The sequence below is a fragment of the Gossypium arboreum genome, chromosome 7 (assembly GCF_025698485.1).
Source record: "Gossypium arboreum isolate Shixiya-1 chromosome 7, ASM2569848v2, whole genome shotgun sequence".
NCBI classification, from domain to species: domain Eukaryota; kingdom Viridiplantae; phylum Streptophyta; class Magnoliopsida; order Malvales; family Malvaceae; genus Gossypium; species Gossypium arboreum.
Genome location: NC_069076.1, coordinates 5,840,862 through 5,912,950, shown reverse-complemented (window position 1 = coordinate 5,912,950; position 72,089 = coordinate 5,840,862). Strand labels below are relative to the sequence as shown.

Below are 72,089 nucleotides of genomic sequence, written 5' to 3'. Positions count from 1 at the left end.
TACTAATCAGGCAGAGGAGTTGCCGTTTCAAGTATTCAATGTTCCCCGGTTTTCTTGAACCTTCCTCTAATTGTTTGTCTCCTGAATCTCGTTGCAATTTTAAGCATTTTGTTTTTCCACTTACAAGTACTGTCTATAGGGGAATGCTTGAAATGAAGAGTGATTTGCAAAAGATTTTTCATATGCTGATTACAATTTATATACAGGATGATCTGACTAGTATTTTTGGGTTTTACTGGCTGATTTAATTCGGTTCTTCTGATAGACTGATACCATGCTATTAATGTGCAGACAAAGAGAAGAAGTTAGTCGGACAGTTTCATTGTGCACTGGAATGCAAAGCTCCACCATGGCAGGTCTCCTTGCAACCCAGTTTCTTGGGAGCAGTAGTCAAGCAGTTCCACCTGCATGCTCTGTCGTCGCCATGGCTATTATGGGTCTTTCTCTTGCCTCTTTCTGGGGCAATGGTTTCCGTATTAGAGACCTACCATCTCAACTCATCCCTAACACTGGCTCTGCTTTCAAAACACATTGGACATCTTTAAGGAATGAATCAAGTTAGCTTTAATATTCAGAGAGAGAGATGGTCATGTTTTTTAACTGATCCTCACATGAACATGTTCCTCCTCGCAATAAAACAGCAGTGGCTGTCGAGCACAAGCTTGTCAAAAGTGAAGATGCTGTACAGTACCGAAATCAGAGCAGAGAAAAATGACACTACCTAGGGGGTTCAGTTATTATAGTTTGAAAAAGTGTTTTCTCGAGCTTCACCTGAAAGTCGCTAACATATGTATACTGTAGATAAAGATGCATATATATAACAAAATGTCGTTAGATGTGCATTCTGATGCTCTTAGGTTTTACTTAGTAAGGTGGGAAAAAAATTAGAAAGATGAAAAAAATAGAAAGAAAGATGCATATGAATAACAAAATATAGTTAGATATGCTATCATTTTTCTTCTCTATCAAGTACATTCAAAATTTATTTCCTTCCACATTTTTTTGCTCTTTCTTTCCATCCTTGAACTTTTCCATTCAATCAATCCACAGCCCCAAAGATTAACTATCAAAGTGCAGGTTATGATGTTTGAAAAGAAGTTTTTTACCAAGCTACATTTGTCCAACACCTGGTTAAAGCCTTGGCCTTTGGAGGATTTGAGTAAAGCAAAAGGGAATATGTATATATGGTGGACCCTAGCATGGAAAAATATTCCAATTTCGTACCGCAATTATGGGCTACAAGATTGCGATTTCATTCTACCGACCTTCAACCCATGTTTTCATGGAAAAAGACGAGTTGATTTGGTCATGAGTTTGACATATATCCTTGTCTTTGTTTACTTTATATGCGCATTGCATGGACATGATTGTTTTGTTAAGCTGTTCAAAATATTCCTTCCGATTTGTTGATCTAGAAAGATCAATCCCTGTACCCATCTTCTCTTTTATTCTTCCATGAATTTTATTTTTGGTCATATCACATTCCATAATAAGGAATATGCACCAGACAAATCCAGTTTTCAGTGACTTTTGCCACCAATTCCGCCACGGGGTTGCTGGTAATGAAAAGACACAACGATTCCAAGATTTACATGTACATATATTCCTTCTCTTTACCAAAAAACCTGTTTAGATGATTAGATATTATGAGTGGCATGCATTTTCTTCATTGGTGTTTTTATTATAACGCACTGTATCTTAGGGTAAATGTCAGATCGGAAACTAAGGTATGGCGCTTGCAGAGGTGGCAATCTTGTAGTCTGGTAAGTATTTGCTTCTTCCTTTGATCATTACAAAGCTTTCATCATATTGCTATCTTCCCAAATAAAACGGGACACAAGGTCGAGCAAGGTTAACAGTTGTTGTATAAAAATGGGTAAACTACCAAAATAGTCATTTATGTTTGAAATGTTACGTTTTAGTCACTTCTATTATTGTATTGTAATATTTTAGTCACTGATAAGGGTGAGCAAAACTCGATTTGACTCTAAAAAATCGAAAAAAATTAGAATTTCAAGTCAAACGAATTGAGTTATTCGAATTAATCAAGTCAACTTGAATTTTTTTCGAATTTCATATTCGAATCGAGTTTGATTTTTAAATTTGAATGACTCAAATAATTCAAATAAACTGAATAACAAATTATAATATTTTACCTTTTTATCCTAAACTCTCAAACCTCTTTACTTTCCCTCAAAACTTTTACTCCCTCCCACTTTCCCTCCAAAACTTTTACTTTCCTCCCATCCCACCCCCATTTTACCCCAAACCCATCCCCCAATTTTTTAATACCCCCTAAATTTTACTCCCTCAACTCCCAAAACTTTTTATTTTCTCCAAAACTTTTACATTTCACATTTTACCCAAAATCAAAATTAAAATCATCCAACAAAAATTTCTAAAACTAAATTGTAATAATTTTATTTTTATAATTTTTTATTTATATCTACTATTTATATTATTAAATTAACTTTCACATTTTATGCTATTTATATTATTGAATTGTTTAATCATATTGAATCTTTATAATTTTTTGTTAAAATTTAATTATAGATGATGCTATAAAATATTCATGTTAAAATTTTATGTTTGTATCAATTTCACATTTTATTTTTAAGATAACTTTTATTGAAAAATAACATTTTTACATTTAATATATTTTTAATTTCAAAATACATAGTGACAATAGTCAAGATAAGCAAGTAAAGAAACTAACCTGTATATAAAAGATTAATAAATAAATTACGAGGGGATGAAAGTCAATAACAAATTTGATTACGGTGGACGAATTTGATTACGTTGGGTGACAGTGATTACAAGGACTCAAAATCATTTTTTTAATTTAACTCGAACAAGTATATTCGATTCATTTGACTCGAATTCCATCTTACTCAACTCAATTCGAGAAAATTTCAAATCGAGCTAGGATGATAAAATAAGATTCGTCAGCTCGATTAACTCGAAATTTTTTCATTTGATTCGATTCGATCAAACACTGACCCTAGTCACTTAGTGTTAATTGTCATTAATGGCGTAACAGTAAGCTGTTGTGGCACGTTAAATCATCAATTCAAACAGAAAATTTAAGTTAAATTCTATAATTAATCCTTATATATTTTAGAATCCGAAATATAAAGAAAAATTAGAGTTGGATAAGATATGTTTGATATCTTTATTATTTTCCTATATAAAATTTTTCCAATTCATATTATATTTTAAAACATTAATTTCATACATTATCTTTACAAATACATGATGACAAGTTTCATTTAAAATATAGTAAATAAAAAATAAAAAAGGAATCATCCTTGTAAAATTAAAATATTCTACCCTATACATAGAGATCAAGAAATCTATAGAAAAGCTAGCTAATAACATACATACATCACTCACTTTTATGAATAATTGTTGTTGATTAAGGTTTCTAAGTTCTTCCATGTCAAATGTATTAAATTATTTGTCACCATCACAACTACAGTATGAGGATTTACATTTAATTTCTAGTAATCCACTCTCTACTCTCAATTATATAAAAATATATTAAATTAATTAGTTAATTTCCATATTTACATTTAATTATGCTTCCTCCCCTTTTTAATAAAATAAACCCTTATTCTTTGGTTTTTTTATGCATGAAACCATTTTTAAACTAAAAGTAAGAACACTTTTTTAATAAAATAATTCTTCTTTTTTATGGAGAAGGAACAAATTCATTCATTAAGTAAACTATGTTAGAAATTTAATATAATATTAGATTAAAGCATATGCACAATATTAAAGAAAAATATGTAAAAATAAATGAAGTTTTGATTGAAACGGTAAAGTTGACTTTTGAATATTATAACGTCTTAGGTTAAAATCTTACCTTGTATGGTGTTTTTCTAAATTTATTTTGTGTAAAGGGCAAAACACACTTATAATAACATTTACCTATGACGTCAATTCAATTGGCCACTTAAATATAATATAAATAGACGGATGTCACATTAATGATATGAAAATATCTTTATGATAAATTTTAGATAAAAAAATTCATTCACATTTACTTATTTACCTTTTTTTTTCACTAGATAGACAAAACTTAGTTATGTTGATAAAATTGATAAAATAAAATTAACATCTAGAAAATGAATTTTAAAAGATAAACCATAGTCTATAAAATTGGTTGCCTAATTTTCATAAGTTTTCATTTTGGGTATCAAAAATAAAATAAAAATTGCATATTGTGCATTGTTGTTAACAACCATTTTTATTTTCGTTACTTTCATTAATTCAATGTTATTGTATACTCATCTTAGTCACCTAACTTTAATAAGTTTTATTTTGGTCACTCATTTGCTTTTAAAAATATTAATTTTATTTTGGCTAAAATGTGCCAGAAATCCCTGTACTTTTCAAAAAGTAGGAATTTAGTCCCTATACTTTTATTTCATGGAATTTAGTCTCTTTACTTTTCAGATTTCAAATTTTTCTTTTGTTAAATTTGTTGCTGTGACATTTCTTAAATAAAAGAAATACTCACTTCGTAGCCTTATAATTAAAAAAATGACTTTGTAATTAACTTAAATTTAACAAAAAGGATATTTTTGAAATATGAAAAGTAGAGAGACTAAATTCCATGAAATAAAAGTATAGGGACTAAATCCCCAATTTTTGAAAAGTATAAGGACTTCTAGTACATTTTAACCTTTTATTTTTTTCCCAAAAACATTTTTTTATAAGAAATTAAGCTATTTGGCCATGAAGATGAACCCAAGATTTTCCTTGTAACTCGATTTTTAGTAATAAAAAAATTATGTAAAAACCTATGTGTTTCGTTGAAGACACCCAAGTTTTTTCCTTTTATGGGAAAAATCTATACATTAGTTCTAAAAATGAAAATAAATAAAGGAAATTAAAAATAAAATAGTTTTTCCTAAAAAAAATCTAATTAATTTTCTATAAACCCTATATATTTTTTGTTTTATTAGGAAAAATAAAATTAATTCTAAAAACAAAGGAAATTAAAAAGATAAATTGATTTTCCTATAAAAATCTAGATAAATCCTTGTAAAATACCATGTTTCTCCCTTTTACTGGAAATAAAATTAAAATTAATTCTAAAAAATTAATTAAGGAAATTAAAAGATAAAATAGTTTTTCCTGTAAAATTTAAAATTTTCCTATAAAAACCTAAGTAATTCCCTATAAAACATCAAAATTTCCTTTTACTAGAAAAAATTTAAAATTAATTTTAAAAAGTAAAATAAGAAAATAAACTTTCAGAAAGAGAAAATGAGTGACTAAAATAAAAATGTTTAGAGTTGGGTAACTAAATGAAAATGATTGTTAACGGTAGTGTCCAATTTATAATTTTTTATTTTCAATGCCTAAAATAAAAAACTTATGAAAGTTGTATGACCAATTGTGTAGTTTACCCTTTTAAGAACCATAAATGAAAATGAAAAGTACATTAAAATCATGCATACATGGAGTAATTTATTAAAGAAAAAACCTATAAATTTGTTAAGAAATAAAACAGAAATTAAATCAAAGAAATATTCTTTTAATGTATTTCATAAATACCTAATGGATCCCCTTCTCATGTAAACATAAACTACCTACTTTGCTTGAGGAACCACTAACTTCTACAATACTTTGAAAGAATGTTATGTTGCCCACATCAAAGTTTTTTAGTAATTAGAGAAACCCACCCATCATTGATGTGCTAATTGGAAAAAACCTTATAGTAATCCTTAAGAAATATTCAATCAATGCTAATTAAATTTGGGTTAATTTAAATGCCCCCTTCAAGCAGGGTATGGTATCAAAGTTTGGTATGTCATCAATACTTGTATTTATATTATGTTGTTATTCAACATCTCTGTAAGTCTAATGCTACTCCTTATTATTAATTTAAAAGTATTTTTACTTATGAATGTTGAGCATAGTAAAAGGAATAAAAGAAATTTAGACTCGACTCAGTTCATGAAAAATTTTATACATTTTTTACTTAAGGGTATAAGAATGAGTTGTCTAGATTTAAACTTGAGATTCGATGATAACAAATAATTTATCATTACATTAGTAGCTAATTAACCAAACAAGTCTTTACTTAATCTGATAATCAATATTTTTTTTTTGGAATAATAATCAATAGAGTTGGGTTTTCAAATAAAACCATTAATTATTTCTTATTCCTTCATCCTTTAATTTATTGACATTGTGATAAGTTACCTTTAATCAAGAAGGTTAATCCACAAGAGAAAGAATTGAATGAAATTATGATTCCATATGATCATCATCCCTTTCCAATAAAAAAGCTGAGAACCAAGAGAAAAAATCTAATTTGTCATTCTCCTATTGGAAAGAAATAAGGATGAGATAGAATCATAGTTTCATACAATCCCTTCTCTATTCGACGAATGACCAAAACCAATGCAATAGACTATTTTTTCTACTCACTAGCATTCAAAGCATGCTTGTATATTACATGACAGTGCATATACTCAAAAAATAAAATAAAAAGAAAAATAATAATATATACTCAAAATAAATCACTTAATTAATTTCTATATGCTAGCTATAGATTCAAACTAATATATACTCAAAATAAATCACTTAATTAATTTCTATATGCTAGCTATAGATTCAAACTTAAATAGTAAGGGAGTAATTAAGCTAATGCTAAGATTTGAGTGAATTATTTTAATAGATTATAGTATATAATTTACATGATTTCAGAGAGATTCAGATTTTGCTAGTAGTTCATCAAAAAAGCTCTAATCCAACAACACAATTAGCACGACTCGAACTCAAATCACACTTGAGACGATCATTAGATTAACATACAAAGTTCTATATGTACAACCTTTCTATTTAAAATTAAATTTTTGTATGCAAAAACAGTATCATATTTTGGCTCAAATATTTTACATAATAATTTATACCCTTTATAACTTTGATTATCAATTTAGCTTTCATTTTACAAGTTTTTTACAGACCATGATTAATTTTAGCATAAATATAATCTGAATTTCTTTTGTGAAAAGGAAAAAAAATAAAAGCTATACCATCTTACAGTTCTTTAAAGCAATATTAGATCCTTAATAATTAGATATTTCAATATACATCTAGCCAGCCATTGATGAGTTATAGATTTAATATTTTTATAAAAAAAATTAGCTTTAAAAGCTAGTTAACCCTACACTGTATATATTATACACCACATTGAAGTTTGAACAAGTTCTGGTTAATACTGAAGGTGGGAAATGGAGGATTTGAGCATGAAAGCTTCTTCTATAAAGGTAATTACTTTATTAATTGAAAAATAAAAATAAAAAAAGAAAAAGAAAAATATGGTTGACAAGCATTAGGGTTTAAACTTTAAAGTATCAAAATTTACAACTCACACAGCAACTAAAATATACTATATATAAGATTCGATAGTTAAGTGGAAATGAGAGGCTGCTATTTTGTAATAATAATAATATGCATGCTATTAAGATTGATAAGGCATTAGCTGAATAGTTAATCAGTGTTAAAGCAAAGGAATACACACACATATATATATATTCTTGACAAAAATTTAAGAATTATTGATTATGATTGATTGTTTTGGCATTATTGGGAAGAAAAAACATTCTGCTTTGGAGTGTGTTTATTTATTGAGTCTTGGCATTGTTTAATGGATAATAATCCTTGTTTAATTTTGTGTGGTTGATAATTTTATATATAAAGATACTCTTAAACTACAATTTTCTCACCTTGATATCTTCCAATATAATAATATAACTAAAAACAATTAAAATTAGAGAGAAAGAGAGAGAGAGAGAGAGAGAGGTGGAAAATGATAATTGATCAACCAAAAGCTTTAGACACCCAAGAACAAGAAAGGGTAATAAAAGAATCACTCAGTTAACAGGAAATGACTCCAAATTGTATGTAAAATAGATGCATATATTTAGGAATAGAAATCACCAACTTTAACTGTACAAATACTTTAAAATACCATGACACAGATTTTGCAAGTTTCTTCACTTAGTACTACTGACCATGAAAGTTTAAGAACTGTTTCAGCTGGCTATATATCTATATATGCTTTCTACAGAAATAAAATACTCACCCATCTCTGTATAGACCAAATTTCCTTCTCTTTTTTTTTTTTAAATTATGTTCCTTGGATTTATTTTATATATATTGAAGTGATAAGAATATATTTATATATAATTACTCAGAAAGAGTAGAAATCTGCAATTTTTTTCATCACCTGTACCTGGGTGGTAAGACACTTTATGTAATGTGCAGTCTCATCCAACAAGTTGCATAAATTCATGGTTTCACCACCTGGAACAAGCTGTCTTAGTTCATCTGCCTCTTCAACAAACCCAACCCCATCTTCCCTTCTTGTTGTAGTATTCTCGTTACTTGATTTTTTCATGATGGCTTGATTAGTCTTCCCAGATCTTCTGCCTGAACAAGGGTCTTGACGACGATAAGATCGGCTTCGAAGCTTCCAAAGCATTGCCTTACTCCAAATTCTCCTCGACCTAACGGAGTAAGCCATGGACTTGTCAGCTGCAACCTTGATCCTTCGATACCGTCGGAAGATCTCTGTGGGAGAAGACGAGGAGATAGGTTTTTGAGCACGGATTTTAGTCAGGGCCCGGAGGAACCTCGTGGTGAACCTGGATTTTAGAGAAGTAGGGTTCAGGTGGTGAGGGTTATTCATGGGGAGGGGGGATATACTATATGATTTATTGAGATATGAAAGTTGATAACAAATTAGGGTTCTTTTTTGGGGGTGTTGGGTTATGAGATCAAGCAAATATCTAATAAGGGTATTGCCCTTTTAAGGGATGGAAGAGAAGTGGTTCAGACACGGTTGGTTCGCAGGGACAAAAGCTGACTAAGTCTCTGACACAGTATCTAAACAGACCAACCAGACAGGAAGAAAGAAAGACAAAGATGTGGTTAGGGGACTTATAAGAACAAAAACATGTGACCAGAATTAAGAAAAAGCAAGGGATTGGAAATGGGAGGTGTAGTAAAGAGGAAGGAGACTTGGGAATCAACCTTTGATTTGGATATATACCAATTTATTATTCTTTAAGTTTTTATTGAATTAATAATACGAGTTATGAGATAATAAAATAAATTATAAAAAAAAAAAAAAAGTAATAGAATTGAAGGCCTTTGCTTTCGTTATCAGATTGGGTAATAGAGGTGAGAAAAGCGAGTGAAGTGGGGGCTGAAATAGCCAACCACCATATGAGCGCACATGGTTCCATTTTCCCACTTGGATTGTGGGGGCCTCTCTTGTTTCCTTTCCTCTTCCCTCTCCCCTCCATTTATTTTGTTTAATATTTAATGTTCTCTCTTCTCCCTACTTATTTTTCATTTCATAACTTAATTTTTTTTTTATGTTAAATTTAAATTTGATTGCAAATTTTGTTTAGTAGTGGAAAGAAAAGTGGAAGAACGGAAAATTGAAGAGATAAAATGGTTGGAGGGGCATCAAAAGGGGTAGAGGATATGTATTCTTCATTCCACTACTTTTTCATCCAACTAAACACACCATGAGTCTCATTCTATATTTAACTTTTTCTGAAAAAAACACAAGATAGTTCATTTACATTTTGCTAGTTATTTCATTCAATACTTGTAATAATTAATTTTTATCGCTATTAAAATTTAATATAATTATTTTACCTTACATTTGATTACGGTTAAATAACAAAAATACATATGTTCAAGTCGTCAATTCACACCGATCTCAAATTTAATCATTGGATAACATTTTAATTCCACATTAGTAGTTAATTTATACCTATATACTTACATTTAAGGAGTTGGTGTCACTCTTAATCGAGTCACTAACTCGGTTATGAAATTCTTTTAAATTATAATTAATATTATTATAATAACATTTTGTCTTTTCTTATTTTTATATCATCTTCAAATAAAACAATTAAAATTACAAACCCAAGGATTGAACACGTTCCATAGTATTAAGATACAAATTTGTTACCCTCCATCTATATTTATTATTAAATAATTTTTAAGAAAATATTTTAACGCAATATTATAATGTGTTTGACTGAGTTAGTGTCATTCATTAACCAGATCACAACTCAATTGTAAAATTACCCAAAACCCATTCGTTTTATACAACAACAAATATTATTTTAAAGGTATTTATATTGATAAGTCTATAAAATACGAGAATCATAATATTGAAATCCAAAACATCATCACATTCATTATTTCAACTTTACCAAATATTTTTTTACCCAAAACCTAGCATTTTTGTTTAACTCTAGTAATTATAAGTTTGAATGCCTTAATTTGCTTTTACGTTGGATTGTTGGTGGGCTATGGACATGGAGTGATGTTTTGTCGGTAGCAGCAACAAGACTCAAATAAAACACAAAGAGATAAATTATCATAATGATAAATCAGTTTCTTCACTATATATTTCTCAATATTCCATTCATCGATTGAAGGAAATGAAAACTCAAATTTGTCCTCATTAACTATAAAGCTTCTTTTTTCTTCCATAAAGATGTTTGACCATTCAATCAAAATTATTATTTTTGTTGTTAATTATAGTTGTTATGGTGCTCTTGTTGTTTTTCAATTGGGAAAATACCTATTCATTCAAAAAGGATGTAATTTTCTTTTGATTTGATTTTAATTTTATCCACTTATATCATCTAGGGGATTTTTTAAGATATGGGGTTTAAAATTTTTTTTATTTAATTAGGATTTAAGTTTCGATTACGTTTTAGTTCGATTGGTATAAACATTGTTATCAATGTAAAAGGATGTGGGTTCTAATACGCTTACACTACAACATATTATCCTCTTATTTATGAATTTCGCATCTAATATACCAATAATATATATATTTATATAGTATCAAATATAACTTTCTTAGTCAACAAGGATCCATGGCTAAACTTTTTGTTTGGCACCCCAATAACCAGCTTTTAAGCTTTGTTAATGTAGATTGTAATGTATCAATATATATATATATGAATAATTTATTTGATATATTGGTGGTGAAAATTTTAACACAAAAATAAAATTAAAAATTTAGTATATCTCTTTTAGAAAAAATCTTTATTGACTATATATTCTGTATGTATAATAAGATTATTATTTGAAATATTCAAAAATTGAATTTCGCACCTAAATTAAAAAGATATTTTTATTTTTCTTAAATACCATCTTAGGATGATTATGATATATCAATTATAATAGTTTTTAAAATAAGTAATGATATTGAAACTTCTAAAGAGCATGAGAGAGGATCAAACTCTAAGCTAGCTATAGTGTATGGTCCCCTCCCACCATTCTCCACTGTATGTTATATTTTCTTCCTTTCTCTTCTTCTTATTCGATTAATGCAACTAACCCTAACAAAAAGTTATACTTGAAACAACAATTTAATAAGGTTTACAGCAGATAAATTGTTATGAAAATAAATTACAGTTTTGTACTTGAAACAAGCATATATACATACACACACACACACACATAGAGGATAAAGATGAAGAGGAAGAAGGAAGGAAGAAAAAAGGGGCAACTTTCTTTATCACTAGGAAGAATGTAGAGACTTTAATATATATGAAATCTACTTTCATTAAATAAGAGAGAAGGTAGGGCTTTTATCATCTTATAAAGTAATCAAAAACTCAACCATTATGCGAATTGGAATTCTAGCAATCTCATCAATATCTAAAAATGTGTGTGTATGTATCCATTGATGATGAGGGGTAAAGGATGATGGTTTTCGCTGGACCACAATCAAGTGGGTGCATACATGTGTGAGGAAAGTGACAACTTGCAAGCTTGATTTCTGTTCATGACAACTTGGAACTCATTGTAACTTTCAATTTAATTTCATCAAGTTTTTTCTTCTTCTTCTTCTTCTTCTTCTTTTATTATATCATTGTCTCCTTTTAATTTAATATATATCATTAGCCTCACTCAATCCTTCAAATAAATTAAGGTGCGTACGTGTGAGAGGGATGGATAACTCAAACAACACGGCCTACATTCGCCCCCACATAAACCTATGGTTTCAGCAAAAGCTAAGGGGGAGGAAGAGGATCCGGATGATGGCTAGGTTTTTTTGTTTTTGCTTTGGGTGTCTAGGGTTTGCTTCACGTTCACCTCCGTAACCAAGAAGAGGGTTAGTTCGAGTAGGTACTTGGACCAATCTAACTACTAGCTAGGATTTCAAGTCACGAGAGATGATCAATTAAAATATTTGTGAGGAAAGAGGAAGCAAATTAACGACTTTGATTTGATTTGCTTTAATGTGATGTGATTTTCTTATATAGTAATATATGTTTTATATATAAAACTATTTAACTTTTAATGAAAATTTTAGACTAATGTTTTAAGACTAATATATGTGAATTTAAGAATAATTTTATTTATTTATTACCAACTATTGTTTAAAAATTTTAATATAATTTAAATCTAAATACAATAAAATATTTAAATATGAGTTAATATAAAATAAAATACAATAACATACAACGATATTAAAAAGTTTAATGAAAAAAAACAATTATTTACTTTAGAAAACATTAATAATGAAATATGTTGGGACAATTGTTTTTATATGGCTGTCAAAGTGTCAATGGTATTGACTATTACAGTTAACATTACAATAAACCTTGTTGCTTATGATATTTATAATTGGCAATTTATAAAAGAAAATTTTGGGTAAACGTGAAACATCACTTATTTTCAAAATTTTCCTTTACGAATTTGAATAAATGTTAACGAAATATTTAAAAGATATACGTTTAAAAATATTGTGATAAAATGATGTGATTACAAAAATAAATTCAACATTAATAAAAGAGTCACGATAAATAAATAAAGCAATGAAACAAAATGCATAATATAAAATGTCACATAAAAATGTTTGAACATGAGTGAAATAACGAAAGTCTTACAAATTAACATATATAATAATCAATGAATGAGTAAGTAAGTTAAATATATAATATTAAGCATGAATATTTCGAAATAGAAGTAATAAGATCTAAATTTTAGAGTATGGTAGACGAATGGATGGACAACTAAGGGATATAAAAGGAGCTGCATGTAAGAAATATTTAAGATAAAAGTGATATTAAATAAAAAGAGTATTATTAAAACATTTGATTTTTAAAAAAAACACTAAATAAATAAATCAATAATAAAAATATCAAAATCGCATAACCCAAGGATTAAATTTGAAAAATAAATAAATTTTGGGTTTAAATAAAAAAACAAATACAAAAAGGACTAAATCAGAGTTTAAACAAGATTCTAGGAATAATTTGCAACAAAACGAAAACAAAAGGACCACATTGTAATGCACGTAAACAATACAGGGGCTAAATTGGAGAATATTCCAACTACCCTATATGCACAATATCACAAAGGGCTAAAATGTAATAGAATCAAAATTATCGGGCTAAAAAAAATAAAGAATTTAATAAGAAAACAGGTAAAAAGCAAAAGGACTGGTTGAACAAATAACCCTCAAAACTATGAAAAGCGCGGATCCTCCCAGGGTCGTGTCAAGGCACGAGTTGAGGGTCATAGACTCAAAATGATGCCATTTTAAGACCTATGAGTTTAGGTCAAAACGATGTCGTATGGACTTAGTTATAAAGGTTAAAATTTTGACAAAAAACCTCATTTTGCAGCCATTTTCTAAAAAAAAAAAAAACCTCTCTTCCCTTTTTCTCTCTGGGTTTCGACCTAAAATCCGATTAGGCTCCAGCATGCCTCCGTCATGGCTCTGGGCTAGCCCCGCCATAGATGGCATCGGAAACCCAAGAGTCGGCCCTTCAACCTCTCTTTTTATCTCTTTTCTAACCCCGGACCTAGACTTAGAGACCAAAAACTCGAAAACGAAGAAAAATACTCAACCCACTCCCATTTGTACCTCATTATGTACCCATTTTGAAACCTGAATGAAATTCCAACGAGTCTCTAGGGTTTTCACGACGGAGGAAAAACTATGATAGTGGCGAAGGACAAAGGAAACGTGTGAGTTTTTTTTACTATTTCCTTTATAAAATATATGTGACGATACAAAAAAAGCGAAATGAATCACCTTTTCGATGTAAATTTCAATTTTTCTATTGATTGCTTTGTATGCATTTTTTTGTAACCCTTTTTACAATGAAAATGTTTTTGGCTTTATAGCCGAATGATTACAACAAATGCTGTCAAATTTCTTTTTTTTTTTTGTTTCCTTCTATATCTGCTGCTTGTTTGTCTTCTCTTGCAGGTACGGAGGTGTTTTGCTGGCACCTGGTGGCGTACGAGCGTGCGGACGAGGGTAGCTGGCAGCAGTACATGGGGTAGCGGCACCAAGGGAACCCTAGGGTTCTGAAAATGATTAGGTTTTGGGCCTGTTTGGGTTAATTTTTGCTGTTGGGTTATTGTAATTTGAGTTGCTTCTTTTTATTTGTATTTGGGTTTGTAATTTTTAATTTGGACTGTAAACAAAAACTGTTTATTTAGGTTTAACTTTTACATCTGTATGGGCCCAGGTAAATTGGGCCTGTTACAAGTGTCAATGGTATTGACTATTACAGTTAACATTACAATAAACCTTGTTGCTTATGATATTTATAATTGGCAATTTATAAAAGAAAATTTTTGGGTTTTGAATGATGTTTATATTATGGAAGCATGTAAATTCGTTTATGAAGATCAATCCTTTTGAAGCAACTTATATTGAAGTTGGATTCAATCAGATCAAGCAATTGGATCCCTTGGATCGGCATAACATTGATGACATATCACCAACAATCCACTTTATATTGGCCTTTATTTAGCTGCTGCAGGAATTTGAATTGTAATTGATCTCTCTTATGTTAATAAATATCAAAACTTTTATATATTTGAGAAACTTGTATAAGTTAGTTAGTTTTGAGAGCATTTATCTTATAACTCCCCTCTCCCGTCTCTGTTGTCAGATTAGAGTTACGAGATGCTACAACATTTAACAAGATAAGAATATGCAATTTCAATTCAAAATTTACTTTAAAACAATCATTAATAAATAACCATTCAATAATCATGCTATTCATACAAAAACGGGGCTTAAATCGAGCTTACGTAACTCTAGAATCAATTTAGAAACAAGCAAGAATAAATTTGAAACATAACATAAAAGTAAGGTAAAAACATAAAGCAGGGGTCACACAGCCATGTAGGCAAGCTATGTGACAGGCTGAAGCTGTGGGAGCCAAATAACACAGTCGTGTACTCAAACCGTGTGGAAGGCTGATACCGTGTATAGAAGGGTCACACGACTATGTCGTCTGGTCGTGTAGCAGACTGAAGCCGTGTGGACCTAAATGCCAAGTTTCTAACATAAGTCACAAAGCCATGTCCTAGACCATGTAACAAACTGAGGCCGTGCAAGCTGGAGGTACACGACCGTGTAACTCACTAATGTCATGTGCAACAATTACTCCCAAAAATCTAATAACCACACGACTGTGCCACATGCCCATGTGTGGCACATGACCATGTGTCAAACCGTGTGACAGCCCGTGTGTGCCATATAGTACCTTCAAGTGCAAGTCATACATGTATATGCTATTGGAAAATCGGGTTTGAGAACGTAATGGAAAATAGATTTGAGGAAAAATCAGAGTTTTAATTTTTTTTCCAAAACTAGAACTTGGTTGTGTTATCTAAAGTAATAAACACTTAATCAAAATTATACTATTTTGATTCGCTTAGGATGGTCTTCTCTGCTATTCTCAAGCTCACGTTGACTGAGTATGGGTTCGCTTCAAATCAAAAAAAATTTCAAAAAATTACTAGTGGGGTAATTTTGTAATTTCACTAAACTTTTAGACCAAGTTATAAATAAAAAAAATCTCTCTAAAAATCTTCTAAAATAATTTTTTTAGAGAATTTTCTCTCTACAACTTTCTCTTCAATTCAAGTGTGTGTAAAATATACCCATAACTCTCTTTATATAGGGAGAGTTTAGAGAGTTCAACTATGATTAAACTTAATCACTTTAATATAAAATTAATATGATACTTATCAAGATAAATATTAGATTAAATCTATTGAATTAAATTTAATATTAAGACAACCACTTTAATATTAAATTAATAAAATACTATCAAGATAATTATTAAATTAAATTTAATATTAAATCTATTAAAATAATATAGTTAATATGAAATCAAATAATTTCGTAGAGTCTCAGTAGGATGTGATTCCTCCATTGTTCAACTGCCGAAAGACCACTCGCCAACCACTGAAATGCCGCCACTGCTGGCACCATCATGTATAGTGGTGCCATCGCAAGTGCCCAACAACCTCACAACACCCCAAGTCGGTTCTGTTGTTGTCGATTCAATCTGAGCCTATTGATAGCCCGACCAATCTGGTCCAGCCACCGGTTGGATCGTCGGGCCGGTTGCAAATATCAAACCCGATTCTACCAATTTTTGGGTCTTGATCTCGATTTTGGGTTCTCGGGCCCAATTTGCAATTTTAGGTCTAATTTTCAAGTTCAATTACTCATTGGGCCAATTGTCCGATTTGAAAATTAATTTTCAAAAACATCATACCTTTAACCATTCATTCAACCTATTCAAAACACACCAAAAACATACTAAAACATGTTATTTTCCTAGTTCTAACCAATATGCCATAGGGCACCATCACAAACAACATTCAAAGCTAACATTTAACTTCATTTCCTATGTTATTCAAGTTTAGCTAAACAATGTCTTGTAAAGCATCAAAGTGCCATAACTTCTATCATCAAGTAATAGTCATATGCCAATGCATATATTCATCCATACATTTGACACTAAAAGAACTAATGCACATATCATTTTCATGAAATCCAAATAAAATATCCAACCAAGGTTTCACCTATCCTGTATTGTAGTAAACATGTAAATGTTTTCTATTTATTTGAACGATGAATAAATAAATAAAGTTAATTTCATATTTCATTATTATGTCTTTTGTATTTTAGGTCTTTTATATTTTACATGCATAGCGAAATTGTGACTAGCAAATATAAGCTCATTGATTATCTAAAGTTCAAACTGAAGATAAGTGACATTGTAAAGAACGTTTACATTGCGAGAAAGACAACTTACTTCAGTAGATAATCTAAATGAGTCCGTAATCTCGTAAAAGAATCAAAGTGAGCATTTGATTCAATACTAAGAAGGATTATTATGTCATTTACAATTCCAATTGGGGAGATGACTAGTCTTGACTATCGGAGCAGTTGACTCCACGAGTAGATACATAGATGTATTCAATGGTAGAATTATACATTAGATTGGACCCAAGATGAATTAATTCTGAATCCGTTTGTGAATTAATTCACTTGTGACGTTCATGGTGTGATTTACCTAAATCCAGAGTTAGTCACTGACCATGTGTCTACAACTCATTTGCTTTGATATAAGTGGAGGCTTATACTCTAAAGATGATCGAGTCCCTAGTTGGTATGTTGGGTACAAGACTTGTGTATGGCATGGCTTTACTAGCAATAGTGGAATTCATAGCTCAATTAAAGAGTTAATGATATCCTCTTATTGGCATTCTGTGGATTGATAAATATGGACTGTGACCATGAGTTGCTTGTTCTCAAACGAGAAATTTATCACAGTCATTTTTTTATAGTGAGCATATTAATCATTAAGAAGACACAATAGTGGCAATGAGATAAAATAGGATTGTATTGAGTGAATGGATTTAACTCAAAGAAATCAAGGATATCATATAAGGGTAACACATACATGACGAGGTTATTGGACGAAGCAGTTGGATGAATTACTTTTGTAAAGAGTATACAATAAGGAGTTTTTCAATGATGGTACTTATTGTGGGCTAACTCCATGTTTAAGTAATTGTGAATTATCAGAACGATGCTTTTGGATATAATTGCAATCATTAGAGCCAAATTGTATATATCTGATTGGTCCCTCCGCTCGCTCAACAAAAGTTTGATCGGACTGCATTTGAATCAGAAGAAAATTCTACGACTTTGAGAATAATTTAATTGAGTCGATTTATTCGATGTGGAATTAAATTAGGTGGTCGTGAGAATTGTTCAACTAGAGAATTTGAAATTTCTTTTTTTGAGAAATTAATTAGGAAAATTTAAGTGATTTTTGGAAAAATTAATTTTGATTATGTAAAATTAAATTAATCAAATCAATTAAAATTAATATAGTCTTTTTGGAAGTTAATTTTCAAGTCAAACAACTAGCCCAATGGATAATTGAACTTGAAAATTTGACCTAAAATCGTAAATTTGGCCCAGGAGTCCAAAACCGAGACTAAGACCCAAAAATTGGACAAATCAGGCCTGGTATGTGGCACCAAGCCGACGGTCCAATTGGTGACTAGACCGGACTAGTCTAGTCATCATTGACCCGGATCGAATCAGCAGTAGTCGAACTGGCTCGGGGTGCTATAAGGGTGTCGCACCTACATCACCGGACACAGCAATGCTGGTGGTTGCGACGGCGGCATCCTAATGGCCAGTGGCAGTAAGTCATCGGTGGTTGACCAGTGGAAGAGTTACATTCCTACTGAAATTCTACCAAAGAATTTGATTTCAGATTAATTATTCCAAAAATAATATTATTTTATTAGTTTAATATTAAATTGAATTTAATATTTATCTTAATAGTATTTTATTAATTTAATATTAAAGTGATTATCTTAATATTAAATTTAATTTAATGTTTATATTGTAGACAAACATTCTATTCTTTAATAGGATTTAATATTAAATTTAATATAAATTTATCTTGATAAAGATTATATTAATTTAATATTAAAGTGATTAAGTTTAATCATAGTTGAACTCTCTAAACTCTCACTATATAAAGAGAGTCTTGGGTCATTATTTACACACACTTGAATTCAAGAGAAAATTGTAGAAAGAAAATTCTTTAAAGAGATAAATCCAAAAACTTTCTAGAAATATTTTTCTGATTTACAACTTGACCCAAAAGTTTAGAGAAATTGCAAAATTACCTCATTGGTAATTTTTGTGAAAAATTTTCTGATTCGAAGTGAGCCCACACTCAGCAAACATGAGTTTGAGGATAGCGGAGAAGACTACTCAGTCGAAGCGCTCATCCTAGACTAATCGAAAAAATACAATTTTGATTAAGTATTTATTACTTTAGATATCACAGCCAATATCTTGTTTTGAAAAAAATTTAAAAATCTGGTTTTTCTCTAAATTTATTTTTCGTTGCTATTTTCAAAACTCTTTTTTCCAACAAAAAGGTGCTAAAAAAGTCTATATAATTTAGAGTTATCAATATGTCATTTTGGCACCATCACAACCAAAACCAAGACATAAAACTCAATCATACATACAAGCATATATCATCATTATGCATTATACCAAGGATACTTTCCAAAGCTTACCTTTTAACAAGCCTAAAAACATGCTTTAACTCTTACCAAAGCTGATCATACATATATCTCAATCATACAATAACCTTGGTACATATTTAAAACTTACCATATTAATAAACCAACTTAATACCGTAAATGCATATACCACAGATGTCAACTAACACATATACCAAGAATCCCATCCAAGTTTTATCATTTCCCAACCATTTCACGATCCAAGATCAAGCACACCATCTCAAAACATGCTTTCATCATTTACCAAATGCATACCATAGGAATCATTAAATTTAACCTTGTACATGACAACCATTATAACATATTACAACTTCAATTTATAACTTTAAACTAGCAACCCAAAATAACCTATATACATGCCACAAAACCATAATAAAATAAGTCAACTACCTAGACTAAAGCTTGATTGTATAAGTCATGAAGTTGATCCGACTACCTAGTTCCGCTAAACATCAACTACAGGAAACATGAAACGAAACAAAGTAAGCTTATATAGCTTAGTAAGTTCATAATTAAATCTTAAATAAACTTAACTTAATCATGTAATTGAAATTTAAACAAGTAATATAAAGATATCAACCTGAAATTCAATATATGAGAAACATGTAAGATTTACACGAGTTCAAATCATAAGATAATTCTGTGTTTCATGAATTCAATCCAAATCGTTCATATGCATTCACATATCTTAACGAGTCATTTGATGATCGGTCACAAGTTTTACTAGCCCAATTAACTACACTACACCAGGGAGCATTATAATGTTATACAGAGGCACCGTAGTGCAAACGTAGGCACAATTGTGCAATCAGAGGCTTCAAAGTGCAAATAGAGACACCAAAGTGTAAACAGAGGCACCAAAGTGCAAACCCGTACAAGCGCGCATTCTAACCCTATTGGCATGTCAACTATATCTTAATCGTTTACTACATTTAATCGGGCATTTAAACATGATTCGTAACTTTCATAAATATGAGGCACTTCCATGATATTTGTACAAGTGCTATAAACAAGTTATGTTCATTCTAAAATCATATAAACCGTGTTTCACAAATATTCAACAATTTCCAAATAAGTACTTTCTCACCTTGTACTTAATTGTAAACAATTTATAACTTCAATCTAGTATCAAAGATTCATTCACAATTCAATTAAAACCAATTCATGATGGTACAAGTTATATATATTCATCTATACTATGAACCTACCTATTATATTCGGCTAACGAGTTGATTCGTAAGGACTATTCTGTAATTTTCCCTTTTCCCGATTTTCCTCCATATGGTTCAATCCTTGACCTATATAATAGTTAAATTCAATTTATCAATCTCATTTGTATTTCCATGCATATTTCCATGCATATGACCCATTAATTTCATTTTAAAACATTTCCCTGAACTTTTATATTTTGTTTAATTTAGCCCCTAAAACCTAAACTATTATAACTTTCACATTTAAACCCCTAAACTTAAAACCGATCACATTTCCATCCCTAATCCATCTTAAAATACTAAAATTTTTAAAAATTTCATGTTAAGATTAACATATTTGCATATTAGTCCCTAAGCTCAAAACTAACAAAAATTCATTTATAAAATAGTCTTATTTAACAACCGAACTCATAAATCTATCATTTAACCATGTGAACAACTAAAAATCATTAATGGCAAGTTCCAAAACCTTTAACGGTTTTATAAATAGTCCCTAGGCTAGCTAGATTAAACTATAACGATCTAAAAAACTTAAAATTTATGAAAAACAGGCTTGATTAGGACTTACATGCAAGATAATTAAGCTTGGTCGATCCTCAACCCTTCAAAAATGATGGTTTCGATTGTAGGAAGCAAAATGCGGAAGAAGATGTTTATGTTTCTTATGTTTAACTATTATTTAATATTTAACTAATTAATTTACAGCAAATTTTATCTAAAATAATGACATAAACCGTCCACCAAGATTAAAAAAGGTCTAATTACCACTTGGATCCTTAAAAAACATTAATCATGCATCTTAGCTAATAAAAATCAATAGTGACTAAGTTTTACATCTTTTACGATTTAGTCCTTTTTTTCCTTAATTAACTAATCTATCACTAAAATTATTGGACCAGGACTTAATATAATTCTATAATAGACTTGTAAATATTATAAAATAATATTTACTAACTCGATCATCAGAAGTTAGGGTTTTGAAACCACCACTTCTAGTACCACTAAAAAATGAGATGTTACATGCCGCCCTTTCATATACACTCCTTGTAGGAATCGTGTTTGTCTTTTGTTTCCAGGCCTTGAAAGTTTCAATACAGTTTTCATCGATTTGCAAATAGAATCCGCACTCTAGCAAATTGAGGTCGAGATTAGTGGTGAAAATCAAGTGGTTGAAAGCTAGGAACGACAAAGTCTGCCTACGCCAAAAACACAAGTTTAGTTCGTGTAATAGGTTTATTTCTATAAACATCACAATTATAGGTTTTAAAGCAAAAAAATTTTAAACTCTCGTTGTGCATAGTTTCATTGTTTTCAAACTAATTTTTGCATCAATTTGGTATTTTGATAGTGGTTGCTCTCGTCACATAACAAGTAACCAATCATTCTTGCTAGATTTTGAAGAACACCGTGCTGATCAAGTCACTTTTGGTGATGGGAAGAAAGGCCATATCCTTAGGAAAGGAACTTTCAATGTTCGTGGATTGCCAAATTTAAAGAATGTGTTTCTTGTTGATGGCCTAAAAGCAAATTTGGTGAGTATAAGTCAATTATGTGATCAATGCATGCTTATTAACTTCAACAAATACAAGCTCCTGGTTTCATCAAAGTCAAAAGAAAACAAATACAAGCTCCTGGTTTCATCAAAGTCAAAAGAGAAGATCATGATAGGTGCTCACACTTTTGGCAGCTACTATAAAGTAGTTCAATCCATCACATGTAACAAAGCTTGTGTGTCTAATTGGAGCTCTGGCATGTGAAAGTTGGTCACATTCTTTACAAAGGATTTCAACTATTGGATCAATATGATGCTGTTAGGGTAATTGCAAAGCTGAATGGTGTCATTCCTAAAGTATGCTTAAAAGGGAAGCGGCACAAGGAGAGTCATCAACAATTGGTACCGATCCAAACCATTGCACCCCTTGTGCTACTCCACATTGAATTCATTACACCTAAGCAAATCAAGAGTATTGGTAGAAAACTTGTATTTCAACAGAAAAATATTGAAATTTAATTTTTATTATTTTAAAATCTATCGAATTATACTTACCTTTTTTTTCTTTTATGTTAAATACATTTAATAATTTTGTGTATTTAAAATTTTAATAATTAATAAAAAGATATAAAATTCATATGATAAAAATATAAACTGTGGATTTGTCACTTTTCTTTTCCTCGACAACAATCAAATTTATTAAAAAGAAAAGCAAAGATTTAACTGTCAATTTGTCACTTATAGCTTTTGATAAAATGAATTATCATATCATATTAAAATAATATTATAATAAATTGTACTATACAACATTATGAATTATGAGCAAAGGTTAAAGTGTTCATAAAAGCAAAAAAACTATTAATTTTCATATTTAATATGAAAATATTATCATTTAATAAAATTTAAACAATTATTGATAAAAAATCAATATTAAGATAAAAATTAAATTAAAGAAATGTAACAAATTAAATAACTGTGGAGGTATGCCTCGTATTTTTCGTTTTTTCTTTTCAAGTTAAACTTTATTTTTAATTTCACACTTAAACTCGATTAGTGTAAGTTATTTTAATATTATTTGACCTATGAATTTAGTTTATAAATAGACCATTTTCACCCTAGAAAAATAACCCATTACACATGTAGGTATTAGCTTTTACAAGCTTTCAGAGAATTTTGTGTTTATATTTTGAGGATTCTTATTTCGGGTTTTGGGTTTTAATTTTATTTTTATTTTTTTGCATTTCCACCTAACATATATGTATTCGATCTTTTCAATTTTTTCGTTATTTTACTTGTTCGTTGCTTAATTAGGTTTATTCCTAACAATAATAAATAAAAATCATCTTTCTAAAACAATTGAAATAAAATTATATTAAGATAAATTAAAACATTCAATTTCCTCAAAACAATAAAAATAAATTTTAATTTAAAAATGTTAATAACATTACAAAAAATCTTCATCTTCTTCTTCACTCTAACATCTTATTTTTAATAATATTACAAAAATTAATTGTATTTTGATTTCATTCATTCATTCAACTTCATAAGAAAGAAATAATACTAATATCAAATAATAAAACTATTACTAAATATAAAATAATAATATAATGAAATTTTAACATTTTGGTGAAAACAAAACCTATTAAATGACTCAAAGCTATTTTTCTTGATTCATTAAATGCTACTTGAATAAAAATATTATGCTACTAAGGTAATTTAATATTATCAATATTATAGCTATAATGGTAAAAAATTTAAAATAATAAATATAATTTAATCTAAATTCAAAGTCTAATAATTGCTATAAAAATGAATTTTAATAAAATAAATATAAATAAAATTAGTTTATGTTTTATATAAATACACTAATAATAAAATAAAATTACATTTATTGCTATTTTATATTAATAATATTTTGTCATATTTATTAATAAAATATATTATATCATCATAGATGTTGTTGGTTATTGATTGCTGATATATAAAAGTATATTAGTTCTAGAGCTCAATCCTTAATTTTCTTGTTAGAGTTTAGTTTAGTATCCATTTTCATCATTATGTTTTATTAAAAAAATATTACAAATAATTATATGATAATCTTGAATTATTTATGTAATTAAAAATAATTCTTGCAATTTGCAAATGGTTATGATCGTGTTGAGTAATTTTTTATACGTCTTATTAAATGGAACATTCGGGTATTTATACATATTATCACTATTCATGATTTGATTTTACTGTTTATGGACTTGATCCCACTATTCATAGGATTGACATTCTGAGTAGACCTCTAGCATGTTGAACACGTGTACCATTCTAGGTCGCCTGCTAGACCTCATGGTCCCTTACATGTGAACTCATTGGGTATGTGCAAGCTGGGATCGCGAACTCCCCTCGACTCGTGTGAGATGATATCGCGAGCTCTCCTAGCTGTCTTTTCCCCATAAATGTCACACATATCCATCTGGTGGGGACTAGTTGGGTCGTGGGTAGGCGACTCAGATCTCATCTGAGTTTCGGGTTGGTGATCATTACTGTATAACGTATTGCAATATAAACAATAAATATATTATAACCTTGTTGTTATATTTTTACCAAAGAAATTGTAATTTATGAAAAAAAAGTTAAAAGTTATCATAATTTAATTAATTAAAAAGGTGGAAATAAAGAACAAAAAGTGGCAGACATGTAAGCATTTGAAAATGCATGAGGAGGCTGAATGAGAGGTTTTATTATATTTTATGTGAGGGGAAGAAGAACATGGTGGGGCAAAGCTTGCTTATGGTTTGATAAACATCAAAGCTTTAGAATTAGACTCTTTAACCACCTCATAATTATGCTTGGTTTGAGATAAGCAGCATCCACATGCATGGTTTGCTTTTCTTAATTTTTTTATTTTAGGACCACTTTGTCTCGGTTTATCATTCCAAAATAGGTGTCCTTTTAATATTGAATCTTTTTCTTCTCTCTCTCTTTGTCCACTTAATCAGATTAGTGTATATATATTCCAAATCCTAAAGGCAACATAAGCACCCTAAATTGCATGAATCATTGACTGGATTCAGCTTTTCAAAATTCTAATGACTACATGAGAAAAGCAATACAAATGGAACTCAAGATTCATTTTAACTGGTTTATAAAATTTGGGATTTGAAATTCTAAGATTTGCAAGTTGTTTATCCATCACACACAAATATAATTCTCAACAAGAGACTAGTGTATAGATTTTGTCAACTGTGATTGAAATCTACATTGTCCAATTTTCCATTAATTTGGCATGTTTAGATGAATGCACTCTTAAGTGGCATCGAATATAGAAGGTTACCACCCTAAACGATACACTAAATTCGTCATAGGCTGTGGCCTACTTTGTGTTTATACATAGAATATTGCTTTGAAAATTTCAGGAGAAATGCCAAATTGCCAATTAAACCAATAGGAGAAGAATTGGGAGCATAAAAAAACATCACTGCTCTGCGAAATCTCCATTCTGACAAATGACACTTGATAAATTTGAAGAACGCCGTCTGTGGGAATCGAACCCACGACCACATGGTTAAAAGCCATGCGCTCTACCGGCTGAGCTAAGACGGCATTGTTGATAATCTTCCGCTTGTTATTTATTTAATGCAAAGTAAATTAAGGTGTTTTGATATGATATGTTTATGTCTACTTAAAGCTGGGCGCCGGCGGTGGATGACTCTCAAATAATTTTTTTTTATAATTTATAAAATTTTAAATTAATAATTATAAAATTGTGCTTTAATCTTTTAAAAATAATAAAATTTTAATTTAATCGTTTAAAATTATAAATATATAAGTTATTAAAATGATAAAATTAAATTTTTATTATTATAAAATATACAATTTATTTTAAAAAATTATATAATTGATGTATTGTTTCTATTAAAAATTTAAAATAATTTCATAAAGAAATCGATGGGGCAAAAAATTTGAAAAGCTCCTATTAATATTTCTGAATAATAATTATTTTTATATAAAATAAATAGATCTCTCTTTATTCACTAAAACCTCAAAATCCGTAATTCTTTTATTTCCTTTCCACACTTATCTTCTTTAGATGTTAAAAGTTTTTATATTTTCAAACGGATCTCCTAATTTGGTAATAACCTCTTTTTTTCAAGTCTTATTGATTAATCTTAAGAAAATTAGGATTTAGCTTTTCTTATGATAGATTAAGGTTTTATGCAAGATTTAGTTATTATTTATTGAATTATTTGGGGATGATAATTTTGTATGAAATTCTTAATATTGTGATCGAGTAATAATTTTTAGAGATTGGTTAATACAAATCATTGAAGAAATTAGGTTTGATTGTACTTATAATCTTGAATTTCTTGAATATCGATTAGAAATTTAACATTTTTTTTAGAAATTACTTTAACAAGTGTGATTATTATGAATCTTGTGTTTAAAAATAGATATATTGTATTCTCATGGCACGAAAAAGAATGTAAGTGATTTTTATTTTTGTGAAAAAATTATTAATTATTTGTTGACTTTATGAACACTTTTTACGTGCTTAAAATTGAATTTATTTATTCTAAATGTATAAAAATGAATATTTTAATAGAAAATTTCACTAATGAAGCAAAGAAAAACAATAAGAAAACATATATTATACATTAGTTAATAGCAACTTTATAAATATTTTAATTTTTTTAAAATTAATTACTCAATTTAAAATTCTAGATATGCCTCATTGCTCTTGAGCTGGCAACCACCAACCAACTTTTCTATAACACGGTTGGTCGATCGAGTCTTACCTCGATTGACATGGATATTGTTATAAGTGCAAAAGGACGTGGGTATTTAAAAAGGGTACTTTTCATGGTTTCAATCTTAAATTTGATTTTTTTCCTTAGACGTTTTTTTCTTTCGGTAATTGTATTGATTTTTATTTAATTTTGTATTTATATTTGGCGAGTTATATATTTTATTATCTAAAGATAAAGATGTAAATTTTTAGTGCTTAATTCGAGTTTTATGATTTATTTAATGAAAATTAATTGTTGATATTATTATATTTGAATGTTCTTTTATTTTATTAATAGGGTGAATTTTGTGTTAATTGTGAATTTGTTTAATTTTACATTTAATTTGTTAAATATAATCCGATAGATGTGATTTAGTTCGTTATTGATTTGATGAAAGTTAGTTACTAATATTATTTGCTAGTTATGAGTTTTCATCAGATCAACTCTAAAACTCGAATTAAATACAAAAAAATTAATATTGTTACCTTTAGAAAATAACACAAATACCATATTAAAAGAAAGTGTTGAACTCAAGTACCAAATTATGTGTTGAGAGGAGTTAGGTCTCAGACCCCCAACAGAAGGTATTGTCTCACTCGAGAGTTGTCTCTCGTACTTCGAGGACAGACCGAAAGGTTCACGGAATCTAGAGAACACCTTGATTGATGTCGATAAGATCTACACCTACGAGGAATCGAACCACCAACCAAAACTTAATGCCTTACCTTAGCAAACTTAGTCCACTTGAATTGCAACATTGAATTGTCAATAAGATTTATATTGATACCTTCATCAGTTTTCAGTTCAACCAATCTGATTAATAACATCGAATTTTAATGTCATATTTTGATTATATTAATAAAAATAAATTAAAATTTGAAAAAAATATTCTCTGAAAATTAAGTGTAAAATGTATAAATTAAAATAAAAATATAATCCAAATATTATAAATATAAGGTGCAAATTATTCATTAGCTTAATCTTTAAATAGTTAGTCAATGATTCTCCAAATAGGCCCAATGGGTCTAAATGAAACAGATTAACCCAAGCAAAGACAAATTGGTGGCTGGGAAGTTCATTTTCCGCAAACTTCTGTTTTTTTATATTAGATACTTCTACCCCTACTTATGAGTTGAGTTATTCGCACATACTCGAACACTTATATAAAAAAAATATTTGTATAAAATATAAGTTCTCAAACGGGTTTTGATAAAATTTAAGGCCCGCTTTTTATATAGGTCATGTCTTGAGTAAGAATTTTTGTCCGAGCTCGCCCAAATATATTATATTATAAAAATAATTATATTAATTATATATGTTAAATAATTATTATATATATATATATTTATCTTTATATCTATATTAAATCACTAACCCAATAACAATTAAACTCATTACCTAAAACCTAAAAAAAAAAACTACCCAACTAAATAACCCAACTCAAAATATAAAATTTTAAAAATTATATTTAATTAAATACTTTTTAATATATTTTAAAAAATTATTTTAATATTTTTTAGTGTATTTAGTGTATTATATTTTTACAAAATAAAATTTTAAATAAAAATTAGTTAAAAATAAATATACCCAAAAATACCTTTATTAAATTGAGTTGAATTTAGATTAAAAAAAAAACTATTTTTGCCAGACTCAATCTGAAATTAAAAAAAATTAGTGTAACTACCTTAATGCATCCTAAGTGCAACGTAGTGGCACCCCAGCATGAGCACCTCTATGCATCGTTTGGAGGAACATAAAACAAGACGAAACAATGTTCTTTGGAATCCAAAAAAAAGAAAAAGACTTAAATTCAATTCACGTCCTCATGATGTCATCATTGTTTGGGTGATATTATAAAAAGTAAATGAGCTCAACGTCCCATCTATGGAAAGACTAATTACCAAATGAAACCTTTTTTTTTTTAATTATTAAAATAGGTTAGTTTTTCTAAAAAAAATAGAAAGGAATCGATTTTGCTAAAACGCATTTAATTGGTGTTTTTTTTAAGAGAAAATTAGAAAAAAAACATTTACAACTAGAAGTGACCGTTGGGGGAGGGAAAAAATGCGCTGAGCTAGAACCGTTTTATTGGTTAGAGGGAAAATAATATTTTCAGCTGGAAGCGTTTTTTTTTAATCCTGAAAATAACTTCAAATGAATGTGTTTTAGCAAAATCGGCCCATTTCTATCAATTTTTTAAAAAACTAACTTATTTTTATAATTTAAAAAAAGCTTTATTTCGTAATTTAGTTAAAATTAAAGTTCACGCATTCTTTTTTATTGAATTGACCAAATTAAAATTCTACATGGAAATTCTTTTTGATTCATGAATGCAATCACTAATCTAAAAGTGATCACCCGGCTGGATTCTTTGATGTAAAATGAAATAGTTGACAAAATGGTTAAATTTTCATATAAAGACTTTTATATTATAAGTAAAATTGTATTTTATCTTTTTACTTAAAAAAGAGTAAATGAATTATTACATGTTAGATCAAAGAGTAAATTAATTATTTTTATTAAAAATTGAGTAATCGAAGAATAATTAAACAATGACACATAGTGTATTACATGTACCTTATATTGACGTATAATATTTAATTTTTAATATTAATTAATTAATTTTTTAACAGACTTTACTCTTTAATTTAATATATAAAAATTAATTTATCCAAATTTTAATAAAAATAAGCAAAATACTTTTATTTAGAAAAAAATATAAAGAGCTAAAATCATGAAAAGGGGGGGAGTCACTTTACATTTTTTTAAATTTCCTCCATTTGTTGGGGTGAATAAATGATATAGGGACAAACAGCACGGCTAGAATCTCCATGAAAATTGACAACCAACTACTCCACCTCGTACCACGCTCTCCTGTTTTCTGTTTTTATCTCTTCTTTTTCACTTAAGTAATAACAAATAGTGGGATTGTTGATATAAAGAGGTGGCTTCTGTGGTTGAAGAGCTATAGGTTAGTTGTGGCGGAAGCGATTGACAGCATGTGTGAAAGAAAACGGTGCAGTATCTCAATACACAACCAAGGGTCTAAACCACTAAAGCAGATGCAACATCAATGATACAATTTAACAACCAAATATTAAATTTTTGGGCATTACGGTGTACATGTAATCTCAATATATAAACCCATTTAAAACCCAAAACAAAATTTATTGCTTCTAAATTCTAAATATGGTTTCTATTATGCTTTTACATGTTTTACAATCCTTAAATGTAATTTCACTGTCACTCTCTCGTTAATTCATGACTTACTTATTATTGTTGTTAAAACGTCTGTTCAAGTATTCATCTATTTTGTACTTATTATGTGTTGTACTTTTTTTTTTTATTGTTGTTAAAACTTTTAAAATTTTTGTTATCATTATTAACATTTTCAAGTTGGGTTTTTTTGCTGTCGTTAAACCTTAAGAGTTATAAAATACAAATAATTTAATATTTGATTATGTTAAGTGATAATTGAAAGTGAGTTTAATTAGATTCTTAATAAACATTTATAATTATAAATTTAACAAATTATTTTTAGATGAATATATTAATTGAAATTTTATATATAATTGAAAAAAGTAAACTTGTCAAATAGTACTGTTTAAGAAACATAAAACAAAGATAACTTTATCTATTTAAAGTTAAAAAGGCCAAATCGAAAGATAATTTTGTCTAAATAAACTTCAAAAGCTCAAAGCATGAAAACAATATGAAAACCCAAAACTCGATTTAGTATGGTACGGTTATAATTGATTTCTTATGTCCATCAATTCAGTTTCGGTAAAAAAATGAAAAAAAAAACTAAATACCTCGATTCAGTTAAAAAACGGAATTGAACCGATATCACCTCCCACCCTGTTACCATTAGACTTGCCAATGGATCGGATGGCACTCGGTTCCAAAAAATTTCAAGCCCAAACTTGTTTTTGTCCGATCACACCCTAAAAGTCAATTTCACACTTCAAAAAGTAATAAAATATTAAAAATATAATTTTACATTAATATTTTATATATTTATAAATTAATTTAATTTTAAAAAATATTTTTATTATTTAAATTAAATTTGGGAAGGTAAGGTCAAGTCGAGGGATTAAAATTTGATCCAAACCTATCCTAAATCGAGTCAGGTAAGTTGCCCAGCCTATGGACATATTCAGTTGCCATTAGCAATCTTGATGTGGCACGTTATCAAAACAAGAATAGTGCTAGCATCTTCCCTAAATTAAAACACCATCATCAATTATGCAATGCGACATAGGTTAAATTTTACAACTCCAACCTAGTGCTTGTCGCCAGCGTCTTCCCCTTTTCCACCTCTTCCTCAAGACAATGGTCCTAACCATGTCATCTCCATAGCCTGCAAGGAAGAATTTTGTGAAACGATAAGCCATCTACAAAGCCGATGAACACTCCTCTTGTGCCCTTCGCCTCACTCAACGAGCCATCCGTCTCAATCCTGGCAATTACACTGTAAATTTTTATATATACGTTTTATTTTTGTTGTTTCTTCTTTTAATGGCCTCTTTTTCAACGCTCAAAATATGTAAATCTTTGTTGTCTGCAGTGTTAATGAAGGTTTGGCATTTTAGGCGACTCACTCGAAGCAATTAATGCCGATTTGGACAAGGAGTTGGATTAGATTGCTAATTCTAACTCTAAAAACTATTAGTTATGGTGAGTTTTATCTTTTAATTTAATTCCTTCCTTCTGTTCATACTTGAAGAAAAGTGTTTTGTCTTGAAATTGATTCGTGGATTCTTTTCATTTTGAGTCAATCCTCTACTGATCATTTAAATGTTCATAATGATTGGTCTTTGGGTGTTGATGGGTCACATCATACTTTTGTATCTATATCCCGATATATGACAAATGCAAGTGTCAAAGTATTATTTGGAAAAATGAAAAGTCCCCCTTGCAATTGAGAATTTGTACAGTAGCAATGAGATCATGACTTCATAATCTTATAGTAAAACAATGATTTGCTACAAATTTGATTTCAAATTTGTTTTTTCTTTTAAATGATTTCATTTATTCCTAGTGGGCTTTTGTTGTTTGTAATTATATGCTTTCACTTTCATTCGTAGCTTTGCAAACATGCATGTTATGTTTTAAGCTTTTAATTGTATGCTTAATAAAATATCAAAATAATAAAATGCAAGTCTAGAAAGAATGCATTCTCCTATCATGTTGTTCAAATTGTTGACCAAATTTGTACCACTTATGATGGGATCAAATTTTAAACTATGGCTTCTAAAAAAAACTTGGATTTCAAATAAATTTCAGAATCTCGTGATTTTATTTGTTCCATGCATGATTTTAAAAATCCTATGCTTGATCATTGGATATTCTTGCTTGAAGTGTTGAATATAATCTTTCATGGTTGAACTTGATTCGCAGTTTTAACATCTTCTTGTACTATCAATTCGCTTGTTGTAATAATAGGATAAACATATCTTTGTTAGATGTCGGTTGTTCCTAAGTTGTTATTTCTGTTGCTTAATACTTTTTACCATTTTATGATTTTTTTAGTTGAATGATTTGCTATCATTCTTGTTATAATTTAGGTTGATGTTCCATGCAGTAGAGTTAGATGCAAGACAATTTGGGAAGAGGTAGGGCATAGCTCAATGCACTAGGGATATAAGTAGAACTGACTGCAATAATTTCTTAGATACTCAACTAATGACATTTAAAACCACAATTGGATACTCAACTTACTGAAGGAATTAGAAAATTACCTGAATAAGATAGGTGCCATGATACCAAATATAAAGCCTGCGAAGGCTACTATTGAACATCTCACAAAGGTTCAGGCATTAACACGTTTCTGGGGGTATATTTCTATCAGTAAAATAATTACAATACGTAGTTGGAAGCCTATGCCTTTGTCAAGGCAATATGTTGAACATGTTCCTAATTTCTTGTGGGATTTTGGTTGTTTCTTGTCATTACATCTGTAGGAGGGCTACTGTTAAGTATTTTGGCAACTACATCAAACCATACTTGATCATTACTTGCGACGTATCAATGAATGATTTGCTATTGGTTTTACAACAAATGTTAATAATTGTAAGTGCAATTCTAAACTCTTGTTTGTGTTGTTTTTTAGTAAAAAAGGATGCCAAATTTATGTAATCCTACATAAATCTGCTCATAAACATATTTTCAAAAGTTAAAATCATTTCATTACATTTAATAAGTCTCATAAATTTCATTCCATTCCAAAGTCAATAAACAATGCAAAAGCATTACAAATAATTATTCTACTCTCTAGACCATAAATTTAAGGACAACAAAAACTATTCATGATGCAATGAAAGCAACTTTATAAAAGTACACATCATTCTTAGTCTTTGTCACTAGCAATTTATACCATCTTAATTTCTCCTTTTGCTTTGCAACCTTCCTCACTAACTTCTCTATTTCATCCATCTTCACCATTTTCTTCAATTTGATCTTCTCAACGCTAATTTTTATATTCTCAATCAATAGCATTTGATTTTGTAATTTCAATCCATCAAGATTCCTATTGTTATCCTGTTTTTCAACCCATTCAAAGAAATCACAACCACCCAACACCATTCCAATATCCAAATCAATTTAATTCAAAAATCAAATCTCTCATTTTAACTAAATAACATCATCAAACTAAACTTCATATCAAACAAATCTCATTTAAAAAATAAACCCTATAATATTGGCAGTAAACATTAATTAGCCAATTTTTAATAAATCTCAAATTCATAACAAAACTAAATTCCTGTCAATTAAGCCTTCAACATAAAAACTCATAGATATATACAACCATCCAACATTTATTTACACCAACTATGGTGTGAAACAAAAACAAATACAAATTAAAATACCTTTTTATGTTTTGAAAAACCATAGAATTTCTTCCTTTTGCTCTAAGGGGTATTTGAAGTACAAATCGGTGCTCTTAATCCACAATAAAAATGAACATCCCTCAACTCACCATGAGTTTTTGAGCTTGCAGTCGACATCTACTACATCCAAGCAAGTAAGAAAGGAAAAACCTAAAGTTTTTACTCTACACCAAAAAAAATTCTTCAATTAAACAAGGGTTTTAATAAAAAAAAAATTGGTTTTTCAAACTTACCCTCCTATCAATTCTACAAGGGATTGGAGGTTCTAAGAAGATGATTGAAAGGGTTGATAAACTTTTTGAAACAAAAAGAGTTGCTGAAATTTTTTTAATGAAATAGGATTCTTGAAATTCTTGAAATTTTTTTAGCGAAATATTGAAGGAATAACATTTTACTTACCCTTTAAATTTAAGAATTTTTTAACTATTTTTAAATGTATTTATGAGTTTTACTAATATTTTGAAAAAAAAATAGACGTTTATGTAGCAAATTGTGATTGGTTAAATTTTTGTTCTAAGGGGACTACTAGTTAGGGTAAAATGGGTAACAGTTTAATAATTTAAGCACTAGTTCCAACAAAAAAAAATTAGGTACCAATTTGGGAAAACTAGTTTAGGTTCCATTTTGTTGTTTAAGCCTTTTAGAAAGCCTTAGAACTCTCAACATTTCTCTCTTTAGCGCTGTCGTTGTCATTCAGTGCCTCAGTATCAATGTCGACACTATCACCAGTTGGGAAGACCACCAACTAGTTGACTTTCTCTTCATCTTCTTGAAGATACACATTGTTTCTCTTAAACTCACATTGAATGATCGTCATCGCCTATGCCACTAGTTGTCACCACTATTGATTGCTGGATGGAGCGACAACTTAAACTATAACCTTTCCTTATTGTAATCTTCTTCCTCGCTGATTTTGATTTTCAAATGAAAGCTTAGTTTTGAGGAACTCAAAAAACCCTTGTGGTTGTCTTCTTTTCTTTTCTCTTTTATTTCTTTTTAGGGTTTTAACTCTTTTCTATCATTTGTTTTGGGGTTTGGGACTAGGGTGCTCATAAACTGGGAGATGGGCAAGTGAGTTTTGATTATTCACAGGTGTCAATAGTTTCTGATGATGGGTTCGGTGAAAGTGGTGGGTTTAAAGGCTCCGGTGATAGGAATTTTAATGGCATAGGTGAAGGCAGTAGTGACAATTGTAGAAAAGGTTTGAATATTTTTAATTTTTTTAGAACTAGAACCAAATTGAGGTCATCGATAAGATTGAGGGTTAATTTTTTAAATAATATTACAAATTGATAGAATATGTGAAATTTGATGATGAAATTTGCTATTATACTAATTTTTGAACTACCACCTCACCCTTTCGTTAAGCACTTACCAACACTTAATGGAATAGGACAAAAAGACCCGATCAATTGGGTGACAAATTTAAAACATCTGATAGTTGGGTGATTAAAAAAGAAATTGGACTAGAGTTGAGTGACCTACAATGCAATTTTATGCATATTTTTATCTCAAAAGTAAAATTTTATAAGGTAAACTACATTACTAGTCACCCAAATATGTTTTTTTTTGTCAACCAACTATGAAAAGTTACAAAATGGTCATTCAACTATTAGTAATTTTTTTTAGTCACTCAACTACGAAAAGTTACAAAATAGTTGTCCAACTATTCAATTTTGTCTTCTTTGGTTACCAATTGGCTAACTTATAAATGGAAACACTCAAGAATCTAAGATAGTTAACTGACCAAAAAAGATAAAATCAATGTTTTTTAAATTAGACCAATGATCGAACCAATTAGGCCATTGATTCACCAGCCCGACCAATCTGATTAAAAAATTATTAAAAATTTTAAAAATTTTAAAAAAAAAACTTCGGTTCAATTGGTTCAATTGTCGGTTCAATCAATTTTTTAGTTAGGTGACTTAAACAAATAAAGAAATAAAAAGAAAAAAAAATAAAATTATAGGGACTAGTTTTAACAAATGGAAAACATTGAAAAACTAAATTAAAAAAATGGAAATGGGAGGAAAATAAAGGGAGAAGTAGAAGAGAATGGAAAAAAGAAAGAAAAAAAGTTAAAAGAACATAAAATAAAGGAATTAAATTGCTCAAAATGAAAAAAATATAGAGAGTAATTGTATAATTTAACCTAAAATTTTTGTTTGAAATGATTATTTAACGTGCCACGTCACCATCATTACACTATTAACGACATTAATGGCTTAGTAACTAAAATGTTACAATACAATACAATAACATAAGTAACTAAAACATAACATTTCAAACATAAGTAACTAAAATATAACTTAAGGCAAACAAAAGTGGCTATTTTGATAATTTGCCCTTAATAATATATATATTACAATTTCATTTATAAAATACTGCAAGAGTTGTCCCTAATCTACATCTTAATTATGATGTTTAAAGTTTTTTTTCTTTTTAAAAAAACAAAATTATTAACTTTACAATATAATTAAATAGGTTTTTTTTCGAGCATTTTACAAGAAATGGTTCATTTCTTAAATTATTTATAGAAATGGGCCAGAAAAAAATTTATTTACTGGAATAGTCCAAAAAATGTAAAACACTCTGACATGGATGTGTTTTCAGAGGAAAACGCAGAAAAGCATACTAATACGGATGCGCTTTACCTTATGTCAGCAAAAGCGCGCTGACGAGGACACGCTTTACCCCGTGTTTTCTCTCAACAGTCACCTCCAATAATCATTTAAAAATTTGATCATTGGACCCAACTGTCAGGAAAATAAATTTATAAAAACCCTACCCCTTTTTTTTACATAAAATTTCTTCCAAATTGTACTTATTCCAAATTTCTCTCTAAATTTCTCAAAAAAGCTCTCTAAATTTTTAATTTTTGTCTAAATTAGTAATATCTTTTTTATAATTTCTAAGAAATTTGATCGTATTAGCAATGACCCGGCAATTAATTCATCTCGATGCTAAACATATCTCCGTCAACCAAATGAAAATGGTAAGGGTTAGTTTTAATTCTTTTAATATTATTTAATATTTTTATTTCATTTTTGTAATTTAATTAATATTTTATTATATTTTTTATAACAGTCGGTAGATCGAATGTTACAATGTTTTATTTGTAATATATCTGGTCCTCCGTCACCGTTGATTGAAAATTACTTAAAGGAAACAGATTTTTGGCACGTGGCAAATATAGGCCGGGGGTGCAAGTTAGACTCGAAATTCATCAGCGCGTTTCTAGAGAGGTAGAGACTCGAGACACACACATTCTATCTTCCATATGAGGAGTGTACCATTGCTTTGGAGGACGTGCAGTTACAACTGGGGTTACTAATGGATGGTTTCGTACTCACAGGGTCCACTCAATCTGTTGATTGAGGAGCCATATGCTACGATCTTTTGGGTGTGATTTTAAATATTATTTAGGAGGTTGGAATGATATAGGCTAGTTACGAGACACATTCTCGAAGCCAAGGAATGATTTGACTGAAGTAGAAAGAGCACGATATGCTCGAGCATACATCCTTTAGATCCTTAGAGGTAATCTGATGCCAGACAAGTCACGAAACCTTGTACATCTGAGGTGCCTGCTAAAACTCATCGGTTTTAGAGCAATTAGCGAACTCAATTGGGGGTCTGTCGTGTTGTCGACATTGTACCAGTAAACGTGTCAAGTGACGCAACCAAATAAAATAAAATCGAAGGTTGTCTCTCATTGCTACAATCATGGGCTCGGTTTCACTTTCCATTTTTACGTCATCGAGGGAACCACTTGTATACATTCTCACTCTTAATAAGGTAAATTTTATATTAGATTTTACAATTATTAAATAAATTTAAAATATAATTTAATGTTAAAATTTTGTTTAAATAGGTCGAATTCAGCGAGTTACAAGGGAATACCCACCTCTCTTTCATACACAGCTTTTATTAGACCAACGGTCAGAAACGAATCTAAATATTTTTTTTTGAACTATATATACCTAACATAGTCGATTTCATATTTCGTATTTAGTATTATGTATATAACTAATATTTTTATCACATTCATATAATTTCAATGGACACCATACAAGGATCCGTCAAATCGGATAGTAATTCTGGATGATTTCCTATAGAATCTAAACACTTGGCATGCTAAGGCCCTATTGATCAACTACGTTATCGTCGAGATGCACTAGAAGAATAGAGTGTTATGGCAATTTAGGTTCTGACAACTGATTCCCGTGATATCTGTGGTGCTCAATGATGAGCACAAAATTGACTTATGGTGACTGAATATGCATTGGCCAATCATCCATTCGAAATATATAGAAATGTGGGAAAACCGGTATGATAATATACCTACTCTCAAATCGATTAACATTCCAGAGTTAGCGTACAATCCAAATTACATGCCATAGTTTAGGATCTATGGCAAACCATATTTGCTTTCGAAAAAGTAGAGGTATCAGTGTCGAAAGGGAATGACTGGGCCTTTTAAATCCCAGGACAAGGGTTAGCGGAGCGGGCCTATCAACAGCGCCCATGCAATCACCAGCCCCAATGGAGCAAGTGGCAATGCCCACACCACAGCCCATTTAGATTCTGCCAGGTGCGTATCTTAACCCTTATATGTTTCCATTTTTCATTCCTATGCAAGGTTGGAATACATGCCTCGGTGCATCTCATTTCTAAATGACTCTGACTCATCTGACGATATATAGGCCATCATCACAAGAGGGGCCGCACGAGGTACCGTCGAGGAGCTCATCTCATTTTCAATCCTCATCGCCTTATGGGATTCAAACACCTCCATTGTGGGTGATGCAAACACCTCTACAATCTTTGTTTTATTAAGGTGGGTTATTCTTCCAACACCTACAACCAGAAACCCATCCTGAACAACCACAACCTCGATCGAAAGCTGAGCCAAGAAGGAATCTAGCACGTAATCATCGACCGCCCCCATTTGACACTGATTCTGACCGGCATATACATTTATTTATTTTTGAATATATTTGTACAAATTATTTTTATATTGTTTCGCTTAATAAAAGAGAATTTTTTAAATATTTTTGTACAAATTATTTTTATGTTGTTTCATTTAATAAAATGAAGTTCTTTTGAATATTTTTGTAAAACTTATATTTGTATTGTTGCATTTAATAAAATGAAGGTCTTTTGAATATTTTTGTACAAATTATTTTTTCATTATTTTATTTAATAAATTAGGAGTTATTTCGATTTGGACCTATTAGCATTGTATAACTCGGGTTCCTACAACACCAGCATAACTTCTATTGGTTTGTTCTTTCTCATATATCCATATTATCACGTATTCTAGTCGAGCACGGTTGACCTTTTGGTTTGTGACACGATTCTCTATTCGGTAACAACTTAAACGGAGCAAGCGATATAAACAACCACTTACGTTCATCTGGTATTGATGGGAATACGTGTCTCCACACTTTGTACATGTATTCTAATTTATACACTTCGTCGATGTAGCTAATAGGATCCAAATGAAGATTTTGACAAGCTGCAATTACATGAACGCATAGATAATGAAGTGCGCCAAACTTCCCACAGTCGCAAGTCATATTTCTCAGGTGTACACGATATTGTCCACCGGGAATACCTTGATTTAGTCTATTAAACTCTGTCACACGAAATCATAGGTTGTCGTGATTGTGATATACTGTGTACATGGAGTTGGCCCGCACATTGGCCTTATTAATTTATTGCACTACCTTCCGACACCTAACATGGGCTCTTTACATTTGGCCTTTATAACTTGCTACTCGCTTTGAAAACAGTACCATCAAACGAAAGTATGTCTCCCGCACAATTGAGGTTATCAGCAAATGGCGCTTTCCTTTTAAAATAGAATTGATGCATTCAGCTAGATTTGAGGTCATCTAACTATACCGTAGGTCGCCGTTGTATTATTGTGTCCACTGATCGAAAGGTATGTTACAGAAATAGTTTACGCATTGAGCATTAATTGATAAAACGATCCTTATTGATATCATTCCCTGATAATATAAATGGATAGCGATAATTACATACCACTCTTCCATTAAGAACAAATTGAATATTACAAAGCAAATAATATTGGTGGTGATTAAATACCCATGTTGGTCATCTGTCGTCGTTTATTGGTAGACCGATATTGCTTGTAGTAGTTGGACGCAATGTGTCTTAGACAAAATCGATGGTGTGTGTGATCCCAGAGGCTTCCTTGCCACTCAATTGCAGCTAGTATTCCGGTGCCCTGATTCGATATAATGCAAATATCAAGTTGGGGGCAAACATGCCTCCTCAACCTTAAAAAAAAAAAATCTCCGTCGTTACTTGACTCTTCTAATGTTATTACAAATGAAATTGGAAAGATTCCTCCATCACCATCCTGTGCTACAACTAACAACAGCCGATGGGTATATCTATCATACATAAACGTGCCGTCAATTTGTACTAATGGCTTGTAGTATTGAAATGTGTCCCGACATTGCTTAAAGCTCTAAAATAGATGCTTGAACGCTTGGCATCAACAGAACAAGCGGCCGTTGTAGTACGCAAGAATTGTTTCAAGGCCTGTTACATAATTTAGGATGTACCTCTCCAGCATTGGACACCACTGCCACGTCTCATTGTATGAAGCGTCCCACCCACTGTGCATCTTCTTTAACCCATTCTATTTAACTATTCAGGCCTTGCGGTAAGAAGGCATGTACTTGAATTGGTTACAAATATTGGTTATTAAGACCGATGCAGGAGTTCTAGGATCCACTTTCACTATCGGTAGTATTAAGCCCGCTATCATCTTTGAATCCAACTTGGGATGATCTTGTGAAACACCTGTCAACCCATAAGTACGTTAAATAATACAACATTAAATGAAAACAGTAATATTCAAAAACCTTAAATACCCAGTGATATTGTACCGACAACATATGTATGCGGACCTTTGAACTTCTTTATCTCCCACAACCTTGTCATCTTCGTAACCGAAGCCATGATTTTCCATGAACATGTACCGTCTTGTATTATACACTTGGCCTTGAACTTCTTGAATTTAGATTTAACCACATAGTAGCTAACCCCGTTCATGATGCTATATTGCTTCAATATACCGATAAAGCCATCTTTATTGGAAAACTCCTTACCAACTTTCAATTCACCCGAATCCAACGACGAACTTGTGTGGCCATGCCTCTTGTGTGGTAGATCTGGAAACTCCAACGCATCATTTGCTGATAGATCGATATTATGCATGTGGGCTGGAGGCCAGTACGCTATAAATCGAGGATCTTCTTCTTTATCTGAACCCCTTTTGTTGTCTTTAAGCTCGGTTGGAACAGGCTCCAATTCATAAAATAATGCAACTTTTGCACCATCAGAACTGAGCTCTCGGGGTGGATCCACTTTGGACTTATCATCTGACCCACCAATATTTGCAATGTAGGAGGGCCCTTCACCGGTAGACGTCATAAGAAGTACATCATCCCTTATCGTATAAGTTTCATAACGTCTCAAATCAGATGTAGATTGCCAACCACTAAAAGTTGATGTCATTCCCTAGTAAGTATTTCTAGCATTGAACATCAACCCACCAAGTTGCATGTCGCATTCACTAACGGAATGTCGTGCAGGGGTTGAATATTCCGTGCCGCCACAAAAAATGGACGGTTCCGTGTTCTGCCACCAGCACTACTGAAAAGAGCATCTAGCTAATAGCTTTTTCAGTACTTTTGCTGACAGTGTATCTTGCTTAAATGGTTTTTCAACCCTAAACCCTAAACCCTAAACCCTAAACCCTAAACCCTAAACCCTAAACCCTAAATCCTAATATGCAAATAATTTAGAAACCCTAATCAAACATGGGGTAAAGCATGCCCACGTCAGCGCATTTTTGTTGACACGGTATAAAGTGCATTCCCATCAACGCGCTTTTCTACATTTTTCCCTGAAAATGCGTCTATGTCATAGTGTTTTTTTATTTTCAGACCATTTCAATAAATAATTTTTTTAGTGGCCTATTTTCGTAAATAATTTAAGAAATGAGCATTTTCTTATACAATTCCTTTTTTGTCAATAATATTAATTAAAAAATTATTCATTAATTGTTTTGGATAAATTAAAAAAATTGATTGTTTAAATATTATTTCTATAAAATAGATCTAAAAATTAGACTACAGTTTGGAAACCATTTTTCTAATATATCGGATATAAACAAAGAAAATAACAAATTTAAAAGCGAAAGGAGCAAAGGGAAGAGATTGTGTGCACAGTCGCACATGTCCTTATCTATTGAACTGCTACCTGCAAACAAAAATCAAAAGGATACTAATTTATTCCATATCACTGCAACTTTCAACTTTAAAACACTGTTCCATTTCAGATCCCATTAGACCCTTTGTAAACTGTTGAGTGTTGACCTCTTACTGACTTCATCGTCATTAACCCCATTTCATAATAAAATAAAAATCTCTTTCTTTCTTTGGTTTAATTTTCTACCTTCTCCAATCTTAGGTTCAGCCACTTTCTTCTGCAATGACCACCAGGCCCTACGCGTGTGGGGGAGTTAAAAAGCCGTAACAAAGGCCAATCCATAGCCTTTGCTTGAAACCAAAGTGTGAAGCACTGGAATATACATTTGATCAAAGGCAACCATTAACTTTGTTTACTAATCTCTCTCTCTCTGCCTTTTACCTTTTTCTGACCTTTACTTTGCCTCTTTGTCCAAGTGTCTGCTACTGTGAAACTTCGTTATCTGTGGTTACTTTTGTTCATTTTACCCAACAGAAGTTTTCTTGCTTTGGATCCCCCCCCCCCCTCTCCCCTCCTCTCTTTAAATTGCCACACTTTCCCACGCCCACCCAAGCAAAGAAACAAGTGAAAGACGACACCAAAACTTCGATATCTCTCTTCCAACCACCCAATTCCTCGTCTCTTTGATAAAGTCAGGTCATTCGCCCGACATATTCAAACACTTGTTTGTCTCTCTCTTTCACTCTTGTCTCTCACAATATGGATGTAAGTAAAGCGTACCCATTTTCCCTGTATACCTTATATATGTTCCAAATTGAGTTTCATGTGTGTTCTATATTTGGTTTTGTTTTTGGTACTTGGCTTTGTTGTTGGTGAAGTGATGAACTGATGATACCTTTTTGTGTTCAGGATTATTACAGGAGGAGCCATGTTCCAGCTTTTGGTAGCTGGGATTGGAACAATGACCTTCCGTTTACTCAGTGTTTTGAAACGGCTAGGCAAACTGGATTGCTTCGTTACAGCTACTCCGAGGATCGTGATTTATATGTTGCCGGCGATCTCTATGAGAACGATGTTGTTACCCCTGCCATGATTGTTGTTCCTCGTAAAAAGGTATGTCAACTAAGAACTAACTTCTTCTTCATAAAAATCTTTACTTATTTAGATGCCTATGAAAGGCACTTAATTTCTTCTAAACGCGTTGAATTGTTCATACGTCATGGATACAAGAAAGGTTTTAAAATGTCAAGAAAGGAAAAGAAAAAAATTACAAAATGAAGCTTACTTTGTGCAATTATCGATAAACAATTATTAAACATGCATTCATATGGAAAATTTGCAGAAAAAAGTAGGAGAGTCGCATGTTAAAGAAGGCAAAAAGCAAAGGTGGGAGGTGAGCGAGGAGAAAGCAGCAGCAGCAGCAACAAGCCCCATTATTATGGCCAAGCCAACTCCAAAACCCGTTGATGAAGACCTTTACAAAATCTCCCCTGACCTCCTTTACGCAAAACCCAAAAAGGTAGGCTCCACTCTTCCATTAATTTTTAAACTTAAAAAAAGCTTTACAATTCTCCCTCACTATCCCTCCCATGCTAGTGATAATTATGTTTTTAACTTTTTTATGCAATTATTAATAACCTCATTAAAGTTGTGGTTTATGCAGAAAAAAGCGTTGAGGTTACTTTCAAGCTGCTTGGTACCAAGTTGTTTATCGTGAAGCTGCAAAAAGGCTATATAATTAGGAGGATTACGTAAATATTGCTTTCGAAGAAGTTGGCATGGGGTCTGTTTTGATCTTTCCCCCTTCCCTTTGTATATTAGAGGGGATCACTGGGGTTAAGATTTCTAATTATTATGTGAGGTTACTACTTAGGACCAAAATATTCTTCTTTGTAAGACAATCTTTTGATGGCTCGTTACAACATGATGATATGAATTATTATATAGAAATTAAAATTGAAAAAAATGATTCCTGTTTTCAATCTTGCAAAAGGATTCTGCTGCACTTTTTTAAGAAAAACAAAATCAAAGCCGTTGGAGAAACATGATCATGATGAGAGATCACGTGATTCATTTGTTTTGATTATTATATATGAATGTATGTATGTATGTATGTATGTATGTATATTTGAAGGTATGAAAGATGATTACACAATTCATGGATTATATTTAAATTTGGAACTCTGAAAGATTACTTTTGGAGGAATGGGGCAAACTCTTTCAACAGTTTTGCAGATTCAAGGATAAAAAGAACAGTGTTTTAGACTTGGAACTTGAAATAAATTCCACAGCTTTTCTTTCTTTTTTTTTCCCTTCTTATTTTTGCTAACATCACGGGCTACGCATGGAGTCCTTGAAATTTATTATTTATTATAATTTTTTTACAATAAATTATATTATCAGTCACTCAACTTTGATCTTAATTACAAAACAGTCACCCAACTTTCAATACAGTCATTAAACTTTAAATAATAATAAATCAATCACCACTAATAATTTTCAGTCGTTCCCTCTCCCTCCTCTCTCTTCTCCCTCCCTCTACCACTGCCCTTCATCATTTTCTTTTTAGTGCAATGCCAACACTTGTTTTTTAATATGTTTATTATGATCTTTATTCTTTACCCACACTTTTCTTTAAAATTTTATTTTCCTACTCTTTAATTGGAGTTTTGACTTACTAATTGAATCCATATTTAGTGTAACTAGTTTAATATATAATTAATCTTTGGGGAGTGATATATAGCTTAGATTTGTTTGTGATTGAATTTATTTTTCTACTTTTTCGCTTACCTTTATGGATTTATATTGGTTAAATTTGTTAAATGGGCCATATATGTAAAAAAAAATTAATTTGTTAAATAAATTAATTTTTTATTAAAAATTTAGGGAAATAGTTCATCTTTGGAGAGAGAGTGTGAAAGCTTGTCCAACTTGGCAAGCTTTTTGTTGACGAGTCGGGAAAACGTGCCCAGTTGAAGCATTTTCTAAAAATTTCAAAGAAAACGAGTCTAGCTGGGCACACATTCCTTAACATATTAGCAGATTGCTTGTCCAGCTAGATGAGCTTTCTTACCAACTATGTCAAATTCTCTTTAAAAACGACTTATTTACCTAAATTTTCAAAAAACCAGCTTATTTGGCTAATTAACTTTTTTTCCTCGACATATATGGCTAATTTAATTGGTTAAAATATGTTTTAAGTTTTATACTCTTCATGCATTTATAATTTAGTCTTTTTACATTTTATATTTTAAAATTTAGGTTCTAGGGTTAACATTATTAAAATTATTCTATTAAATTTGCTAGTGTAATATTTTGAAATAAAAAGAACACTCACTTAATAACCATATAATAAATAAACAACTCTATAAACGTGAATTTAACAAAAGAATTTTAACTATATTCACAAATAAAACTATATTTTTAAATGAAAATTAAGAATAAATTTCTTAATTAAAATAAGACAAATTTCCAAATATACTAAAAGTAAAAGAAAATTTAAGCATATGTAAAAGAAAATTTAAGCATATTCTAACCTTTTAGATTTACAATATAATAAATAGAATATTACTAAATTATGAACAATTAATATTTACATATTTTTATAGTTAAATTATTATTATTTTGGATCTAATAAATTTGAAAGAAAAAGCACAGTTTTCCTTCTTTAAAAAAGACTTTGATTGCTTTATAATTTAAACTTTTAGTGAGGAAAAAAAAAAGAGAAAAAAAAGAAGAGAAAGGGTATATACCAAAAAAGTGAAACTCCAACAAAGAATCAAAGATAAACCTAATCAAAATATTGCCTTTATGCGTTGGACATGCACTTAATAAACAGAGCATTCGTTACATTGAAAACACTACAAGCTTATTTATGGTATTCAAACTGCTTATAACAGCGTATCTTGAAGATTTGTTTTGATTGAATCATGGAAATCAACTTCAACTTTGAAGAGGTTGAATTGGATTTGATTTGGATTAAACTTGGAAGCTTATCTTGGACTCATTGAAGATATTTTCTTTGCTGATTATCTTACTATTTAATTGGAAGATTAATTGTAATTGATTTAATATGTTATCAACTCTTGATTTCTTGTAAATTAACGAGACTTGTGTAGTTGATGTGTCGATCTAAGAGCACTAATCTATATTCATTGAGGAAAGTTTTTTGTGAGTGCGAAATCAAGTGTGTCGCTTTGTTATTGTCCTAAGCTTTCAGGAGAAAAACTTAAAAAGAGAGTTGTTTAGATCTTAGGTGCAAAAGTGAGGAGTCTAATCCAATGAGTGCTACAGGTTTATCACTTATTGTACAACTTGCTTACATAGTGAATTGTCTCTCCGAACAAAATTTCATAAATGTGATAAAATCAAATTGAGCATACACATTAAGTGCTTATTCAAAATTTATGGTGAACTAAAAGTCAAGGTTTTCTATAAACGTACATAATCTTTAATTAATCTTTAATTTATAGTGAATATTATAAGTTTTTAAAAAAATTGTTTTTAATTTACTTCATATATTTAAAATACAATTTATTGATTTAATAATCTCATTAATTGTTTTGCTTATGAACATAAAATATTATAGAATTAGAAAAATATATTATAATAATCTCATTCTAATTAGATAAGTTGGTTTTAATACAATTAATATATTTTCAGTATTTTACAATTAATTAATTATAATTTTAAAATTTTCTGTTTTTAAATATTATTTATATGATTAATAATCAATACGAAATAAAAATATTTTATTAAATAATAAAAATATAAATGCATATATTCACGTGTAATTAACGTGATATCAAAAATTAGTATAATAAAAAGTTAACAAACCATCTTTCGAAATTATAGTTTAGAGATTTATTAGAATATTTTAAAGTTTAAAAATTAATTTAAAATTGTATTGTTATATAAAGATAAATCTTAAAATTATGCATGAACTTTGATTCGATATGCGTTTGATACATAAATTTTAATTTGATGCAATTATATAAATGAAACTTTGATTGTGGTTCAAAGTATACATAAAACTTTAATTTTGATTTAATCATACACATTTAAAGAAATAAATACATCAATTTATTTTTTATTTGCTAAATATAGTTATTATTGGTGTATGCAATATATAAACATAAAATGATGTTATATCAATGGTTTTGTTAATAATTTATGAGAATTGAATTAAGTCAAAATATTAATATATATAACTGCACATTAAATCAAAATTAATATATAATTTTGAGATTTTTCCGTATTATTTATGGTTAAAGTACGTAGAGTTTGCATGCATGCCCTCCTCTTGCCTCTCTCTCAGAGAAAAGTGCTACGGGATGACTCACAACTCCGAATTATATACTGATTTTATCCCTTAATTTTCTCGTAGATAAAGGAAACAAAATTTTGTTGATAATTTGAACGTTTCTTACGCTAATAAACGTATATATATATCCTCTTTACTCATCTCTATCTCCATTTCTTCAATACCCTCACTCTTCGGCTAACCCTTATTTATATTCTTGTGCTCATCTTCCGCACTTCTTTTATTGATCCAAGCAGTGGACTCACTCAACTCAAAGCCCTGCGGCTGCACCTTGGTAAGCTTTTCAGCTTTCTATTTTGTATCTGCAGATCAGGATGAAACTTTCATATTATTTTTCCTAATCTAATTAACAAAAGATTTATGGGAACATGGTAATAATTACAAGATTCAAATTTATGTACCTTATAAGTTTTTATGAAAAACAGTTGTATTTGAAGTAAATTTGTTAGCAACAACGTCACGTGAATGCTTAATCACGCATTGACTTGTTTGTGTTATTGTTGTAGTATTTAATGCAAATTAAGTGGATAGCAGCCTGACAAATGCCATTGTACATAGAGTATCATGTTGTGGAAGCATTTTTATATAAACCAAAGATGTGTTGTTTGATAGGCACAATTTAATGAGGAGTCCAGTAAGTGAGGGAGATGAATCGATGAAGGCAAACAAGAATGTGATGGAATCTAAGAAATCCTGCATATGTTCTCCAACAAGCCACGCTGGTTCCTTCAGGTGTCACCTTCATCGAGCCACTGCTGCTCCTACTTTGAGTCAAAACTCACCCAGTTGCTGCATCGGCACACTGGCCAATGCTGCTTTCAAGAAGTTAAATTCCAAGCCACAGGATGGTCAGGAGGAGCCTATTCTGTCCAGGTTCGGTAGAGCTTCTTCGTCTTTAAAACTGAAACCCATTTCAGAAACCACTCTGCCACCTTAATAAACAATGCCTCTCTTCTCTCTCTCTCTCTCAAGTCACCATCATTCTATTCCAGGTTGTAAATAGCAAAAGAAAAAGGTCCCTTTCTTTTTTAAATTAATTTTTTTAATGTTTATAAAGAAGTGGGGACGTATTTGTAAGATAATAAACCAATCTAACTCTTTTTTTAAGGAAAAAAAAAGCTTTTATCATCAATGTCCTTTGGGATTGTATCTGAAAGAAGGGGCAAAAACTGAGACTCACAAGGACGTTTTCAAATTCCATCATGGTTTAGTACATTACTGCAAACCCTGAGTGAGTCCTTTGAATTTAACAATAAAGAATGACGAACTTGATGAGGTTGTACAAGTTATTTGGACTCTAATTACACGTACCTACAGTACCATCAAATCAAATCACTGATATCATTTTGTAAAGATTTAATAAAGGTTAAATTCTATTTTCAAATCGATCCATTTTAATCCTTCTACTTTTTTAATTTTGAAATTGAATTTTGAAATTTTAGCTTTATAGCAGTTGGTTTTCATATAAATCACATCATATGCTTCCCTTTGTCTGGCCTTTGTGTTGTGTGATATTCTTTGGGAGCAAATTTTGACTTCTATGACGGACATCGATTTTCCACTGTTTTTATAGAACTTATCCAACATGCCAAATCCATTAAGTAAAAGTTTCGAGACAGGGATGGGCCTAAGAAAGGCGCAAACAAAAATAAGAAACTACAATGGGCTTAACAAGAGTACATGTAGCAGGCTGCAACCCAGCATCGAATGAAGTTCCGCCGAGAGTCGTCATGTAAAAAACTTTTCACCCATTTCAGTACATTATTATTATATTAAGGGTGTTGGGTGTATTTGTTGGGAGCCGGATACTTGATAGCATTAAGTTGGAGTTTGCGCAGAGCAGCTTTCCCAAGATCAATGCCACAAATATCAGCCAGCCTGATTAGGTAGAGTAGAACATCGGACAACTCTTCGCCTAGATGTATTTTTTCTTCTTCTTTCCAATCAGGCAATCCTTTTGGGACCTCCCCTTTCCATTGAAATATCTCCGACACTTCTCCCACTTCACCAACCTTTTTTTATTCATCACAAACAAGGTTAAATATACACAAGTTACACAGACTGGTTGTATATATATATAAAAAGACAATTTAGAAATTAGATGCAAGTATGTATGCATACCAGGGCCAAAAGGAGATTTCTAGGGGTGTGAAAGTGATCCCAGTCCCTTTCCTTGGCAAACTTAGCCATTTTGTGCTTAAGAAGATCAAGACTCACTCTTTCATCAACTTCCTCAACCTCACTCATGACTGTGACTTGAGAGTTAATTAAGAGCAGCTTTTTTCATAAAAGGATCTTCAAGGTAGATAGATATAAAGGAGAATTGGGGGGAAGGTAGTAATAGGCTGCCTTTCGTCTTGAATCTTAGTAGGGTCAAGTATTGGGTTTCTATATATGTATCTTACCTTTTACTCATTCAATGTACAATTTACAAACATGTATGGGTAGAACCCACGTTGATCCTGGGGAGCCTCGTGTCTAAGTAGAAACACATGTTCTTTATTATTATTTTTTCTTCCATACCTTCTTGGCTTGTTTTGTTTTGGCAATAAAAGTGGCCTTCCTTTCCCTTCCCTAGTGCGCACTGCCAGATGCTGGCCCTTTGTAAGTTCCATAATCCATCCCATCGGGAACAGTACCCAACTTATTGAAGGTTCATAATCCTCAATCAGCCTTGTTCTAGCTCTCCAAAACCCAATTAATACTTAGCTCTTTGTTTTATTAGATAATAAAATAGATTTAGTAAACCGCAAGTTCCAAACTAAAAGACATGAAGAATTAGAAACACAAAGATCCTGGGATTGTGTTTGATCTTGTTTCCGCTTAAATTGATTTTATCTGAATTTCTGAGTCAATAAGAATCAAATATAGGGTTTCTATATATGGATCTGGGATTGTGCTTTGTGCTTCATGACCGACACTTCATGCTTAAAAACCGCACAAAATTTTCTTCCAACTCACTCATCATTGCATATGAAGCAAAAATTGGGTAAAAATTCAATAAATAAAAATTATCCGAGAGAGGAGAATCAAACTCGGGTTTCAAAGACTAATTATCAAGCGCTTTACCATTAGACCAATAACACATTCTTGTTATAACTTCAAAACGTTATCAATTAGAAATTCGGAACGTGACAAGCTTGATTTAGCTAGCCTATGTATCAATTTGTAAAATTATTAAAGTTTTAGAAAGTTTCCATTGTTGTTTTCTTGAATAATTAGGTGTGAAATTGATAAAAATTAAGCTTAGTTTTAGAAAATGACTAAATTGTAAATCTTAATTGATTATTTCGTGCATTGGGGACCAAATTGAATAAAATTCAAAATTGCTATGAAATTTTGATGGGAATAAGAAATAAAAGGTTACTAATGAAAATTTGTGAAACCAGATTCTAATTCGAAGGTTTAGATAAAAAGTTGTTCTCGTTCCAAGTTTAGGAACTAAATTGAATAAATTGCAAAATATGTGAAACAGTGTAATTGAATGTGATTTGATATGAGATTTGGTATTGTGTATAGTTAGATTATTATTCATAGTTAAAGAAGATGCAAGACCTTCGAGAGGGAAAGGAAATGCGAGAGTCGACGACGAATAACTCTAGTCTTCGATTTGTATTTCTATGGTTCGAATCATTATAGTTATTGCATATTTATTTTGTTTTTCATAGTATGATATTGAGGTGATTTAAAAATGATTATTTGAATTGAATTTTTATGATTGAGATTGATTATCGAAATAGAGGACTAAACTGAATAGAATTGAAAATAATATAACTTGATGAAAATATGAAATTGGCCTTGAATTGGGTTAAATCATGTTATGAAATGAAAATAATGAAATGTAAATTGAGTTAATATGATGAATTGAATAATTGGTTACCCTAATAACTGTTTGGGTAGAGTCAGATATAGTTGGCATGCTATAGGATAGATTGAGTACGGGTTACTTCGGCTATATGTCGATGAACGTTTGGTGCATTTTCCCGCGGACATTTCGATGAGTGCAATGTACAACTTTATTTCAATTATACTGATGAGCGTTAGACGCTATCTATTTACTTCAAATGTTTCGACGATGCATTAGGTGTCAAATTGGCATGTTGGTTGAGATTCGTGTATCCGTTTGAGTCCGAGTCATGTTAATAGAGAATATAAATTGCAAATTAGTTAATTGATATTTAAAAATGAATTCAACATTATGAAATTGTATTACAGATATGTATTTGCAATATATAATTATCGATAACATGTGAAAGATCATACGAATCAGTTAAACTAGCAGGAGGGTTGATATAGACGGATAATGGTAAATTTGATTTTGATTCGGAAATGATATACGGACTTGATTGAATGTAATAAAGTGAAACGTAACGTGAATGTTAAATACATTGATAAGATATATTAAATTAGCTGTTAGTTGAGATAAATTGTTAAATACATTGGTAAGGCCCAAATTGTGGGGAAGTGGTGGAGTTGGGGGTTGCTGCTGGGGAATTGGACTAATAATTAGCCTAGTCTACATGGGTTTTGGAGGATATCTGCTGATGGTTTTATATAGTTTTGGTGCATATTCTAATCTCATTTGAGATTAAAATATATCTTTAATTAATATTTGAAAAATAAATAAATAAGAGTATGGGGATTTCTTTGGTATATATTAATGTTTCATAAATTTTAGAATGAAATCTTAATTTCATAAATAGGGTATGACAATTAATATATTATTTTATAGTACTTAATTTTTATTTATTTTTACTACACCCTAACGAGAGTATTTGTGATCCTTTGAACTTGGTTATAGAATCCCGATTTTTATTAAAATATATCAAATAGTTCTCCTAAATACAATCGTAAATTAGGAATTTATGATCTATTCAGTTTTTAAAATATTTTATTTTTATTTTTGTAAATTAGAAAAAATAAAATTTATTTACAATAATAGAAAAATGAAAGCTTATGTAGTACCTATTTTCCTATAATAAAACACTAGAAACAAAATAAAAAAATAAATTTAATTCAAGGTAATAAATTTGATATTTAAAACTTCTCCAAAATAAATAAATAAATAAAGACAATATTTTATCTTTTATATAAGTTTGAGTCCAGGAAAATTGATTTAAAATGGGTTTTTTGTTTATATGTAAAATGTTTTACGGAAAATATTTTCTGTATTTTTCGTGTTTATCTCACGAAAACAACTTGGTCAACAGAAAAATGAATTACAGGTCAATGGAAAATAAATCATTTTTCCTGTAAAATGACTTACCCTTTTAAAACCATAAGTCATTTTTCAAAAAGAGCTCCTCTATAGGTAATTTTATTTTTTATATAAAAATAAATTAAATTAAGCTTAATATTATTATATTGATAATAAATTTTATTTTTATGTTTAAAAATATTAATATATCAATGTAAAATATTATTTTTAATATTATTAAACATACATATTTAATTATTTATATTTAGTAATATAATAAATTCTTAATATAATTTATTAAAATAATAAATTATTTAATATTTTAATTTTATTTTAATAATAAATTTTAAAATAATAATTTAAAATAATATTCTTCACATATTATTGAAAATATTCAATATTACTATTTTAATAATAAATATTTTATTACAATTATATATATTAATAATAAATGTTTTGTAGTATAAAGCTTAAAATATGTCATAAGTCTATGTAGTCTTCACAAATTTGTAATTTAGTCTTTTACTTTTATTTTTAAGAATTTAGTCCTCTACTCTTTAGATTTTTAAATCAAGTCCAATTGTTGACATTATTTTTTTTGTCAATTTTGTTGATGTCACATTTTTAAATAAAATTACTCACTTAGTAGTCATGTAACTAAAAATGACATTGTAATGAACCTAAATTTAACAAAATATTTTTAATATATGTAAAAATAATGTAAAATACAAATTTATAACTATAAAACAAACTCAATTAAACAATGAAAAGATAAGAAAATATCAAATGTATGTATGTTTTATTGAAAACAACTTTTTGAAATATTTTAAGAAATCTTTTAAACAACAGAAAATATTTTACAGATTCATCCAAATACCGAAAATATTAATTTTTTCAGAAAAATAAGTCATTTTCCAGAAGTTATTTTCTAGAAACCATTTTAAGTGAAACAAACAAATCCTTAAAAAAAAAACTTACTTTCAACCTTCCCCATTTACAATGCATCTTTTGTTTTCTATTTTTCATATATTTTCATATATGTTTTTTCAAAAATTATTTTAAAATTTTCAACCAAATGTTCCATTCTAATATTTTTCATTTTACAAGAAAATTACAATTGTAATGATTTCTATTTCTTGAAACCAAAGACAGACTTGGTTTTCCTGAGGCAGTTTTGGGAATTTGGATTTCAAGTTTGGGTAAACTACAAATATATTCACTTTTGTTTGTTTCAAATTACATTTTTGTTATTTATATTTAAAATATTACGTTTTAATCACTTATGTAATTATTTTGTTACGTAATGGTCACTTTACCGTTAAACTCTGTTACCTCCTTAAAGATAGTCCTACGTGGCAATCCAAATGAATTTTAAATGCCAACTTGGATGTTTAGTTACTGGAATAAAAACATGTTTTTAATTAAATAAATTTAATTTGGGTTGCCACGTAGGACATCCAAGTTGATATTTAAAACCCATTAAGACTGCCACGTAGGACTGCCGTTAGGGAAGTAACGGAGCTTTACGGTAGAGTGACCATTTCGTAACAAAACAATAACATAAATGACTAAAGCGTAACGTTTTAAACATAAGTGACTAAAATGTAATCTAAAACAAATAAAATGACTTTTTTATAGTTTACCTTTTCAAAATTTGGATTGAATGATAAAATGTAGCAATAATGATTGTTTCTTAAACCTATAAATTTGTTGGATGTTTATTTATTAGTGGATTTGAAATTGCTAAGTATTGTTTTTTGAAGGTATAACTACAATACTAAATTTCAAGTTGTATATCTACCATCATAATCAATTATTACAATACTAAAATAGAATTATAATTATAATTAATATATTTGTATAACAACTACCAGAATGAAACTATTATAAGGAACAATTGTACCAATAACCATAATAAATTTCGATTTATTAAAATAAAATAAATTTGAATAAGATTTACGCATAGTAAAATTTGAATCCAAAATAAAAAATAAACTAAAAACCCACACATGCATGCATAAACATGATGGAAATTAAACCTAGACATTCAAGTTCCAAAGATTTCAACCTTTGCCAACATTTCTAAAGCCACAATGGCAATTCCTAAAGAAATAAATTCGTAGTTTTTGTACTTTCTAAATATATATTATATTTAAACTCCACTGATTTATTCACAATGCATGCATATCATCCATACTAATTAAGGTTCCATTTTTTTCATTGAAAATGGCTTACGAAATATATTTTTCTGTGTTTGTTTTATGGAAAACAACTCAGTTAATAGAAAATGGCTTATAGGTCAACAGAAAATAAGTCATTTTTCCTATAAAATAATTTACTCTTTTGAAAAGTGTAAGTTATTTATTAGAAAATAGCTCATTTATGAATGATTTTATTTGTATATAAAAATTAACTTTAGTCAAGTTTAATATTATTATATTAATAATAAATTTTATTTTAAAATATTTAAAATTAATAAAATATTAATATAAAATATTATAATTTTCAATATTATTAAACATAAATATTTAAATATCTTATCTAAATATATAATAAATCATTAATATAATTTATTATTTTAATAATTAATTTTAAAATAATAATATTAAATAATATTCTTCATATATTATTAAAAAATTTAATATTAATATTTTAATAATAAATATTTATTAAAATTATAATTATATAAACAATAAATATTTTGTAGTATAAAGGTTAAAATATGCCATATTAAACCATAACTATGTAAACCTATTCCTAATAGATTGACCCCAAAATAGCATATCCAAATTATAAAAAATCCCATAGAAGCCACAAGTGCGGAATTTACACCTTCCAAATTTGTATTTGTTCGGGTATGGAAATAAATCGCGAATACAGTCCAAGTAATAAACACCTAAGTTTCCTTTGGGTCCCAATTCCAATATGATCCCCACGCCTCATTAGCTCATACAGCTTCCAAAAGAATTCCTATGGTTAAAAAGATAAACTCAAGACTAATAATACGATAACTCCAAAGATACAATTGTTGAGTCAATTGATATCTGTAATCATTTTTAGAAGAAAGAAAATAAATGTTTAGTAAAACATTACTTCTTTCATTCATGAATTGGATTTTCCCAAACGAAAATGAAAAATTATTGTTTTCACCAATAAACTTTATGGCCTTTCGAAATGAAATGACAAGAAGTGCTACTGATAATAATGATCCACATAAAAGAGCTACATAGCCTAATACCATCATACTTGCGTGCATCATTAACCACGGAAAATTCAAGATTTGAATTGATGTCATTTCATTGATTCCTCCTAAATTGCATTGGTTTATCCTAAATATTTCATTTCAATTGGAATTTGGTTATTCACCATGTACAAGGACCCCTGCTAAGCATTCATGGCTGAACAGTTAAAGCGCCCAATTCATAATTGGCGAATTCATAGGTTTAATTCCTATTGGATGCATGTCAATGGGACCTTCCAATAAGTCTATTGGAATTGGCTCTGTATCAATGGAATCTCATCATCTATGTAGCGACGTAAAAATTTAGCTTTACTTGGTCGCTAATTGTGGCAATCTATTGAAAACTTGAAAACTGAAATTTGATTTTAAAATAAACAGGGAGTCGCCACCGATTTTTTTTTTTTAGGGTGTGATCGGACACCTATTAGATTCTTTTATTTTTAAAACAAAAAGAAGGCCGAGTTTAAGTCTACGTCAAAAGCCAGAGAAAAATTAGGGTTTGGGAGTCGGTTACGCGTGAGGAAGGTATTAGCACCCTCGCGACGCCCAAAATTGGTATATTATAAACACGTGTTGTCTTGATTTTCAAAAATACGAGTTCACTGTAACATTTAGTCGTGATCCGATTGAAAAGACAAGAAATTTTAGTTTTTTTGGTTTTTGAGAAGGATATACCGTTTTAACACGAGCCGTCAAATTCCATCCAACATAGCAATGAAATCTACGGTTTAATGCTGATTCGATACATTGCCTTACTTATTAAAATAAATGAATAAAAACATGAATAAGCATTTTAAAATAATAAACAACGAGGTGATATACAAAAATAGGTGGGGAACAAAAGACAATAATTGGAAATACATCAAGGCACATAAATAATACGACAAAAAAACAATGACAATGCATGCGATATATTAAACATAATAATAGTATCAAACACGAAATAATAAAAAAAACTATGAATGTATGTATATAACAATGACATTAAGAATATATACGCCTAAAATATATAATGATAGTGTCAGAACATACTATACATAATATTTGAAATATATACACAAAATAGTAAAAAAAAGTATATATAACTTGTATTATTAAAATATGTACATAATATATACATTTATATGTATAAAATGAACATTGAAAAATTGCATGTACATGACATATATGAAGAATGTATATACATGATATAATATGAAAAATATAATGGAGTATTCTAAATACATGCATGAGACATAAAAATACAACATTGAAAACATGTATACGTAGAAAATGCATATATAATATAGCACTTAAACATTTACATAATATATACACATTAGGGATAATAAACCTATTACAATACTACATGGATATATACCTATATATATACTAGAGATATAAACATATATATATAAAATATATACTAAGATTAATAACGATAGTAATAGATATAGTATAAAATATATATGGGATAATATGGAAATATGTACATAGAGTAATATACACAAGAATATAACTAATATTATTGAAAATACATGTTCATAATATATAAAACGTATATATAATATAATATTAAAACATTTACATGATATATACACACATACTTACAATGCTAAAATCATGTTAATATTAATAATAATAATAATACTAATATTACATAAAGATATACTTATATATATATTAAATATATATATACATATATAATAAAATACACGAATAATACGATATTTAATATATACGTAATATGTATGATAAAGATAATAATATACATAATCTATATAAAATACACATAATATATATGCATATAATAAGAGTATATACTATTATATAGTAGTAATAATAATAATAATAATAATAATAATAATAATAATAATAATAATAATAATACTAATAATACAAAAAATAACAAAAATATTTAATAAAGAAATAAAAATAAACGAAAAAAGGACTAAAATTAAATTAGAAACAAAGTTGTGGGGCCAACTTGAAATAAAAATTAAAGAAAAAGACGAAATTACAACACGCGCATAACTTGGAGGGGTCAAAAGAGCAATAAATCCCTTGGTCAAAACGCTGCGCCAGTACAGGGGACCCAATTGAAAAACACTGAAAATTATGGGGCCAATTTGAAAATAAGAAAACTTGATTGTAAAGCCCCTGAAAAGCGGAAGGACTGTGCGCATAAATAGCCCATTCAAACAAAAACACGCGGATCCTGAGGCGGGTCGGGTTGGACGGTTCGGGTCATGTTCAAAACGACGTCGTTTTGGGGCTTAAGTATAGCCCTCAAAATGACCCCGTTTTGGAGGGCTATAAGTAGGCCTAATTTCAGAAATAAACCATTAGTGAGGGGAAAGGGAAAAAAAAAGAAAGGGAGAAAGAGAGAAAAAGAGAGAGGAGTGAGAGGGGAGGGATTCCGGCGGGGTGCCGATCACCGGTCCGTCACCGGCCGCCGTTCATTACCGACGTCAGCCACCACACACGGTGGCTGAAAAAGGTAAAATCTTCGTTTTTTTATTTTTTTTATTTTTTACGTTTTTATATATATGTATTTGTATATATATTTGTATATTCGTTTAAGAGTATGAAGAAGGAAAGAAAAAAATCGATTCAAAAATAAAAATCACCTTGGTTTTTTATGTCTGATTTTTTGTCTTTTAGATTCACTGATTTTGGGTGTTCGAATCTCTGCCCTTTGATGTTAAGATTGTGGTATTTTGTATATCAATTGTTTTTTTAGAAATCGAAAAGAAAAAAAAAGAAGAAGTCCTTTTACATAGTTTCAAATCGGCTTATATAGCCATTCATGCAAGTCTATTTCCTTCCTTGTGTTGTTGCGTGTTTTCTTTGTCCTTGCAGGGTATGGCCGGTGACAGAGGGGTCGGTGGAGCAGAGCTGGTGGCGATGGGACGTTGCGGTGCTGAGTGGGTTAGGATTTCAGAAGCTGAAACCCTAAGTCAAAATTTAGGGTTTTGGGCCTCTGGGTTTTGGGTTGTAAAATGGGTTAAGGAATCTGTTTTAGGTGTAATGGGTTGGTATTTTGTGGGTTAGTGGGTTTGGGATAATGGGCTCCAGGTATTGTAAAGGGCCATTCGGGTTTAGGGGGTATTGGGTTTAATTTTAGGTAATTGGGTTTTGTAAAATGGCCCAAAATTAGCCTGTAATAATCTATACATAACGAATTAGTGTGGTATATTCATATCATAACATATGAACAATAAGAACTATCATTCTTATTGAGACTCGAACTCATACGGAAGAAAATAAATTTATGGATGGAATAAAATATGTAGTAGTTACAGACAAAAGTATTCGGTTATTAGTGAAAAATCAATATATTTCTAATGTCGAATCAGGATCAACTAGGACAAAAATAAAGCATTGGGTCTAACTCTTATTTGGTGTCAAGGTAATAGCTATGTATAATCGTCGACTCCCTGGAAATGGTAGAAGAATTAGACCTATTATGGCACATACAATGCATTACAGGCGTATGATCATTACACTTCAACCGGGTTATTCTATCCACTTCTTAGAATGAAAAGAACTTAAATCAAAATACTTAATAGCATGGCGATACATTTATACAAAACTTCTACCCTAGGCACACGCAATGGAGCTGTAGACAGTCAAGTGAAATCCAATCCATGAAATAATTTGATCTATGGACAACATCGTTGTGGTAAAGGTCGTAATGCCAGAGGAATCATTACCTCAAGGCATAAAAGAGGAGCTCATAAGTGCCTATACCGTAAAATTGATTTTCGACGAAATGAAAAATACATATATGGTAGAATCGTAACCATATAATATGACCCTAATCGAAATGCATATATTTGTCTTATACACTATGGGGATGGTGAGAAGAGATATATTTTACAGCCCAGAGGGGCTATAATTGGAGATACCATTGTTTCTGGTACAGAAGTTTCTATAAAAATGGGAAATGTCCTACCTTTGAGTGCGGTTTGAACTATTGATTTGCGTAATTGGAAGGAACCAATTAGGTTTACGGCAAAACCTAAAAATCGATCATTGATCCAATTTGAGTACCTCTACAGGATAGACCTTAACAGAAAATTAAAGAGTAAAGGCAGCAAGTGATTAAGTTCAATAGTTCTTCATAAAAAATTATTGACTCTAGAGATATAGTAATATGGAGAAGACAAAATTGCATTGGCGAGCTCTACCACTGAGTTAATAGCCCATCGTGCGAGCCTCCCGCTGGGGGCCTGCTATGCTAAAAGCGAGAGAAACCCCATCCTGCTCTTTCCTTTTTACTCCCTCATGTCGCCACATGAGAGAGACCCGGAGGCATAAAAGGGATCTTATCAACTTGTTCTTGTAACGTCCCCTAACCCTATACCGTCTCCGAAATAGGGTTACGAGACATTACCAGTCAGTACAGTCCAATTCCGGTCATTGATTAAAATAAATATTCACACACATCCTAGTTTTAAGATGTCGTCCCTTTAATGGGCCCTCGCGGTCCAATATGAACAGTGAATTCAATTCGGGACTAATTTAGAATCACTACGAGTTTTTAGTAAATTTCAAAATTCATACTACATACCGTTGACAACCATAATTTACTCATTTCATCAATACTTCTACAACCTAAATGACTCTCATAAAACATCCTAGGTACATGCCATTACCAATACTCAACATACTTTAACTCATTGAATTGAATCGGCACGGATCTTGATTCAATAGTCTAGCCTTAACTTAACCTGCGCACGGAAACAAACCGTACGCTGAGTATACACTCAGTGGTATTTCTATAATCTAAACACTTAAACAATTATAAACCATATTAATTTATATATATATATTGAACTATTCAAACTCAATGAGAATTCAAACATTCACTTTCCAACCAATGTTTTGGTCTACTTTAAATTCAAAATCATTTATTATTTTTCAATAGCAATTAATCAATTAGTAATGTTCATTAACTCTCAGAACAATTATTTATTCAAGAATGATCGGTTATTCGGTAACAATCAATTATTCAATAATAACCGTTATTCAAGATCGATCAATTGATCGGTTATCCAGTAACAGTCAATTATTCAGTAAAATCAGATATTCAGTAACAATCAAGTTATTCAGTAGCAGTCATTCATTTAGTGACAATCAGTTATTCAGTAATGATTAATTATTCAGTAATATTCAGTTATTCAGTAACAGTCTAATATCCAGTAATAGTCAATTATCCGGTAACAGTCAATTATTCAGTAATAATAAGTTATTTTATACCTTTATTTACCCCTATTAACATGACTCGGACTCAGACGGATACACGGATCCAACCAACACACCAGTACGGCACATAGTGCCCCATCGGCCAAGCCGAACAAGAATAAGATAAAGAGCAAGATGCGGTACACGAGTACCTCATCGGAACAAATCCGAACGAAGAATGAAGACGGTGCACGAGTACCTCATCGGAACAAATCAAAACGATAAAGAATTGATAATAAGAATAATATCGACACACAAAGTGCCGAATCGGTAACAATAACGGTAACAGTAAAAGTAGTCGGCACATAAGTGCCTGATCAGTAAGCCGGCAAAAACCCATACTCTTTCATATCCTATGGCATACCAACTATATCCGACTAGCCCGACTACTTAATAGGGTATTTAATTCACTTTTCAGTTTTCAATTAATTCATATTTTAATTAATTATTTTTTTTTCAATTCAATATAATTCTATTCACTTTTCACTAATAAATATTCAATTTCACAATAAACACATGTTCATAATTATTTTACCACATTTTCAAATCAAACCATTTCAATAAAAACACAATACCAATAATTTATACTTTAATTATTTACCATAACATTCAATTAAAATACAACAATTATTAATTAAATTCACCTTCAATTTCAATCAATATTCATTTTATTTCAAATAATTTAATCAATGCACCTACCATACATAATAAATAATAAATTCAATAATTAAATATTAAGTTCGGGTTATAGAAATACAAACCGTAATTTTCGAGCTAACTTCTGTTGACTTTGTCTTGTCCTTTCTTAGCCGAGATTTCTGGTACCACATTGACTACGAAAGTAATATAATTCATAATCATTAATACATTACTAATTTATATCTTGAGTTACAGAAGTCTAAATTAAGATCCGCTAATTTCTCCTGAAACTAGACTCACAAATCTTCTTACCATAAAATTTTCAGAATTTTTCGTTTAGCCATTAAATATAGTTTATTCTTTAAATTCACCCCTATTCTGCTGTCTGACAGTTTCAACCCTTCTTCACTAAAAATTAATTATCTCACAGTGCAGAACTCAGATAATATTTCCGTTGATTTCTCTGAAAATAGACTCATTAGGGATTCTAAAAATATAACTTTAAGCCTCTAATTATTTTTCTCCAATTTTTGATGATTTTCCAAAGTCAAAACAGGGGAACCCGAATTCATTCTGACCTTGTCTTACAAAACTCATTATATCTTGTAATTTACAATTCAATCGCTTACACCGTTTCTTCTATAAGAAATTAGACTCAATAAGTATTGGAACCCACCCATTGTTTGAAAAGTCAAAAAGGGTGGGCACCGAAAGTAGAAAGTAAGATTGGTTGGCAAGTTGGGTTAAAAGTTAGCATGGAATAATTGCAATTTTGGTCCCTAATTGTATAGGGACATTGCAAGTTGATCCTTGAACCTCAACTATAAATAGGCCTAACCATTTCTTACTTTCTTCATCCCATAATTGCCATTCTCTACTTAAGGCATTATTCTCTCTCACTATTTGTAAATTTCACTTGTAATTTTTGGAGTGAAATATATTTTGTAGTGCCCGAGGACGTAGGCAAAATTTGCTGAACCTCGTTAAAATTCTGGTGTTCTTTATTATTTATTTTGTATATTTTATGAATGTGATTGTAGTGATTTATTGTGCTATTAAATTACGATAGAGGGATATTCTGGCTAGGAAAGACTTGGTATTTAAGTGATCTTCGTGATCTACCTCTTTTTCCTGGGAATTGAACTTAGTGTGATTTTTCAGTACAATATTTTTACTCTTTCACACGCTTCCGGGCAACAATTGGTATCAAAGCCAGATTCGTACTTGGGGAATACGACCATTTATGGCACTATTCATGTATACGACACTATTTACGTATATGGTACTATTTACATATCTGAGATTGTTCACGATATCTGATGAGTTGGGATTGAGGAGAAAAATGGCAGTGAAGATCGTCATCGCAAGGACTCATCGTGACAAATGAAAAATTTGAAGTAGAGAAATTTGACGGTACCAATAATTTTGGTATGTGGCAATGTGAGATCCTGGATGTCTTATGTCAGTAAGAGCTAGATATAGCCCTTGCAGAAAAACCTGACAAGATGGATGATAAGGAGTGGATAGACAGGCGTGTGGTACAATCCGCCTATGTTTGGCCAAAGAGCAGAAGTACTCTATCATGAGGGAGACATCAGCGAAGAAGTTATGGGATACACTGGAAGAAAAGTTTCTAACGAAAAGTCTTGAAAATAGGCTTTATATGAAAAAAAAACTTTATCGATTCACATATGCACCTGGTATGTCGATAAATGACCATGTGAACTCATTCAATAAAATTTTAGCAGACTTGCTAAATTTGGATGAGAAATTTGAAGATGAAGACAAGGCATTATTGTTGTTGAATTCCCTTCCTGATGAATACGATCATCTTACCACCACATTACTTCATGGGAAGGACACGATCACATTTGATGCGATCAGAAAGTCGTTGTATAGATCTGAGACTCGAAAGAAAGATAAAAGAGATCACAGAGATACAACTGTAGAAGTCTTAACAGTAAGAGGTCGTTCACATAGCAGCAAATCTGGTAGAAGGGGAAAGTCCAAAGGGAGACCCGCCAAAGATGAATGTGCCTTTTGTCGTGAAAAAGGGCATTGGAAAAAGAATTGTCCTAAGCTACAAAAGGGCAAGGCTATTTCTAATGCATGTGTAGCGGAGCATGATGAGGAGTCAGACTTTAGCTTGGTTGGCATAGCAATGGCATGTCAAACGGATGAGTGGATTTTGGATTTAGAATGTACTTACCATAAATGTCCTAATAAGAACTGGTTTTCTAGTCTTAAAGAACTAGAAGGTGGAATTGTTCTTATGGGCAATGATAGTGCTTGTAAGACAATGGGAGTGGGTACAGTCCAATTGAAGAATCACGACGGCTCAATCCAAGTCTTGACAGATATTCGTTACGTACCTAGCCTGAAGAAAAATCTCATCTCATTAGGGGCCCTAAAATCTAAAGGGCTCACAATCACTTTGAGAGATGGATTACTAAAAGTAGTAGCTGGCCAATTAACGGTGATGAAAGGCATAAGAAGAAATAACTTGTACTTTTTAAATGGAAGTACAGTTATTGGATCAACATCAACAGTTTTTACAAAAGATGTAGATTCAGAGGCTACCAGATTATGGCATATGCGATTGGGACATGCTGGTGAAAATGCTTTGTAGACTTTGGCGAAGCAAGGCTTGTTGAAAGGTGCAAATTCTTGCAAATTGGAATTCTGTGAACATTGTGTTCTGGGCAAGCAGACGAGGGTAAAATTTGGTCCAGCAATTCACAATACGAAAGGAATTCTAGACTACGTTCACAGTGATGTGTGGCGACCTACCAAAGTGGCTTCTTTGGGAGGTATGCACTATTTTGTTACTTTTGTTGATGATTATTCAAGAAAAGTATGGGTGTATCTAATGAAAAGAAAAAGTGAAGTTTTGGATGCATTTCTGAAATGGAAAAAGATGGTGGAGACTCATACTGGTCGAAAGGTCAAACGACTTCAATCAGATAATGGCACTGAGTACAAAAATGATCCATTTCTACAAGTATGTTAAGATGAGGGCATTGTGCGACACTTCACTGTTCGGGATACACCACAGCAGAATGGGGTGGCAGAACGCATGAATCGAACTATACTATAGAAAGTTCGATGTATGTTGTCCAATGCTGGATTGGGCAAGGAATTTTGGGCTGAGGCAGTTACATATGTGTGCCATCTAATTAACCGTTTGCCATCAGCTGCAATAAATGAAAAAAACTCCTATAGAGATATGGACTGGTAAATCTGCTACTGATTATGATTCTTTACATGCATTTGGTTCCACTGCATATTATTATGTAAAAGAATCTAAATTAGACCCAAGAGCAAAGAAAGTATTATTCTTGGTATAACTGATGGAGTAAAAGGATACCGTCTCTGGTGTCCTGATACAAGGAAGATTGTTTTCAGTAGAGATGTGACTTTTGATGAATCAACCATGTTAAAGTACAAGGATTCACAAAAGGATGACAAAACCAGTAGTACTTTGCAGTAGGTGGAGCTTGAAAAGGTTAACGATGATCCAGCTAATATTGAAGGGACAAATGATGAAGAGGTTCCTACCCAAGAACCTCTACAGCAACAAGATTCAATTGCATATAGGAGGCCAAGAAAAGAGATTCGTAAGCCTGCTCACTTTGATGATATAGTGGCCTATGCACTTCCAATTGCAGATGATGATATTCCTTCTACTTACACAGAAGCAATAAGTAACCTTGATGGTGTAAAGTGGAAGCAAGCAATGAATGAAGAAATGCAGTCTCTTCATAAAAATAAGACCTGGGAGTTGGTGACACTACCCAAGGGAAAGAAGGCAATTGGATGCAAATGGGTATATGCAAAGAAGAAAGGATTCCTGGTAAAAATGAAATTCGATACAAGGCTAGATTGGTAGCAAAGGGTTACGCTCAGAAAGAATGAATAGACTATAATGAAGTGTTTTCTCCAGTTGTGAAGCATTCATCTATACGGATTTTGCTAGCCTTGGTTGCGCAATATGATCTCGAACTAGTTCAACTTGATGTGAAAACTGCGTTTTTACACGGTAATTTGGAAGAGGAAATCTATATGACTCAGCCAGATGGGTTCAATGTTGCTGGAAAATAAAATTGGGTTTGCAAACTGACAAAGTCGCTTAATGGATTGAAGCAATCTCCGAGGAAGTGGTACAAGCGATTTGATCAGTTCATGAAAGGGCAAAGGTACACAAGAAGTAAATTTGATCATTGCGTGTATTTTCAGAAGCTACAAGAAGGAACTTTCATATACTTGCTCTTATATGTTGATGATATGCTAATAGCATCTGAGAGCAAAATTGAGATTGAAAGATTGAAGACTCAACTCAATCTCGAATTTGAGATGAAAGATCTAGGAAAAGCTAAAAAGATTCTCGGCATGGAAATATGGAGAGATAGAGCTCATGATAGAGTTAGCTTGTCTCAGAAGCAGTATTTGAAAAAGGTACTATAGCAGTTTGGCATGAACGAACAGACAAAACCTGTAAGTACCCCGTTGGCTTCTCATTTCAAGCTTTCTGCACAACTATCTCCTTCGACGAATACAGAACAAGAATACATGTTGCAAGTTTCGTATTCTAATGCAGTGGGTAGCTTTGATGTATGCAATGGTGTGTACAAGACCCGACATTTCACAGGCAGTTAGTATAGTGAGCAGGTATATGCATAATCCTGGAAAAGGACATTGGCAAGCTGTGAAATGGATTCTATGGTATATTCAGAAAATCGTGGATGTTGGATTACAGTTCAAGCAGGATAATACACTTGGTAAAGGTGTTATTGGATACGTTGATTCTGACTATGCCGGTGACTTGGACAAGTGAAGATCAACCATCGGTTATGTGTTTACACTTGCTGGAGGACCAATAAGTTGGAAGTTTACATTACAGTCTACAGTTGCGTTGTCAACCACAGAAGCCGAGTACATGGTCTGTGTGAGAGGTCAGTAAAGGAGGCTATTTGGTTACAAGGTATGACTAAAACCTTGGGATTGGTCCAGGAGCATATTAACGTGTATTGTGATAGTCAAAGTGCTATTCATTTAGCAAAGAATCAAGTTTATCATGCACGTACAAAGCATATTGACGTGCGTTTCCACTTTGTGCGGGAAATTATTAATGAGGGGAAAATTTGTCTTCAGAAGATCAAGACTGCAGATAATCCCGCAGATATGATGACCAAGGTGGTAACAGTAACCAAGTTTGAACATTGTTTGAACTTGATTAATATCCTGCAAGTTTAATAGTTGAAGAAGGCACTATCAAGTATTGTTGTCAAGGGCAGAAAGAATTGTGTGAAGATAATATTATCCTAATCAAATCTTCAATGTGGAGATTATTGGAACCCAACCATTGTTTGAAAAGTCAAAAAGGGTGGGCACCGAAAGTAGAAAGTAAGATTGGTTGGCAAGTTGGGTTAAAAGTTAGCATGGGATAATTGCAATTTTGGTCCCTAATTATATAGGGACATTGCAAGTTGATCCTTAAACCTCAACTATAAACAGGCCTAACCATTTCTTACTTTCTTCATCCCATAATTGCCATTCTCTACTTAAGGCATTATTCTCTCTCACTATTTTTAAATTTCACTTGTAATTTTTGGAGTGAAATATATTTGGTAGTGCTTGAGGACGTAGGCAAAATTTCTTTGAACCTCGTTAAAATTCGTGTTCTTTATTATTTATTTTGCATATTTTGTGAATGTGATTGTAGTGATTTATTGTGCTATTAAATTACGATAGAGGATATTCGGCTAGGAAAGACTTGGTATTTAAGTGATCTTCGTGATCTACCTCTCTTTCCTGGGAATTGAACTTAGTGTGATTTTTCAGTACAATATTTTTACTCTTTCACACGCTTCCGCACAACAATAAGCTTTAATTCCATATTTTATTCATCCTCTAATTCAATTTCTACAATTTTTGGTGATTTTTCAAACTTAGACTACTGCTGCTGTCCCAAACAGTCTTAATACAAAATGTTGATTTTCTACTTTAATTTTAATTTAATCCTAACTGAATTCACTTACTTTTCTATCTTAATTCATACTTTATTCCTACTCAATTTTTAACTAAACTTAGACATAATTATCTATTTTTCATCATAAAACCATAATTTTGAAATTTTTTCAATTTAGTCCTTAAAGCATAAAACTTATGAATCACTTTACAATTCAATCCTTATTTCATTTCTAACTTGAATTTCTATCAATTTAGCCCTTAATTCATCTTTTTGTTCAACAAGAACAATGTCTTATAATCAACTATCTTACAATATATCAACTTAACTTCATCAAAACCTTGTTCTAAAGTTTCTAAAACATAAAAATTAAGTAAAAAGGGCTAAATTGACTTACCTATTTAAGTTTCAAGCATCAAACTTTAAATTTTCCCTTTCTTCTTTCTTTTCTCCTTTCTTTCTTTCTTTCCCTGCTTTTCGTTTTACCTATTCTGTTTCTATTTCTATTTTTTTCTTTATTTCATTAAACCATTATATATATAATATAATAACTTAATAATTATCTATTATAAAAATCTATTTAATAGCAAATATTTTTTAACATTTATATCCATTTATAATATTACACTTGTCTTTCACTAATGTATTTATTATATAAATATCTTTTACTTAATAATAATATATAATTTAAAAATATACTTATATAATAAGTAAATATACATGTATTTTACAAATGTACATATACTAATATTACACATGTCACTATACATACCATACACTTGTCAACTTTTTATTTATTTTTCACATAAAATCTTATAATATAATTATTTAATTAATAAATACCTTTTATAAATAATTAATATCTATTAATACTTAAATACAAGCATTACAAGTGCATGTATTTTTTTATTAATACACTTGTACCCAATCATTACCGCACATTTGTCTTACTTTTATTTATTTATCATATAATATTAATTTAATAATAATAAATACACTAATATTTACTTAAATAACAAGCAAATACATACATGTATTACAAATGTGTGTATTATATTTATTACACTTGTATTTTATTTTTGCCATATACTTAGCACTCTTTTGGCTTATTTACTTATTTAGTCCTTTCAATTTTCTTTATTCTATAATTAAACTTTCACACTTCATTCAATTTAATCCTTTTATCCAATTATCCTTAATTTAAGCTAGTTCACTTAATTAAACCCTAATTAACCACTCGATTAACTTTGTAAATATTTTTAATAAATATTTACTAATCCTTTTTTCAGAAATGGAGACCCGAAAATACACTTTTTCGGTAACGGTAAAATTCGGGTCATTACAGTTCTGACATAGGATAATAAGCTCATGGGCTTGGTCTTACTTCACCGTCAAGAAACAAAAGAAGGCTTCCATCTCCAAGTTTAATTCAGACGTAGCTCGCTTTTTTTCGGTGTGAAGCAGTGTCAAACCAAAATACCCAACAAGCATTAGCTCTCCCTGAAAAGGAGGTGATCCAGCCGCACCTTCTAGTATGGCTACCTTGGTATGACTTCACTCCAGTCACTAGCCCTACCTTCTACATCCCTGTCTTGTGGTTAAGGAAACAACTTCGGGCATGGCCAGCCCATAGTGTGACAGGCACTGTGTACAAGGCCTGGGACTGAATTCACTGTCGTACGGCGATTACTAGAGATTCCGGCTTCATGCAGGCGAGTTGCAACCTGCAATCCGAACTAAGGACAGGTTTTTAGAGTTAGCTCACCCTCACGGGATCATGACCCTTTGTCCTGTCCATTGTAACACGTGTCGCCCAGGGTACAAGGGGCATGATGAAAGTCTTTGTACTATTCATAAATTTGGAATTTATTCCTTGTACTTTTATTTTCAAGAATTCAGTCCCTTTACTTTTCAGATTTGAAAATCAAGTCCAATGTTAACATCGTTAAATTTTTTGTCAATTTTGTTGATGTTAAATTTTTAAATAAAAAATACTCGATATTCATGTGACTAAAAAATGACGTTATAATGAACATGGATTTAAAAATATTTTTAATAATGCTAACAACTAAACCTGAATTTTGATATCTTAAAAATAGAACTAACCCAAAAATAAAAGTACATGGACTAAATTTCAAATTTCTGAATAGTACAAGGACTTATGACATATTTTAACTTAGTATAAAAATATGAATATTTTAATTATATAAATATGAGTATTTGCTTAAATAATGCTTAGCTCCATTTCTCTCTTACAACGCTAATGTGTCAATATGTACTCTCATATATGTAATATATGTTATTTAAATTAAGTTTTAATTAAGTATAATTTATCATTAAGTTTGTATATGACATTGATTATTACAAGATATTTTCTTATTATAAAATAAATTTCATTTGTTAAAATAGAAATTGCACTATAATATTTTATAACAAATATATTTATGTCGTGTTTGTTTTACAAAGAACAATGAAAAATATAAATTTATAGACATAAAATAATCTCAATTAAACAATGAAAAGATAAGAATATCTTAAATGTATGTTTGTTTTATTGAAAACAATTTTTATAAAATATTTTCAGAAATCTGCCAAACAATAGAAAATATTTTACACACATTCATCCAAACAACAGAAACTATTAACTTTTCTAAAATTATTTTTCTTTTTAGTGAAACAAACGGAACCAAAATAGCAAATGAAATCCAAATATTCAAATTTTTGTTCTCAAAATATATGCATAAATAATTTTACTAAGATTAACATATGCTCTAAGTCTTTATACTTTTTGTTCATTTGGAATGTAGTCCCTTTAGTTTCTCTATTTTTAGACTTGCAAATGTAACTCTATTTGTTAACATTGTTAAATTTCTTTATTATAATTGTAAAGATAAATATATATATTATACAAATACTAAATATGTAGTGAATGAAATCCAAAATTCTCAAATTCATGTTCTCAAATATATTATAAATACTTTTACTAAAGTTAACATATGCTCTAAATCCTTATACTCTTCGTACATTTGAAATGTAATTTTCCTATTTTTATTTCAAAGATTTTAGTCCGTCTACTTTTTAGATTTAAAATGCAACTCTATTTCTTTTATTAAATTTATAAATTATGTTACAATATAAGTTGAAACTCAATGTTCACACTTGCACACAGTAGAATACCATACAGGTTAACTTCTTTATATATGGGTTAAAGCAATTGCATTGCATTTCAGTGATGCTGGTTTGGACTTTTTGTAGGTCTAAACCGTACAAAACGTGAGGCATAGCATAGCCCCACAAAAGCACTAGAGTATTGTTTACTGGGAACTCTTTTAGTGTGTGAAAATGGTGATCACCAGAATATTCTCAAAACTTCAAGAAAGCCAAACGCAATCAAGCATAGATAATTGTTGGTGGGTCTTGCTTGTTTCTGTATATTACTCAGTTTCTGCCATTGTTGATTTAAAATTGAAATTGAATAGATTCAAAAGAAGGTGCCCATGTGAATTTTTTGTTAGCTTATGTTTTAATATTAGGGACCACTGCCACATGCCAACTTGCAGACCCATTGAACCCCCCCCCCTCACTTCAAAAACTCTTAAACCCCCTCTCTTCTACAAAACCCTAACACCATATCTCATATTTTTGCTAAGTGTCTCCTAAACAGTCTGCTTCTTTTTTGTTCCCAATACAAAGATATTGCAGATAATGCTTCTCATTTGGAATCTACATTTGGTATGTGATTTCAGTTCTTTTGTAGCATAGCATGTGCTTATGGGATAAGTCCAGTTATTTAAGTTGAGTATTATTAAATTATGAGACTTAATTTTTACTTAAATTATATTTTTTCACTATATTATAAGCTTTTCCTAATAAAGGAAGTATAAGTTTATCTAGTGTTAATTGAATAGTTGAGATGGAATATTTTGGCATTACACCGATGGTCAAAGGTTGAGTCGAGTCCTAAAGGGGTGAATATTAAGGCAGTTGCTCTCAAATCAACTTTATAAACCTTTACATAACAAGAAGCCAAGAAAAGGAATTAATGATACACATTCCAGCTTTCTTTCATGATAGCAGGAAATTCTTGATGTGCCAAAAAAGTAAACCAGAAAACTACTGAGACGAAATAGTAGTATTTGAATGTAGAAGGGAATCTAGTTTCTAATACGCTGTTTGATTCTAAACCAGTAAACTTAGAACCATATCTGGTTTCATGACCTATGGCAAACACATTTGTAGTGGTAAGCACTATTGATTGGGTCGTTTCCTTCAACTGGAACTTGCTCAGCTCTGCATTTGTATTTGCATCCTCTACATTCGTTAAAAGTGCAAGTAGGGGCTGTGGATCCAATCATCAATCTCCTTGAATTCCTATCCATTTTTGCTTCATTGCTGCCTTGTGTTGCCTGAAAG

At 30.5% G+C, this 72,089-nt stretch overlaps 5 protein-coding genes, 2 long non-coding RNA genes and 1 other non-coding gene across 8 annotated transcripts in view; 4 read left to right on the top strand and 4 right to left on the bottom strand.

Annotated features, from left to right (window-relative positions):
* The window catches only part of LOC108458970 (probable sodium/metabolite cotransporter BASS3, chloroplastic), a 3,883-nt gene extending 2,898 nt beyond the window's left edge, over window positions 1–985 (top strand). The window contains exon 5 of the mRNA XM_017758375.2: window positions 292–985. Coding sequence (XP_017613864.1) covers window positions 292–562 — 271 coding nt within the window. The 3' untranslated portion in view covers window positions 563–985. The remainder of the gene's footprint in view (window positions 1–291) is intronic.
* Window positions 986–7,917: 6,932 nt separating this feature from the next.
* LOC108482495 (transcription factor IBH1-like) lies at window positions 7,918–9,078 on the bottom strand. Its single transcript, XM_017785633.2, has one exon. The coding sequence runs from the start codon at window positions 8,708–8,710 to the stop codon at window positions 8,213–8,215; it is 498 nt and encodes a 165-aa protein (XP_017641122.1). The 5' UTR covers window positions 8,711–9,078; the 3' UTR covers window positions 7,918–8,212.
* A 16,601-nt stretch (window positions 9,079–25,679) lies between these two features.
* TRNAK-UUU (transfer RNA lysine (anticodon UUU)) lies at window positions 25,680–25,752 on the bottom strand. The gene has a single exon. It is a non-coding gene; the product is annotated as a tRNA-Lys (tRNA).
* A 5,313-nt stretch (window positions 25,753–31,065) lies between these two features.
* On the top strand, window positions 31,066–32,979 carry LOC128295201 (uncharacterized). The gene is made up of 3 exons (XR_008285542.1): window positions 31,066–31,409; window positions 31,504–31,613; window positions 32,900–32,979. It is a non-coding gene; the product is annotated as an uncharacterized LOC128295201 (long non-coding RNA).
* A 9,374-nt stretch (window positions 32,980–42,353) lies between these two features.
* On the top strand, window positions 42,354–44,253 carry LOC108484849 (uncharacterized). The gene is made up of 4 exons (XM_017788748.2): window positions 42,354–42,844; window positions 42,989–43,192; window positions 43,422–43,598; window positions 43,743–44,253. Exons 1-4 carry the CDS (start codon window positions 42,839–42,841, stop codon window positions 43,794–43,796), a joined length of 441 nt encoding a protein of 146 aa, XP_017644237.1. The 5' UTR covers window positions 42,354–42,838; the 3' UTR covers window positions 43,797–44,253.
* Window positions 44,254–47,549: 3,296 nt separating this feature from the next.
* On the top strand, window positions 47,550–48,326 carry LOC128295084 (uncharacterized). Its single transcript, XR_008285386.1, has 2 exons — window positions 47,550–47,676; window positions 48,015–48,326. It is a non-coding gene; the product is annotated as an uncharacterized LOC128295084 (long non-coding RNA).
* Window positions 48,327–48,966: 640 nt separating this feature from the next.
* On the bottom strand, window positions 48,967–49,715 carry LOC108486281 (uncharacterized). Its single transcript, XM_017790253.2, has 2 exons — window positions 49,524–49,715; window positions 48,967–49,414 (listed from the first exon to the last, which is right to left on the bottom strand). The coding sequence occupies exons 1-2, from the start codon at window positions 49,647–49,649 to the stop codon at window positions 49,175–49,177; spliced, it is 366 nt and encodes a 121-aa protein (XP_017645742.1). The 5' UTR covers window positions 49,650–49,715; the 3' UTR covers window positions 48,967–49,174.
* A 21,945-nt stretch (window positions 49,716–71,660) lies between these two features.
* LOC108485344 (EPIDERMAL PATTERNING FACTOR-like protein 9) overlaps window positions 71,661–72,089 on the bottom strand; it is a 915-nt gene continuing 486 nt past the window's right edge. Inside the window, exon 3 of the mRNA XM_017789161.2 lies at window positions 71,661–72,082. Within this exon, the coding sequence (XP_017644650.1) occupies window positions 71,888–72,082 (195 nt within the window). The 3' untranslated portion in view covers window positions 71,661–71,887. The remainder of the gene's footprint in view (window positions 72,083–72,089) is intronic.

Coding starts and splice junctions, on each gene's coding strand:
- LOC108482495 (XM_017785633.2), bottom strand. CDS start 8,710: ATGAATAACCCTCACCACCTGAACCCTACTTCTCTAAAATCCAGGTTC.
- LOC108484849 (XM_017788748.2), top strand. Junction 43,193..43,421: donor TTGTTGTTCCTCGTAAAAAG/GTATGTCAACTA, acceptor GAAAATTTGCAG/AAAAAAGTAGGAGAGTCGCA. Junction 43,599..43,742: donor TTTACGCAAAACCCAAAAAG/GTAGGCTCCACT, acceptor TGGTTTATGCAG/AAAAAAGCGTTGAGGTTACT.
- LOC108486281 (XM_017790253.2), bottom strand. CDS start 49,649: ATGAGTGAGGTTGAGGAAGTTGATGAAAGAGTGAGTCTTGATCTTCTT. Junction 49,415..49,523: donor GAAATCTCCTTTTGGCCCTG/GTATGCATACAT, acceptor GAATAAAAAAAG/GTTGGTGAAGTGGGAGAAGT.